The 72,089-nt window shown below is 37.3% G+C and overlaps 2 protein-coding genes and 1 non-coding gene across 3 annotated transcripts; 2 read left to right on the top strand and 1 right to left on the bottom strand.

Annotated features, from left to right (window-relative positions):
* Window positions 1-1,401: 1,401 nt before the first annotated feature.
* Window positions 1,402-8,387, top strand: LOC134845132 (SLIT-ROBO Rho GTPase-activating protein 3-like). The gene is made up of 2 exons (XM_063862008.1): window positions 1,402-2,005; window positions 6,017-8,387. Exons 1-2 carry the CDS (start codon window positions 1,414-1,416, stop codon window positions 8,080-8,082), a joined length of 2,658 nt encoding a protein of 885 aa, XP_063718078.1. The 5' UTR covers window positions 1,402-1,413; the 3' UTR covers window positions 8,083-8,387.
* A 6,786-nt stretch (window positions 8,388-15,173) lies between these two features.
* Window positions 15,174-42,232, top strand: LOC134856774 (transcriptional regulator ATRX-like). Its single transcript, XM_063873044.1, has 5 exons — window positions 15,174-17,073; window positions 37,449-37,635; window positions 40,162-40,451; window positions 40,583-40,677; window positions 40,775-42,232. The coding sequence occupies exons 1-5, from the start codon at window positions 15,238-15,240 to the stop codon at window positions 42,126-42,128; spliced, it is 3,762 nt and encodes a 1,253-aa protein (XP_063729114.1). The 5' UTR covers window positions 15,174-15,237; the 3' UTR covers window positions 42,129-42,232.
* A 1,739-nt stretch (window positions 42,233-43,971) lies between these two features.
* LOC134857335 (U2 spliceosomal RNA) lies at window positions 43,972-44,160 on the bottom strand. The gene has a single exon (XR_010164897.1). It is a non-coding gene; the product is annotated as a U2 spliceosomal RNA (small nuclear RNA).
* Between the last annotated feature and the right edge of the window lie 27,929 nt (window positions 44,161-72,089).

Raw genomic sequence — 72,089 nt, 5'->3', positions numbered from 1 at the left:
TTTATGACTATTTTCTAACTGTCTGTTGGCTATGTTCTCATTTTGTAAAACTGTTCACAGCTTTCCTCGTTTTAAAAAAAAGTTATTTGTGGACACAAGAATGGTCTTCGACGCAGAATCTTTTTCTCTGATTGTAAACCCTTGTGATTAGCAAGGGTTTTGCAACCGCAGCTAGAATTTTCGAGCCGTTAACAACTTTTTCACAGATGATTTATTATCTTCGACGACGTTCAAAGTGGAGCACGTTTAGTTGAGCGGTAAGTGAAAAAAGTGGTTTATTATTTATTTGGCTAGGTAGAGATGAATAAAAAGAATTTAAGTCATTCGTTGCTTCTTGTACGGCTTTGGCAAAGTTTCTCAAATTGAAATTAGTACCAAATTTTTTTTGGCTTATGTATGGCTTAGTTTTTTCCTTATTTTCTGGAGGTAAGGATTGCGCCAGAGACGGCAAATTTCCTCGGTTCGAATCTGACAATCCAACAGCACGTTTTTTTTTCAAACAGGAAATATTGTTTTTTTTTATGCACGCAGTTTACATTGTAGTTGATTTTATTGTTTTGTTGTACTTCTGCTGTTTGAACTTTTAGTAGCCTTGAATTAATATATTTTGTTTTTCCTTAGTTTTTTAGCTTAAAAATTTTATTCTGCTCAAATGATTTGGGCTGACATATCATCTTAGTGCCCTAATTTTGACTAGCTTCAATAGAAACATTATTTTTATGCTCCCCTCTGGATCGCACTAAATGCTGAAGAAATCTAAGGGTAGAAATTATAGTTCAATTATTGCTTTTATCTTCATTTTTGTATCGCAATACTTGAACAGAAACGGGATAGCCTTGTTTACTTATGTATGTTGGAGGAATCGATTTGAGCTCTACGTAATCAGTTTAAAAAAGATTGCTCAGTTGTCGCTCCTTAAATGATTACCAATGGATTTAAAGGTTGTTTATGAGCATCAGTTGAGACAATCGTTTGATTTTGAGAAGATATGTTTTTTTTACTTTCAAGTACTTTTTTCAACATAATTTTTCAAAACAAAACTTTTGTCTTCATCTTTTCTTTTCTATTAACTATCTTGTAATTAATGTGTTTATTATATCGCAAATCTTGCGAAGCTCCGCATCGCTTCTGTGTTTAAGGTTTGTACAATAAAAATTGTTATGATGTTTGCTCTCATTTTTGGCAAGTTTTCTTTCACAGCGAGCAGGTGCACTAGCCAATTACGTACAACTGTCTCAAAATTTTTCAACGAAGTTTGTTTTAAAATACGCGCTTTTAGTTAGCTGTTCTAAACTCAGTCTTATAACCTGGTAGTTTTTCTAGCTCTTTGGCGGCTATTTTCCTAGTGATCCAGTGTAATGATTAGTCGCACTAGAACGTGTATGGATAATTTTGATAGTTTCAGGTCTGAAAATGGCCTACAAAAAGTCATTGCAACAGGGTCTAGTAGGTATTGAAACTGCCGTGGGAGGTCTGAAACAGGTGTTCACACAGCAGAATGAATTGTTTGACGAATTCGTCAATGACAGCATATCCTTAAACTCAGACTTAATGGAGTTCGTGAAGAAACGAGCAGAACTACAGATGGAATACGGAAAGAACTTGCAACATTTATGCGACAGACAACTTAAGAAATATCAGAACATTTTTGAACGTCAGCGCAGGTCTAATAAATGTAACAGTTCACTGTTTGGCTGCTTTTTCCAGCTGCTAACTAGCTCGCGCTTCGAGGCTGCAGATTTCATAGGCTTGTCGCAAATGACTTCCGATATCAGTCTACCTTTAATAGAACACGCGATAGGAGATCTGAAAGTGAATCACTCGGTGTTCAAGAAGGTTCTGTGTGACACGCAGAATGAATTAACAGGTCAAAGTGGGGACTTGGTGCTGAATATCAAAGACTACAACAGCCAGTTCGCTGCTTTCAAGGATCACCAGAGTAAACTGGACACTGTAACTAGTGACTTGGCCAAAGTCCAGAGGAGTCTAGAGAACAAAGGAAAAGGTGAAATAAAACCTCGAAATTCTTTTAGAAATTCAAAAAATATTTCTCGCTGTCGGACTTTACTTAATAATAATCTTTACTTCGAAAAATCGTTTATTGTTCCGACCATTTGAAAAATGGGAACGAAATTTGTTTTCGGTTGTTTTAGTTTTTTTTTGTTTTCAATGGAAAATCAGTTTCCACGAATAATCATCGAGGAGAGTTGAGTGATATATCATTCCCAATGAAAAATTTCAAGCGTCCAGAAAAACCGGTTCGAATTTTTGGCTTTTCGTCTTAATTCGAGCGAATAAAGCGAGCGAGCAGGCTTACAATAGCTTATTTTTACGGCTTAAAAGCGTACAATAGCTGAATTAAAAATGTAAAAACTTAGTTTTACTCGATTTAGTTTTTTGAGTACGTTAGCGCCTTTTTGGCATCAAAAAACTCAAGAAGTTTTTTGAAAACATTTTTTTTTCGTTTTTTTTTCTGGAAAATTTGTTTTTCAATTTGCTTATTTGACTATGAATTGCGAATATGCCTAATCTCTACTTTTTTTGTTCAGATCCTTTTATCACACCATTCTGAAAAAAAAACGACAATAATTTGAAAAAAAGAACTTCTTTATTGTTTTTTTTTTAAGACTATGGTCGGAACATTCTGTGCTACTTGCACAGTAACCGGCTATCCTTGTATTTTATACGTTTGCTTCTTGACTATCTTAAATTAGTTCTTGAAACGTCTGTAAGCAGCTCTCGCGCGCAAAAAAGGCGTTGAAAAAAGGTTCTTGGTAAAGGTGAATTTATTATGAAAGGCTACTCTTCAACGGAAACATTATTAATATATGTACTGAAGTACGTTTGCGATTAGCAAGTGTTGTCAAATTAGGTCATCGAGTTTTTCCATGTAAACAACTTGTCTAGCAGAGTCGCCGAATTGTTCTTTTCCAAATCGGCAGTTGACAATCAACAGACATATTTGAGCATGTCTTCGTTTATATACCTGTTCTATTCGATTTTTTTGTTCTAAATCTGACAGCGGTTTTTTCGGCTCAGCGGGTGTCTGCTCTAATATTTTTGTCTTTGTTACGCTCGTAAGTTTTTTTAGTTCCTAATTTAACATTCAGTTGTCTTAATTAGCATGATTTTCTCAAAATGAACTTTATTCACAACAAATCAAGGCGAGTTGCTTCCTTTTCAGCTTCTGTCGGCTGGATAAAAGACCTTGCAAAATTAGGTTTGGTCTGTTGTCTCGAAGATAACATTCACTGTTTTCGTCTCAATTTCTAACGGCCTTTTCCCATGTTTCAAATTCTAAATCTACAGTAAATTTTTCATGTTGTACTAACACAAGCATTGGGTTGGTATATTAAATTTTAACTGTTTCCTAGCCTCGCTAAGATTCAATTGAGGCTGGGATATCGGTGTTATTTAATTTTTTTTACCGTGATCATTTTACGCAAAGATATGAGTATTTAAAATGGTCTATTTGACCGATTTCGATTTTTGATGCACTTTATTTAATAGTTATTTAATATTCTAAGTTACTATATTAGTTTACTATTTAATGTACTTAAGTTACTTAATACTCTAGTGGCGCCTAGAGTAGTCAGGCTCAAAAACAATCCGAATTTCCTTGAGGCAAATAATTTGGTTTTATAAGCGTCGTTAGGCGATAAGTTTATTCTGTGTGCGCGTGAGTGTGTTTTTGTGGGTGCAGGTAGGGTACTTCATTAGCTACAGGGTTCAAGTCTATCTTTTTTGCTTTCTTTTCCAAAGTACATCATAGCGTCGTCAATTATTGTGGGATTTTTTTGTCACTTGTTTCCAAATTCGTTTTTTTTTTGTTCCCAAGATATAATTTTTTCTTAGGATGTGTTAGCATTTCTTCCTTTTAGAATCAGGTACCTTAAATATTCATCGAAATGGGTCGAGTGCTAAATCATATTGAATCCTTTTCAGCCGTGATTCGAACGACATTAAATACTTTTCGAAAAGTTGTCCCAGAGTCAATAACACCGGTTTGAAGTTTGAGTTTTAGTCTTATTTCGATCAATTGAAACAAGTGATTAAGAGATATAAAAGATTAATTTTCATTTAAATAGTAGAAAATTAAGTTATACTTCAGAGAACTAAAATCAGAAGCTTGATTTAGCTCTTCCGTAGCAATGCATTTTTGAAAACAAAAAAATTGCTTTTGTATTCAAATCAAATTCATCTGCTAAAAGTTAGGCACATTGAGCCCTCCAATTGCGAAAGCGGCAATGACGCGAAAAAAACGTGATCAGAATTTCAAAGAGCCTTAACGCCATATATTTTCTTCTTTGAAATTTGAAAACAAGTTTTTTTTTTTATAAAATCACATTTTTTTGTTTCTAATAGAAATATTTAATGATAAAAAGCGGTCGTGGATTTGAAATTTTTGATTATATGATAGATTTTTTGAAAGACCGTTTAGTTTTTTACTTGATATATTATACTAATGATGTGATAGCTTAAAGGGCTGTTTGTCGTAAATGTTACCTACTGCGGACGTTTTGAAAAAATGTGGACAACCAGATATGAAAATTGGCAGTCTTTTACTTCTAGAGTCTATTTCTACATAAGTCTATTACTACTGCTCATATGTAAGTTTTTAATTATATGAAGTTGTTCGGGCAAATTACGATTTTCGAGATCTTTCTTTCGTGTTCATTTGTGGAACGTTTTTCAATCAAAATCGCAGTGGTTATTCATTCTTAGTAAATAGCAACCAACGGCGATACTTTTAGATTGTTAGTCATTGCGTGAAAATGCTAAGCAAATCTTCTTTCTAATACTTGTCCTCAGGTCAATTTAGCGCGGGTCTCAAGTTTATTTTGCTAGCCGTTGAACCAATTTGGCGCTTAACTTAACCATTCAACGCAATCTGCGCCGTCTGACTCGTTTCCAAACCTACCCCTAAGGGCTGCTCTAGATCGGGTTCTCTCAGTTTTGTTTAGCTGTTTACAAACAGATCGCGAGTTGTACTCTTCCAAAAAAGACAAGACCAACTCGAGCAGTTTTTAACTCGCTCATGTTCACTTCTTTCTTGCTGCAAATAAAAGAGCTAAAAATAAATGAAATTGGAGGGTAATTGCAACCCGATGGGTCAATGGAACGGTTCGAACATGTTTTCTTGTTGATTTGAGCTCGATAATTGAGGGATTAGTGCACTTTGAAACAGCAGTATAAACAGGTCAAACTAAATAGGTAGCTAGCATGGGAATGGATCCATATTCCCACGTGTTTAGCTGAATGGTTCAATGGTAAGCAATTGTTAGACAGGGATAAACAGTTGCTGAAAAACACTTCAGTTAAAAGTAAAGATACATGTTTTAAAGCATGAGAAGTACAGCTCGTTACTTTTGAAGTTGGCTAATACTGGAAAGTTTTTCAAATGCATGTATAGAAAGACAGCTTAATGCTAACTTTAAAGTTTATATTTGATTCTTATTTTCATGCCTCTGTAAAGAATATATAGTACACAGCTACGAAGCAACAAAATTTAAACCATGCTTAAAACTTGGTACAAGTTATTTACTAAATAAGGATAGCCGGATGCTGTGCCAGTAGCGTAGAATGCTCCGACCACAACTATTGAAGAAATAAAATTCGAAAACAATTTTTTTTTTCAAATTTTTTCTTTTTCAGGAAAATAGCAATTGCAGGAAAATTAAATTAAGAATTCATTGACAAATGATTCTCATTGTGTCATTTCTAAGTTTAGCCTGAAACACGGAAAATTTCTGACCAAATTTTTACACTATTTTTTTGATTTTTTTCAGGATTTCCACTCACAGCCAATAGTGCTTTGATATGATACCGAACTTAAAAGTATGCGACTCTCCCTTGAGATAGCCAAAATTGGACGGTTAAAACAGTCGCAAATCCTTTGCTCCTTCTCGTCACTTAAGTCACAAAAGTTAGCGAATCCATTGTTAAATAATCTTTTGTTCCTTCTCGTCACTGTTTCTTCAAAACGGCAAAACACTAGAAGGTATGTTTTGTTTAGAATTGGCTGCCAGCTCTAAATACCGATCATTAGCTAAATCGGAGTCGAAGCGTCGGGAGAACTTCCTGCAGTCGCGACAGAAGCTGAACAAGTCGAGAAACGACTACCTGCTCAGTCTGCAGGCACTCACTCACTACAGATACAAACTGTTCAACGACGACATACCCGCTCTGTTCGAGAATCTAACATGCGAATTCTATGTCCTGATGAAGGTGGCTCTGCGCAACCTCTGTCAAGCACAAGTGAAACGCATATCAAACTCAGAAGTTTGTAACGAGAAGCTAGAAGAGAAAGTGATGCAAGTGGATTTTGGCAAGGAGTGGTCTTCCATTTATGATTCTAACTCGGATTGTCTGGACATCCCGGATTCGAAGCTGGAGTTCCTGCCGGCCTACACAAAAGAGTGTCTGGACAGCATAAACAGTCTGCAGCTGGATTCAGATGTGAAAGAGAGATACCCAATCATTATGCAGAACTTCGACGCTAACCTGATGAAGAGCAGAGAGACGCAGGACCAAATCGAAGCTGCGAAAAGATCAATTGTTAATATCGGACAGAACATGCACGTAGAGCTGTCTGATTACCTGCTTGATTTGCAGAATACGCGTGGATCAACAGGGACACTTCAGAACTCACAATGTGATGAGGATGCAGTCGCAGAGAATGGGGGTACGGCTTCGCAGAACGGCTGCACCAAAGTAGCTGTAATTTCTTCAGAGCATTCAATGAGACAATCTTTGGTCAACGTTAGAGGGCAATACAACACAGTAGTTTCAAAATTCAGAGAATTGTTCGGTTATTCAAACAAAGCTGCCAGATTAAAAGCGCGCAAAGATTTGATCGAGTCGACATTCGGAGGTGCACTTGAGACCACGCAGACTACGTATAAAATGGTGTCCGTTAAACGACAGGAAAGCGTGAAAATCACAAAATATGTTCCGAGGCCAGTTGCGGCTGTGAACGTGAAACTTTTCGGAGGAGATATAGAACAGTATTGTAAAGCTATTCAAAAGGATATCCCACCTGTTGTTTTGAGTTGCATTGAGTTTATAAGGGAACACGGAATGTTCACTCAAGGAATATTTCGAGTGAATGGTGCTAAGTCGACAGTGCGCTATCTCAAAGACTATTTCGAAGGAGGTGACGACCCACTATTGTCGCCCAGTGCTGACTCGAACGCAGAAGAGTACGAAGCGGCTGCCGTTTCTGAGCTACTCAAGTTATATTTCAGACAGCTGCAAGTGCCTGCACTGCCTACTGAAGTATTGAAAGAGTTCATCAAATCACAAACACCACAGAGTAACATTTCAAATGACGGCTCCTTTTTGGACAGCACAGGGCAAAGTATTGACATGAGTGAAGATTCGTTATCAGAAGGTGCAACAGATAATTCAATAGGCACTGACTCGATCAAAATGCTGAAAAATGTCCTATCTAATCTGCCTTATTCGACCATGGTTACTTTACGGTACCTGTTCGCATTTCTCAATAGCCTGACTCGGTTCAGTGACGAGAATATGATGGACTCGTATAACCTGTCCATAGTTTGGGGTCCTACCCTGGTCCGACCTGATGAAGAAGAACTGGTGGCCATGCAGACTCCAATCACACAACTGGTACAGTTCCTGATTGTCAATCACTTCCAGGTGTTCCCGCAGGACTCGGGATCTCTATTTTCGGATACAGCCAGTCGGATCAGACCACGAACTCTTAGCATAGCCGAGATGGGAAGCACTTGTTCTTTGACAGACTCGATAGAGACAACGAGCCCTTACAGTCAAAATGACAACAATAACAGTATCAGTTACGGCATAAGCATGTCATTTTCACCGACTAGTTCACAAAGTAGTAAGCTGCCCACTCCCAACTACCCCAAAAACGCCCTAACCCCCTCATCGGACTCGGGAGAATCTCTAGGCTCTTCGGACAGTCCGGCACTGAATCCGAAGAGTGCTCGACACATCAGGCAGTCGTCAAGTGTAGTAGTTAACTCGGCAGCACTCATCTCGCAGCCAGGAGAAGTGGTGAAAGAGGCCTCGGTGCTGATGAACAGAATGATACCCTAGTAGAATTAGTCTTTGCATGTCTTTCAGATGATATTCTCATATGCCACAATTTCACTTCTCTCTCGTCGTTTTGTTCAGCTGGCTTAATTTTACTATTTCAACTCAGCAACATCGAAGAACTCAAACTGAATAGCTTTTAATTATTAATATTGTTAATATTGTTTTTACAAAATAGAATTTATTGGAGGATTTCAAATGAAATTATTTGTCTATTTTTGGTTAGTCTCATTGTTTGGGTTATATTACCGTAAATTTTCACTGCTGATATAGATAAATTAGTGTAAAATTAATTTTTCCCAGTTTTTTTTTCAATTTTTCCTTAAGCTCATTTTATGGAAAGAGATTATTCGCAAGGCGTTGGCTCTAGCGAATATGAGCACACAAAAGGACTTTTTCGAAAATTTGATTGATTTTAAGGTTCGAAATAGTTAGTTAGTTTATACGTCTTCCTCCGGAAAATTTACCAAAACTTTGTCGATTTTTTGAAGTTCATTGAGAATCTCCAACTTAATTCTTAGAAGTCTAAGTCGATTCTTAAAAGCAAATCATATGCAAAAATATCAGTGAGCGTAGTGAAGAAATTTGATTAGGTGGCGTTGATTTTTTTCTTTTTCAGGCAAGTCTTTACCTTTGCGAAAAACCAGGGTGTTTCAAACAGGTGCTAGGCTTGTTCGACGTAAATAACTTTGCTCATTAAGTTTGCGATAAGCAAGCGCTATCAAACTGGAATATAGACTTTTTTCGGTTTAACAACTAGTTAAACAAAATCAGTGGAACAATTTCTTTTCACATCTCTTCTTACCTTCTCTTAACTAATTGCAGGTTGCTTTCCCCTTGGCCTGGAGGTAAAGCAGTTGCCTCTATATCCTAAGGTCTGGGGTTCGAGTCGTGGCCGGATCTTGTTTTTTTCAGTATCAAGGTAAGTGAGAAAAAATTTCCGAGAAAAATGAATAGTTTTTTTTCGTTTAATTATTCAGGTTTTGTCGGCTAAATTGCCACAACGGATTTTGCTTGTGCTGTAGGCAATTTTCCATGTAGTTGCAAGTGCAAAGGTTGTTCATTTTAATTTCAAGGGGGACTTGAAAGATAAAAAAATTTATAAAACCTTTCATTTCGTTTTTTTTTTTGCTGAAGTTTTTGATAGTTTAGTTCAAAGTTTCTTGAAACATTTATTGTTATGAAATGTCCACTTATGTTGAAGTCGGTTATTTTTCTTGTAAATTGTTTATAGTCCCCGTGTTTCTGAACTTTGAGACTGTCCAAGACAACTTAGTGATATTAGTTTCTGTCTTTTATTGGTTAAATTTTTTAAATTAATGTTTTATAATTTCTCCAGCTGAAATTAATTGCGTATTTCAGTTTATTTTTTAGTGAAATGTTTCATGATTGCACTATATTTTTTATATCATTGGTTTTTAAGAGTAATGAACGTAGTGAAGACTCTTATTTTGGTCATGGTCATTTTTTTGTCTTTTTTTTCAGGAAAAAGTCTCAAAATGCGCTAATAACTACAGATGTGCTTTCATACATAATAATGCATTTATTAATGCACGTAGGTATATATTCTATTTTTGAGTTCAATTGAAATTCATCTGGTGAAAGTGACATAAATAACACTCTCCAAATACGAAAGTGGAAGTGGCGCGAAAAAACGTGAACGATTTGATTTCTAGTTTCGAAAGTGGAATTTATTTTCCCAGCGGAATAAAAACATTACATATTGATCCAGTTTTCTCAACTTGGAATCATATTATCAAAAAAGCGCCAATCATAAATTGTTCTAGAAATTCAAAAAGCTTAATGGGCATCTGTTTTTTCAAGAAAGTGTTTTTTTTATTGTTTACTAGCGCTCATTACTCTTTTCCAATCTTCGATTGGCTCTGTTTGTTCAATTCTGCTTTCCTGTAAATTGCTGTTTTTCTGATTGCTTTTTCTATTTTGGAAAATGACAATTGGCTATAGTTTTCCGCTTGTTAAATGGTCAAAATAATTTGATTTTCTTGTCCAGTGTCTTCCTTGCTTTCTTCCTGCTTTGTTGTATTCGACTTTTTTTGGCTTTTTTCTTGTCAATCAGTAATCAATCTGTAATTAGTTTCCAGATTTTGAAAGTTTTTGAGCGTTTTGAAGTTCTTCAGTTTAAGAATCGGTTCCAGCTTTTTAATTGGAATTGATCTAATTTATTTAAGATCAAATTAGCGTCTAAAGATTTAACTGTCATATTTTGATCATTTTCACCAGACGTTTTAACACGAGTTTTTACAAGTTGAGACGTATTATTTTTAAAAGTGTGACCGACTGTAATTTACACACTTTTTTGGTGCAGGTAATTAGGTTCATGAGGTTTTGCCTGAATTTTGTATGTTTTGTCTATATATTAAGTTTTTCGTCAGCAACTGATAGGTCTCAATTTTTTTAATCGCTTTCTAGCCTGTATTTACACCGAAGACTTTAGTCAAGGTGTTATGGTATCGTGTAACGGGTTTTTTTTTTTAATGTTGTCTGTTGTCAAGTGTCGACAAATAACGTCCACAGTTATCAATTATCATGTGGGCTGGACTATATCGCGCTATGTCACGTGATTGCGTATGTTTGTTTCTTTATTTGTTCATCTTTATTTATTTAATTATCTGTTCTTCTATTTATTTAATTATGTTTAGTTTGCTTATATTTATTTATAATTTATGTATGTACATATTTATTTTTGTTTATTTTTATCACGTATTTTGTTTATTTATTTAATTATTCTTTCTTTCATTTAGTTTTGCTTTTATTATTTCTGCGTGTGTATTTATTTAATTTATTTATTTTCATTTATTTATATTATGGGTCTGTTTGTTTGGTTATTTGCTCATATATATTTTTTCATGTCTATTTAATTATTTGTACATTTCACTTTTGCTTTTATTTATTTATTTATTTATTTATTTATGTATTTATTTATGTATTTATTTATTTATTTATGTATTGATTTATTTTTTTATTGCTTATTTATTTATCAGGTGTGTTTTGTTTATTTGTTGATATTTATTTCTATATTTATTTAATTATTCTTTCTTTCATTTAGTTTTGCTTTTATTATTTATGTATGTGTATTTATTTCATTTATTTATTTTCATTTATTCATATTATGGGTCTGTTTGTTTGGTTATTTGTTCATATATATTTTTTCATGTCTATTTAATTATTTGTCCATTTCACTTTTGCTTTTATTTATTTATATATTTATTTATTTATGTATTCATTTATGTATTTATTTATTTATTTGTGTATTGATTTATTTTTTTATTGCTTATTTATTTATCAGGTGTGTTTTGTTTATTTGTTGATATTTATTTCTATATTTATTTAATTATTCTTCCTTTCATTTAGTTTTGCTTTTATTATTTATGTATGTGTATTTATTTAATTCATTTACTTTCATTTATTTATATTATGGGTCTGTTTGTTTGGTTATTTGTTCATGAGATATATATATAGACTAATAGCTTTTTTTCATTTCAGCTCTTTCTTGTAAGTATATGTGTAAGTACGATTTTTAGTTATTCCGGAGACCCATATGAGTCTACATGCCAATTTATACGATTGGCCGATTGAAACGACAGGAGGCGTTTTGCTACACATACAAGTTTTTTGTCAATATTTCAGGCTCTTTGTCAATATAGCAAAATTTTGGTGTATATATGTGTTAGTAAGATTTTTAGTTCTACAACGTTTATTCAGGCTCTTTGTCGATATAGCAAAATATTGGTGTATACATGTGTTAGTACGATTTTAGCTCTAGAATTGTTATTTCAGGCTCTTCGTCAATATAGCAATATTTTAGCGTATACATGTGTTAGTACCATTTTTAGTTCTCGAACTGTTATTTTATGATCTATGTCAATATATCAAAATTTTAGTGTATACATGTGTTATTACGATTTTTAGTTCTCGAACTGTTATTTCATGATCTTTGTCAATATATCAAAATTTTATTGTATACATGTGTTAGTACCATTTTTAGTTCTCGAACTGTTATTCCATGATCTTTGTCAATATAGCAAAATTTTGGTGTATACATGTGTTAGTACGATTTTTAGCTCTAGAACTGTTATTCCATGATCTTTGTCAATATAGCAAAAATTTGACGTATACATGTGTTAGTACGATTTTTAGCTCTCGAACTGTTATTTCATGATCTTTGCCAATATAGCAAAATTTTGGTGTATACATGTGTTCGTACGGTTTTTAGCTCACGAACTGTTATTTCAGGCCCTTTGTCAATATAGTAAAATTTTGGTGTATACATGTGTTAGTACGATTTTTAGTTCTAGAAGTGTTATTTTATTATCTTCGTTGATATATCAAAAATTTAACCTATACATGTGTTAGTACGATTTTTAGTTCTAGAACTGTTATTTCAGGCTCTTTCTCGATATAGCAAAATTTTGGTGTATACATGTATTAGTACGATTTTTTGTTCTAGAACTGTTATTCTTCTATTATTAGTTGTTCAAGTTGTTTGGTTTTTGCTTCAGTTTCTATGCCTTCGGTGTATTGCGCGTAGCGCCTATGTTGCTTAAACATGTGGAGGTTTTATTTATGTGACTGGGTTTAAGTAAGCTTGAGTGCTATCAATTCTGTTAATAATAAATCACGAAGTTTTGGATTGTGTTCACAAGCGGATTTAGAGGGAGGGGGATGTTATATTTCGAGATATCCATTTTTGGCTGACTGATCCTAAAATTTTTCTGAAGGCGCCTTTGGCGCCACAATGTACTAATTTTGAGGGGGAAGGGGGGGGGGGGCTGGAAGCGCGCGCCGAAAAAGCGCGATTTTTTGGTCAACATTTTCCAAAAAAAATGGTCAACATTTAAAAATTTGCTTGCGGCGAAGAAAATGTGGTCAAAATGGGGTCTTGATAGTAATTTGGTCGACCTAAAAAGAAAAGGTCAACAAAATTTTCATTTATTTTTGAAAATCCGCCCCCTCGAGAAAATACTAGATCCGCACCTGGTATTGTTATCATTTTGAAATGCCCGCTTGATTTGATTTCGGCAGTTTTTCTTGTAATCTTATAATAGTTCTGTGTTTTTGCATTATGAATATTTTGTATAAAGAATCGGTTTTTATTTTTGTTTTCATTTCAAATGATTATCTCTGCGCTAATTTTTTGTTTTTCCTGTAGAATGGATTGATACTGTTCGGTATTTAAAATATTTGCCTTACTTGAAAAATAAATCTGAAATTAGTAGTTTTTTTTGGATTTTTTTATCATTTCGTTTCTTTGCCACAAATGGTTTCATCGCTTGTCTTTCGAGCAATTTAATGCAATGCAGCCAAATTGCAATTAGATTGAAATAGGTGCATGTATGATCAGGGGCGGATTTAGGGGGAAGCGGACGCCCCCCCCCCCCCTCCCTCAGGGATTCGACCCCCTGCCGACCCAAAGGGTCCCTCCCCCCTTTGATACTTTTTCAGAAATCCATTTTTGGCCGACCGACCCTAAAATTTTTCTAAAGGCGCCTTTGGCGCCAATTTATACTAACTTTGAGGGGGAGCGCGCGTCAAAAAAAACGCGATTTTTTTTGTCAAAATTATTCAAAAAGTGCCCAAAAACGGCTTTTTTGACTGTTTTTTCAAAAATTTGCCTGCGGGGCAAAACAGTGCTTTGGGAGAGCTCGAAAAATCAATTTGGTCGACTTAAAAAGGTCAAAATTTTCGAAGTTTTTTTGAAAATCCGCCCCCTTCGAGAAAATCCTAGATCCGCCCCTGTGTATGATTTAAAAAATATTTATTCTTAGCGGATGATTAAAATTTTCAAAGTTTCACTTTTTCTTGTCGCTCAATTTTCTGCAACGATTGTTTGAAATAATCCAAACAACTAAAATTGAGCACGAAAAATTAGAGTGTTAAGCCTGGAAAATCAGCGTGTCTACTAACTATATGCGTCTTTGCGAAATAAAATCATATACAGCCTAGTCTTGCAGCTGCTGTTTGGCTAATCAACTATCGTTGCAAGAACACAGGAAACATGTTGGATCTAAAAGCAGTTTTATTTGTGATTCAATCCATAATTGAACTCTCGAGAACTTTTAGCATCTTTACAAAAGCCAGGTTAATTTTGGTGATTATATCAGAATTAACGGCTTGCGATTAAATCAGTGATCGTGTCTTGGCCCAACTTTGGATAGCTACACATTTTTGAAAGTAAGTTGTCTATAAGAACGCAATTTCTATTTGAGCCCAATTTAAACTTTAATTGCCACAATGAAGTTACGTAACTGGCTCATTTTACCTTTTGCATACTATCAAACTTATATTTAATTGCTCGAATAAAAAATTTGGTTTATGTTTTTCCATTCATTTAATTAGGACAGTAGCTTGCACCGGGGACCGCCGCTCTCTTAATTCTGGTTGACGGTTTCTTACAAATGGTCTTCCATGTCCATCTCCCATTTTGAACAATTTTTAAATGACATTTTGGAGAGCAGCCGTGGTCGAATGGGTAAGGCAAGCGCCTCTCATCACGGGTTGTGTGTTTGAATCCCACTTCGGTCACATTTGGAGTGGTCTCAGTGTCAAGGCCACCTCAAGGTGGGGCCGGCCCTCCCCCACGGTTGGTCCTGCATTGAGTATAGTCGGAGGCAAACAAAAAAAAGAATTTTCGACAAAAACTACCCAGACATTGTTTCCAAAAGCGGTTGCACTCCAATATTTACTAATTTTGAGGGGGGCTACAAAAATTCATTTTTTTTCGTCAAAATTTTTCAAAAATGCTCAAAAACGGCATTTCCCTTGAAAAAATTTATAACCAAAAGAATAGATTTGGTGCAGATTTCAGCAAATATAGTCTTTCTGGTGTTTCGGCACAGTTCAAAAAATTGAAATAACGGAACCTGACAAAGTCGCCAGTTCATAATTAATTATTACCTCCCTCGCGCCCTCAAAAAACTCCTGATCACGATACACAATAGAGATGCGTCAAAACTCAGATTTGTTTTTTTTTTGCTGTACAATTTTCGGCCATTGTACTCAAGGCTAGATTAGATTGAACCTGGTGCGTAATGGAATCGTTCTCTACTTAAGCTAGGAGATGAGATTGCAGGTTATTTATGATGGCTGCTTGCATCTCTTATTGACACCCGGAGATTTTATATCCAAACAAAAGTTAGAATGAGTCAGAGCTCAATCATTTTGACTGACAGCAAAGCCGGTTCGGATAAAACCGGCGCTTCGTTAATTCAAGTTGACTCAGACCACGACTTCTCGCCTGAAGGAAGCCGAAACAGCGAGAAAGTGTCGCTGTACAGTGACTTGCATTCCTCAGTTATCGAGAAGCGGAAGAGAAAATTGTCCGAAGATGTTATGGAGACAGACGACTTGTCTGTGACTGAGGAAAGCGAGTTTGTAATGTCAAATAGCAATTCGGCCAGCGAAGGTTTCTCAGTTAATGATGTCGCTGTGTTCTCTACTAGACACCTAGAAAATAAAATAACATTTATTAATAGCGACGACTCAGAGGTAGGAGAAAATGTTTTAGTTAGTAGACATAAAAGAAGTTTACCCAAAAGACGTTGCAGGGATAGAATTGAAGAAACAGATAGCGAAAATATACATACTTCGAGAACAGGTAAGAAGCTACTTACTGATGAGGTGCAAAAGAAGAAACGCAGTTTGTTCAGTACACCGTTGGCTAAAAAGGGACACCAAATGAAATCGGACCGGAAGGAGAAACACCAGGCTAACAAAGTAAAAGAGACTGAGCCGAAACCAGCGTCGAAAGAAAAGATGAAATCTTCAAAAGATTTGGCGGAAGTGGAAAAAAGCGGTCATTTGGAGAATAAACATGAGAGGATGGGAGAGAGGCAGGGCATGCGTGCAATTTTGCCTGTGAGTGCATTAGAACACGACACTAAAGTTGCCAATAGGCTAGAGGAAGAGCGGCTCGTTCGGCTGAGTAAAAGGAGCAAAGACGGAATGACTGATTTCTACACTGAAGAATCGGGAAATATCGTGGTTTATACTCGGTTTTGCTTAGAAAAAGACGCAGATGGGAATGACCGCGTGAACATGGATGAAAATGTTGTGAAGAAATTAAAAGTTCACCAAGTAGAAGGAGTTCAGTTTTTGTGGGATAACACTATTGAAACTGTAGAGCATGCTAAGAATAATCCGGGAAGTGGGGCTATCTTAGCTCAATGTATGGGTCTGGGCAAAACCCTGCAAGTTGTCTCATTTGTCCATACTGTTCTCAAAGCCGAATGTCTGCCTTTTCGTACTGTCTTGGTAATTGTACCTACAAACACTATTCTTAACTGGGTGAATGAGTTCGAAGTTTGGATACCTGAAAGTGAGAGGCTCAATGTTGTGGAAATTAGTCAGGAGAAAGATGAAAAACAAAGATCCAAAACTATGAGCAAATGGTACCAAACTGGAGGCGTCCTGATTATTGGGTATCAAATGTTTAGATCTTGTGTGGGTAATAAACGAATGATAGAACGGAAATTGAAGACGAGATTCAAATGTACTCTTTTAAATCCGGGTCCTGATATCGTTGTGTGCGACGAAGGGCATTTGCTGAAGAATGACGCAACTGCTCTTTCAAAAGCAGTGGCAAAAGTAAGAACTCTGCGGAGAATTGTACTGACGGGGACTCCTTTGCAGAATAATCTACTGGAGTACCACTGCATGGTCAACTTCGTAAAGCCTAACTTGCTAGGTACTAAAACCGAGTTCAAAAATCAGTTTGTAGTCCCGATTGAAAATGGACAGCGAAAAGACGCCAGCGAGATCGACGTTCGTGTTATGAAACACAGATCGCACGTTTTGCACGAATTGCTTTCTGGGTGTGTTCAGAGGCGAGACTATTCGTTCATAAGGAAATTTTTGCCCCCGAAGTACGAGTATGTACTGTCAGTTCGCTTGACGGAAAAACAGGTCATGTTGTACCGGAGGTATCTAGAAGTGTTCTGCAGAACAGATGATTCTAAAAAGAAGAAAGATAAAAATGTAAGATTATTAGTTGAAGTATTGTAGACTAGCTCATCCCATTTAGTTGGTTTACTTTTTTTTAAGAATTGGTAGCTGTAGCTTGTTCATAAGAGATGCATTATCATCATCATAATCATCAGTTGTTTATCGCCATCCTCCCGTATTCGACGGTGTGGGTGGTTTTCTGTTTTCTTTTTTGTAATTTTCATATTTCCACTATTCAGATTAGCAGGACCGCACGGCCATTTGTTTCTCGAAAATTTGTTTTAAGATGATGTTCAATTTTTTAAATAGATGAATTATTTTTTCGATTTTTTAAGGTCTAATTGTGAAGAAAAAAACACTTAATTTAAGCGAACAACGAAGTAAACCACAAAAATCTTGGAATAGCTCAGCAGATCGAAAACCCGATTTCAATACTCCGGATGTTTCAATTTTTGCAGGTTTAACGAAAGAAGTTTTGCACGTTTAAGCTATATTGGATTTTGTAATGCTTAAATTTTTTCGATTTTCCATTTCATGAATGATAGGCCAATTGTAAGGCTGTATCTATGATGCCAGCATGGTCGGAGAGGAGGGCAGTTTAGTGTGTATGTGATTGGGATTTCTCCATTTATATTTTTTTCATTAAACGAGCGTTTAATTTTGCACGTTTAAGCCAATAAATTACAAGGCTTAAAGTATTTACTCAAGTCCTACTTGTGCAAAGCTGGAAAAGGACAGTGCTTTCTCTCAAATGTTACTTTTTTTGCATTCTGGTATCCAAACGATAGCTCATAAAATAAGAGATCTTTATATTTATTATGAAGACCTGACCTGACTTTTCTAGTAAAATCAAAGAGGGAATTTTAAAAATTTGTTTTGATTAAATGGAAAAGAATACATATATCTGCCTCTCCCTACACTACCTCATTGATGCTCTTTGGATTCGAATTTCATTGATGTAATACCCAGAATTTTAGAATGACGGACTCCACGTGAGCTTAGATTATAATCTCGAGGAAGTAGTGCATCTATTAAGCCTGAAATTAAATGAATTATAAGATTACCACTGTAATGAAACGTAAAAACATTCTCCTAATTGAGCCCACAGTAAAGGAATTTCCCTAAAGTCTACTTGTATTATTTTTTAGATTTTAGGTTTCCAACCCTGGCTGAAATTAGCCAAAAAGTCATAAAGTTTTATCAAAACTCAGTTAGAACGTTTTGATTACATCGATGTTTGTCAATTTTGTTTAAATCCTATCAGCAATGTTGATTATTCAAGGGCAGCAAAGCGCGTCATCCTCATGGATTCGTTGGCTATCCTCTTTGGTATAATATGTATAAGAATTGTTCAAACATATCATGTTAATCTATGCCAGCAAAATAATTTTTTTTGAAAACATGAAAAAGCAGTTTTCTACTGTCGGATTTTTAGGGTCTTCCTTGATTTTAAAATCTGGATCTGCTGAAACTCAGTGGTTTTGGTCAAAAGTAGCCTGAAGTTTGATTTTATCAATTGTTGTGTCAATGAAATAGGCAGCCCCGACGGATGGGCCCAGTTTATTTTTACGGTTGCATTAGATATATCTATTTTGATATAAGTTTCAAGAAGCTGCTTCTACGTCCCACGATCTGTTTGAAGCACCGTAGGTGCGCGTCATGCGCTAGTTAATTTTTAAAACAGTCAATCTTTTTTGTTTCTTCAAAAAGCACAGAATAAAGTGGTTGTTGAGCGAAGAGTGGTTGTTGAAAAAATTGGGAGAGCTGTCAAGTTGTCGACGGGCCTAGATGCAGGCCATCTGATGATACGTGCTCTCTATATCTAAGTTTAATTGATTTTTATTTTGGTGATCTAAAACTCATTCAACCTCCGTATTCATCGAGAGTGATTTTTCTGCCAATCAACGTAAATGCAACTTTGCAGCTATGATTTGGCTGAATGCAAATCAGGTATTCAATCTCTTTGACGACTTTTTTGTGTTACAAAATGTGTTGCCAAGCTATTGCTTCAATTTTCTTAATAACAAAGTCAAAAAATTGTTTGAAGTCAGTTTCACAAAAATCTGTAGCCATAGTATACCCGGGACACGAAATGGTTACCGTTTCTTTAAATTCATTCGTGAGTGAAGACCCAAAAACAGCAATTTTTTCAATTCCTTTTTTGCTCGGTTCAAAAATGACATGCCTTCGGGGACGATTTTTATCATACAATTTCCTTCCCCTCATTTTAAGAGCAAGCAAAGTTTGTTCATTACTTAACGTCAGAATGGGGGAGCGGTGGTGAAGTGGTTACGTCTCCGCCTCTCAATCGAAAGGTCGGATGTTCGAGGCCCACCATGATCCGTGCTCGTTGCTTGAGGGTGAAGCAACATTACCCAGCCCAGAAAAATAACCAAAAAAATAGCATGTAGTTCTTAAAAACAAGGGCACAACAGCGGTTCGCCGTGTTGAGCTGTACAGCTCTTGTGTTGCTCCTTTCCCCCGTGGATAAATGGTCTTAAAGAATGACTGAAATTGAAATTTTTTGTGAGCAGCAGTAATAACTTTGTCTGAAAGTTTTTCTGTCTTTAGATCTTGTGAATATTTCGATAATTTGTTTCACAACGAGATTCCGGTCTAGCAAAACATTCTTCTTTCAAACTGTAATTCTTACCAATTGTAGAAAAAACATTTCCGTGCTCCCGATCTGGGACTACGAACAAAATTGAGGTACGCACAGGAATACACTCAGGCTCGTAAATTATTCAATGAAAATTTCATTCTATTGTGTTTGACTGGTAGCTAATGTAACTCATGCGACAATGGAGAGATTCAGTTCTATTTTTAAATCAGGAACACAAACCTGCTGTCGCAATTTTTTCAGTAGTACTTTGGCACAGACTGATACAAGCTGTTACAATAGCGAAGTTTTGAAAACACTAGAATCCTTGTAAGCTTAATCCGATTTTTGAATTCATTAGTTATTAGCAATTTTGGTGGACTTTTTTTGGTTTGATTTTAATTAAAAATGAAAAAAGCACTGTTTATTTTAGACTCAGAAAGCACTGTTTCTTACTATTTAAAAATGAAAACGGCACTTCCTTCACTGAAAATGAAAGTCACTGTTCATTTTAGAGTCAGAAGTTTGGGAATAATGTTTTTGACCGGATTCTTCAAGAATCATTAGTTCAATCTTTCTTGGATTGTTGCTTACGTCTAGCCCATTGTCACCAAACCTTTTTTGTGTTTAATTCCTCCTGAAAGGAAGTCTAGTCAGTTTTCTAGGCAGAACTCTCATAAAGCATCGGGTCATCAGCGCACATTTTAATTCAAAATTATCAGTGGTATAGAGTTTATCATTGAAGTAATGTAAGCTGAGAAAAGGAATGAATTCAGAAGAAAATATTGTAGAATTCCAGTGGCTATTGGCCAAAAAATTGATATTAAATTTAGCTCTTTATTTTCTGCTGTTCAGTTAGAAATGAAAAACTTTTATTGGTTTGTTATCTACTAGCATCGAAATCTTCGGTACTTGTGGAAGAATCTTGTGATTTGAGGTGTCGAAATTGCGCATCAGTCATGTGCAATGACATGAAGGGTCTGGTTGTAACCAATTTGAAAAGAAAACTCGATAACGTGCTAATCATGCCTGTTTCCGTGGAGATACATTTTCTGTAGGCCCATTGCTTTTCATGAATGAGGTTATTCGGTTCCGCGTGTTCCGCCATTTGTTGAAAAAGTAGTCTTTTGTATATCTCGTCAAGTTTATCACAGTATGAAAGATTAGAAAGATGCCGGTCCTTTTTCCAAAAGGTGTCTGTCTTGATTAATTCATCCGATTTCCTGTCAATTGAGCAAGTTTTTAGAAGACCAAAACTCAGTTTATTGTATAAGAATTGTCTACTGTCCGGAGATTTTTTCGGAGTTTTGAGCCATCCGTAACCAATCTTGTCTAAGAAAAAGTAAATAATGGGCGTATGTTCTGTTCGCTTATTCAGGAGGAACTTTCAAAAACCAAGTTATAGCTTCCATAAACACTTGCATCCTTCATAACATAGCTTTCCAATCAAAAGACGCTATTAAAATTTTGCACCAGTATTGACGTTTGATATGGTTTGACGAAAGTCATTTATGAGATCCTTGATTTTTTTATCGATTGAAATGCTATTCCCAACAATAGCACCTTATTTTTGCTCAGATTTTCATTGCACACATTTTTTTGCCATACAATACAAATACAAATTTACAGCAAGATGCTGAAGGGGTTGCCCCCATAAACAAAATAAGCACCTGAGATTGCTAACTAACTACGACAACTTGAGCAACGGCACGCAAATCTCATGTAAAATTGTCCATAGTGTTGTAATTATTCTCGAACTGCTGCCACAGAAACCGGAGAAGCCGCGGCTTTAACCCAACCGGATTGAAGACATCAATGAGTCTATCCGTTCGTGTGAGGAATTCCTTGTACGAGAGTTCCAGATTAACAGTGGGAATAATGGGAAGAATACGATTATTTTTTCCCTCAGACATGCGATAGGAGATAACAGTTGCCGAATCAAAATCATAAACACCGGAAGCAATCTTCACGTAGGTCAAAACGTCTAACATTTGCATATAGGAAGGTATAGGTAAAGAATCCAAATATTTCACACGCTCGGTATAGTCTTCTATCAATGGAGTCATCCAACGGGTTAGGCGTTTCTGCATACTTTCAATTTTACGCATATCATTTTTCGAGAGTTCCAGGCAGCAGATGCATAGCACAAAGTCGAGATCACAATACTTTTATAAAGCTGGAGCTTCGATGTTACAGTTATAAGTCCTGAGACATTCCGCTTGATCATATGATAGAGTTCATTGCACTTGATGAGGCGGGCAGATATATGACTACTCGACATTAGAGAAGAATCAACAATTAAGCCCAGGTCTCTGTGACGTGGCACAACATCAACATGAGAACCGCAGAAAATATAATCAGGTACACCACCCTGAAAATTTTTGAACTTCGTTTTCTTGGTATTAAAAGCCAGACTTGTCAGTGGCCCACAACTCTAAGTTCTGAAGACACGACTGTAAGGATTCTCAGCAACTCAGTATTTTCGAGTCATGTGCTAACATAAAAGTTTAAAACATTTCATCGTAGAGCGGAAGATCGTCAATATACGCAAGAAACAACAGAGGACCAAGTAGAGATCCTTGTGGGACACTACTGGTAACTGGACAGACTGTGGCAGAACACCATCCACTCTTACTGTTTGACTGCGTCCACTCAGGTAATCTTTTCTTATCTTCAGCAAGTTCCTGCGAATCCCAAATTTATAGTACAATTTCCTTAATAATACTCTGTGATCGACCTTATCGAATGCTTTTTGTAAGTCTAAATAGATATCCCTGATCTCTCATCTCTCTTTCACGATAAATGAGATTTAACCATTTCAGAAGCTGCAGGGTGCATGAGCGACCCCTGCGGAAATCATACTGCGAGATGACTTCATAGAGTTTTTCAGAAATGCATTTCTCGAAGATTTTGCTCGCACAAGATAGGATGGCTAGAGGCCGGTAGTTATCAGTTCTATCTTTTGCTCTCTCTTTATGCAGAGGCGAGATGGTTGCATGCTTCCACTATTCTGGAAATATTTCCAGCTGCTTTGATTTTGTGAAGATTATAGGGAGGCTTTTGGAAAAAGATTCGGTGGCGGATTTCAAAAAAGAATTCGGAATTCCGTCAAGTCCTGGCTTCAGTTGTATCGACTTCCTTCAATATTTTTTCAACTTAATTTCTGAAGTGTCGAAGTCTTCATTTGGATGGTACCGGAAAGAATCAACTGGAATATCATGTACTGGGTTCAGTTGGACAACAGAGAAAACAGATTAAAAATATCGATTGAAGGCATTCGCTTTTTCACTGGAAGACACTGCTGTAGTGTCCCTTTACTTCATCATAGGAGGAAGACCTGATGTGCGTTTGAGCTTCCGAAAGTGCTTGAAAATTTTGTCTGTGTTTCTGGATTCGAAAATTTCAGCTTCGTTTGTTTGTAAGTCTTCATCCGAAAGTCTTTCAACAGCATCTTGTAACCGTTCAAGATTACTGTGATAAACTACTGAGTTCTTTAGGTGTTTTAGAAGAGTATTCAATCTTTTAGTTGGATTTGACGTTTGCGGAGAGATCCACGCAGGCAGATTCTTCCTATGCGTTGTTTTCTTCGGAATACATTGACTCATAATAGTTTCCAATCAAACAGTCCACAGATTAACAAGAAGTGTGGGATTTGTCCAGCAATATGGCAGAAATGGGAAACGTTGTACAATTTCGGTGATTTTATTTTCGTCTGCTTTTTTGAAGTTATACAAGTTTGGTTTTCGAGGAATACTTAGGCTGCGTCGATGTTCGAAGTGTGCTTTGAACTGGGTAATGATCTGAGAACGTAGTTCAATCGGTGTTATACGCAAGATGTCCATCGACTTTCTTAACTTCAATATCAAAATCATTACTTGTTGTCAAGATCAAATCCGTTATGCCTGCGGATGTAGTGTTGAAGTCAACGTACTACCGTAGATCAAGATCATCGAAAATATTCGCACAAGAGTATTCTTATTAGTCACTAGAGAACATACCATCCCACTGAACACTGTTGAGATTAAAATCCCCTACGAGTATGAATGGCCATGATCTTAGGCGCGCATAATCAGCGAAGTGCTGGAGTTTTTTTGAAAGAATTAAGGTCCCATCTATGACAACTGTTTGTAGTAGGATTGTTCAAGCAAGCCAACACGAAAGGTATTTCAGTGTGGACGACAACAACTGCACAGTACTGTCATGATTGCATGAATTGATAGTGCGATTTCAGAATTTCAAAGTTGATAAAGTTTTTCACTGCTACCAGAGAACATCCGTGAGATCCTACTTGACGCTCACTTCTACATATTGAGTAACCAGTTAAAATTAATTCATTGTCGTCAGAGTTCTCGTTAGTCCGAGTCTCACATAGACACAAAATGTCGAAGTTGTGAAGTAGTATAGAGGTTGATAGAGGCTGTCTTCTACTGAGATTAACAATGCTCCAAACATTGAACATCAGTAGTTTCAACTGCAGCGATGCGGGTGTGACCGTCAATAATCAGGTGATGCAATCATCTGCTCGGCGTTTTCTTCAATAGTTTCAACACTATTCAATCTCAGACTTTTCATTTGTAATAGCTCGTCAACGTTGGTGTCTTCTGTGATTTCTGTTTTGTCCAAGAAAAGTCTAAGCGAACGATGTTTCATTTGGGATCGATTCATTCCTTTTCGAATAAGTTCTCTTCGCTTGACCAGTAGAAGCTGAGTTTCTGCCAGGGAGAGAGCTTTACTCATGTAAATAGGGCAAGGATTGAGTTTACGAGCATTGTCGAAAGTCTTCAGGTAACTAGCAATTTCCAGAACACGTCTAGCTTCCAGCGCTGTGTTGAATGTAACCAAAGTAGATCTAGGTTTAGGGATATACGGTAAGGGATATACGGCTCACGTTCAGGCGCCGCGAAGAAGTCTTTTTCGGGACTACCAGGCCCTGGCAAAGATGTGAACCCACCCTTCGCCGTAATTGTTCGACGATCCCTTCTAAAATGAAGGGGAAGAGGATACTGATTGAGCTGAGCGTGTTCTAACTTTAATTGTAAACTAAAAATGAAAACGGCTCCATTTAATTGAAGTTCACAAATTTTGGATTAATGTAATTTTCCTGGTTTTTTTTTCTTCAATCAGAAGTTCAAGTTTTGTTTGATCGCTGCCTACTAGCCTATTGTCACCAATCTTTTCATGATTGTGTTTAATTCCTCCTGGAAGGAAGTGCAGTCAGTTTTTAATGCTGAAGTCCCTCATAAATTATCTTTCAGCGTTCAGTGATTAATTGAAATGTAATTTCCCGGAAGTTCATGAAATTTAACCTTAAAAAATGAAATTTATCAAGATTATCACTGAAGTGATGTAAGCTGAAAATATGAATGGCTTCATAAGAGAACATTGTAGAATTTCAGAGTTTATTAAACTAAATTCCGAAATTAAATAGCTAAGTTAAGCTTTTTGCTTTCTGCCGTTCACATAGAGTGGAATAAGTTTTAACGGTTTGTGAACTACTCCCATCGAAATATGCAATACATGTGAGAGAGTTTTGTGATTTGTGTCAAAAGCTCTAGATAAGTCATGTGCAATGAAAAGAATGATCTAGTCATAATCAATTTGAGACCGAAAACTGCGACTTGCTAATCAGGACGGTTTCTATGGATATACACTTTTTGTAGGCCCATTGCCTTTTCATCAATAAGGTTAATCGATTCCGCGTGTTCCGTCAGTTGTTCATTATTATGAGTGTTTATTTTATCAAGCATACAGAGAATTAAAGATAAGAAAGATGTCTGCTTTAGGCCAAATTTTCAGGATCCCTTTTTCTTTTCCAGTTTTGGTTCTACAGCAGCTTTGAGGCCGTCAAGATACATGTTGTCTTTTAAGAGTTTTTTTATGATTGATAATAAAAGAGTTTGAATATTTTGCAAATACTTTTGCAGTGCGATGAGGTTCAGGATAGACGCTTCCTTTTTTCTCTCCGAGGAGATTGTTAATTTTTTCAAATTAACATCGATTATGATTTGTTCATAGAAGCTTTTTGGAGAAGTTTTTTTAAAGGATGAACAGGTTCTCATAACTACTTGTTTGGTCATTTATCTTGGTCTTGTTCCGGCTTCTCGACCCTGTTAGGGCATGCCATGGATCGTCCGAATATGTCTTGCCAGGTTTGTCTTCGATATTGTCGATTTGTCGCGGGTGTGGTCATGCATTTTCTCTTAAGATTTGTAAGGGCCGACTTTGTTGCTACCGTCTTTTTGCATCTTTCACAGGTTTTTTTTTCGTCCCGATTCTTTCTATGCATCCTTGTAACATGTAATTTTAGGCCCGTTACATATTCGTCCACATATTGAGCATGTTGTGGATGTATTTATTTCTGTTGTTTGGTTCCTTTCTGTGTTCTCTTTATCTGCTTTTTTGTTCTCCCACATTCTGATTCTTCTCACTCTCTCTTCGATGAACTTCTTGTTTTTCTTCCGGTTTAATGCTAAGCTTTCGATGGTATCCGGGGAAAGAGTTCCCTGGACTCCACTGCCATGGTGGTTCAATAGGTTGGCGCGCTCTTTCTTGTCTTGTTTTTGTGGCAATTCTGATAGATGTTGCATGATACACGTTGAATAGACCAGATGAGAGAGGTGGAACATCCTTCCCTAAATCCTCGTAGGGGCATACATGTTATACTATTGGCTTCCCTGCCCCTTACCTCATACGTGGTGTGCTCGTGCAACCCTTTCAAGATGGTTATTGTTTCCTTCTTTATTTCGAACTTTTTCAACATTTTCCATAAATAGGGTTTGTTTACGCGAGGGTAGGCCTTTTGGATTTCCAAAAGGAGGCTCTAATCGAGTTTTTTGATTGGATGTTTTCATTTATCGGCTCCTCGTGCATTCTCACCAGAATTTGCAGTCGATCTTTCGGCGCGGAATCCTTGTTGGTTCTCATCCAACAGGTTTGTTTCCTCACTCCACTCTCTGATCCTTGATGCCATGGACTAGCTAAAGTTCTGGATGCCATGGATAGCAAGCAAATTCCTCTGTAATTGTTCATTTGGTCCCTTTTTCCCTTGTTTTTGTATAGAGGTATTACCATTCCTTCTTTGATAGTGTTTTCCCATTCATCAGGATTTCTTCCGGCCATTTGTTATTTTTCTCGGCCATTACGATTTGGGTTTCGGGATTACATTTCCTAGTCATCCCTATGGTGGCATCGTCTGTTCGTGCCGCTCCATCACTCATTTCCTTCATCTGTTCTAGTATTTCTCCTACTGTTACCTCTTTTCCCAGCTTTTCTGCTGCTCTTTTTACCTCTTGTTCTTCCCTCCGGTCTGGTATCCATGATATGACTTCCTGTACTTCTTCTGACGTGTGTTCTGATCTTTCTTTAGATACTTTCTCGAAATGTGTTTTAAATTCTTCCGCTGAGAACTGCTCACTCGGGGCGCTTCTCTTATCGTCTCTTAAGCCCAGTTTCTTGAGCGTCTTGTGCATTTTGCCCCAATCGTTTCTCTCGCTGGCATCTTTGGCCTCTTCAATGATGGTATCCCAATATTGGTTCTCCAATTGTCTCTGATGCTTTTTGAAAGCTGACCGGTGCCGCCGTACTTCTTCTCTTGTATTCATGTACTCTGTCGATTGTCTCGTTTCCCCTCGCTGGAGAATTTCCCTCGTTTTTCGAACTGCTTCAGCTATATTTTTTCGGAAATTTTCACATTCTTGTTCCCGGCGGCCTTTCATCCATGGCTGGTTAACGTTCTTTTCTGTTCTGCCGAATATTTCTAATGCTGCTCTATGAATTGTTTTTGCCGCCTCCGTCCATCCCATTGTTTTCAGTTCTTTTTCCTTGTTTTGTACCGTTTCTGTGAATTTCTTTACAAACGGATCCAGTCTTAGTTTGTCTCTGTCTACCTTTTTTCCCGGTTTTTCAGATTTTCCCTTGAAGAGGGGTTTCCGAACGTTTGTTATGAATTGTTTAGGGCAATGGTGAGAAAAGGAGTCTTCTCTTATTACCTTGATGTCCTTCAAGAGTCTGCTCCTCTGATGTTTTTTCAGGACAAAACCATCCTACTCATACCATTTAGCTTTCAGTCTGTTGAACCACGTGCCCCTGTGTTCCATCGATACGAAGGAGTCTGCCCAGCTTAAGTTGTTATCCTCGAACCCTTGCAGGAAATCATCCCCTGTACAGTCCCTAATCCCCATTCCGAAAGGACCCTTAGTACCGTCTGCGAAGAGCCGATGGCCTCCATAACCCATATGTGAGTTATGGTCTCCCCCTATTATTAACCATTGTTGGTGAGTGGATGTGGTCACTTGTTCCTCCAGCTCTCTTCTATATATCTCCATTGTCTCTTCTCCATACTGCCATAGAGGTTGGTATCTTGCTACTAGGCGAAGGTGTGCGACTGTTACTGATGTTACCCTTTCACCCCAGCATTTTTTCTGGCCCTCATCTATCCAGGCACCTCCGTGTAGTATGGCGGATTTTGTTGAATGTATCACCGCGGCTGAGTTGCGTCCTTCTCCGAGCCAGATCACCCCTGGTGTTTCTGCCGTTATTTCGCTCATGAGTACTAAGTTATGTCTTTTCCGGAGGTAGTAGAATGCAAAATGCCGCAGTTTTCTTCTGTTGTTGACTTGCATATACATTTTTTGCAGGTTCCAAGTTAGAATGTCTGTTGTTTTTATCTCTTGTACTTCTCTTCGCATTTTCTGGAGTCTGATGTTCTTCCTCCTTGTCCTTTTCCTCTCTCTTTCTTTTCGTGGTTCCCCGCCTTTCTGTACTAATGCGCACCAGCTGCATTTGTTGCATTCGAAACCTTTATCCCACTGGCGGCTGTTAGTCAAGTTCGTACACTTCAAGTGGACGTATCCCCCTCTTCCGCGCCAAACACTTTCTTGAGTCTTGTCATAAATTGACATGTATTTGGTTCTTCTCTCTTTCGGGATTTTGGACCTTCTCCAAGGTTCCCTGGGTTGATCTGTCTTTTTGTTTCCGTATTCCGAGGAATACGGTCTTTACTCGCCACCACTTGAAAGTAACAGATCTTGGGCGAACTTTGGTCGTTTATCTTATATGTTTCTTCTTCAAAAGGGTTTCTTCTTGCTTTGTTTTCTATCATTTTAGCTATTTTTCTTTCTATCGTTATTATTTCTTATCCTTTTTTTTCTGTCTTCATTTTCTATCTTATCGTTTCTTAGATACATAATCGGACTCAAATGAAATTACGAGTTTGTAGATGTTATTTGTCAGGTAATGTTCCATGTAGTAGTACGGAACCAATTGATGATCAAAACTCTACTTAGGTTTTTATCTTGGGATCTAGGAATTGAGACGACAAGCAATGTAGACGATCGTGAAGCAACTGAGTTTTGACAAAAATTTTAGTGCATTTAGACGATAGAAACTGGGCCAATAAATTGTTTTTGTTTCGAATGATTTTAGAAAAAAAACAGAAAGAGTTTTTCTACCAGAACTGATCAAAATGTCATTGTAAATTAATTATCTATCTTAAATTTCATTATTTGTGACTCGTAGCTCACCTTGTTAAAGCTTTTAAGTTTTTGCATCATCAAACAAAAATTTTTTGCGCGTTTAAATTATATCGTGTATTGAAATGCTTCAAAAAAGTTCGATTTTTAAGTCTAGGAATGCTTGGACAATTGAAAGGCCTGCAATTAGGGATCTAACTGTTGCCAGCATAGAAGGGAAGAGAAAGGCAGCGCAGTGTTGTGTAGTGTAACCCCCATGTATTTTGTTTTAATATATGATTGCTCGATTCTTTTTAGTTTTCGAGGTATGCCGTTTTTATGATTTTCCCTAAAGTTCAAAAAATTTAACTTTCTAAAAAGATCTTAATATTTCACAAGGTCCAAATACTTTTGCTTCCTGAGCTAAAAACGAAAACAGCACTATTCATTTTAGTTTCAGAAATTTTGGAATAAAGTTTTTGACCGGATTCTTCAAGAATCATTATTTCAATCTTTCTTGGATTGTTGCTTACGTCCAGCCCATTGTCACCAAACCTTTTTTGTGTTTAATTCCTCCTGATTTAGTCTAGTCAGTTTTCTAGGTAGAACTCTCATAAAGCATCGTGTCATCAGCGCACATTTTAATTCAAAATTATCAGTGGTGTAGAGTTTATCATTGAATAGTGGTTTGCCTAGCTTTTCTACGCTGGTCCGAAATTTCTGGAGCTGGCCAGCCCAATACCAATTGCTTAGTTAACCTGTTGTTGTCCATTCTAAGTATGTGTCCAATTCTGATTAAATGCCGTTTTTCAATCTTCAGTTCCATACTATCATTGGCAATTGTTTGCTGACTCCAAACATTTTTATACTCTTCTCCTGCATTTCTTTAATCGGGAGCTTGTCTCTGCTGGCCCAGATAAATCGGTATTATCTATCGATTTCTCTTTGTAATTTGTTTATTTCTGATTTATACCATGGGCGTACCGCGGCGTCAAACAGTGCCGTTGACTCAACGCATGTTTGTGCTACGATCCCCTGCTGGCGTTTTGTTAGTCTCGTCTTTTTTATTCTTTTTTTCACGACAAAGGCCGCTCTGCGCATTCGTTGAAGACGCATGGTTAGATCGATTTTCCTGTCTGCATACGAGCCCAAAATTCTTATGCCATTTGCTGTTCCTAGGGCTAAATTTTCTTCTTTATCTGGTTGACATATTTTCTCAAAACGGCCTAGGATCTCCATCGCCGTCTGTTTCCCATTTTCGATTTTGGTTTTTTTCCCAATCAGTGTGGTATCATCTGCGAACAGCACTACGGTTAACCTTAGAACCCTCGTCGCAGAGGAGTTACCACTAGCCTTTTTCGTGTCTTTAGGGGGGAAAGAGTTCCCTCGACTCCACTGCCATGGTGCTCCAATAGGTTGGCGCGCTCTTTCTTGTCTTGTTTCTGTGGCTATTCTGATAGATGTTGCATGATATACGTTGAATGGACCAGGTGAGGTGGCACATCCTTCCCTCATTCCTCGTAGGGGCATCCATGTTGTTCTATTGACTTCCCTGCCCCTTACCTCATACGTGGTGTGCTCGTGCAACCCTTTCAAGATGGTTATTGGTTCCTTCTTCATTTCGAACTGTTTCAACGTTTCTCATAAAATGGGTTTGCTTACGCGAGTGTAGGCCTTTTGGATATCCAAAAGGATGGCTTTAATCGAGTTTTCTGATTGGATGTTTTCATTTATCAGCTCCTCGTGCATTCTCACCAGAGTTTGCAGTCGATCTTCCGGCGCGGAATCCTTGTTGGTTCTCATCCAACAGGCTTGTTTCCTCACTCCAGTCTCTGATCCTTGATGCCAGGAAACTAGCTAAAATTCTGGATGCCATGGATAGCAAGCAAATACCCCTGTAATTGTTCATTTGGTCCCTTTTTCCCTTGTTCTTGTGTAGAGTTATTACCACTCCTTCTTTAATAGTGTTTTCCCATTCATCAGGATTTCTTCCGGCCATTTGTTTTATTTTCTCGGCCATTAAGATTTGGGTTTCGGGATTACATTTCCTAATCATCCCTATGGTGACATCGTCTTTTCCTGCCGCTCCATCACTCATTTCCTTCATCTGTTCTAGTATTTCTCCTACTGTTACCTCTTTTCCCAGCTTTTCTCCTGCTCTTTTCACCTCTTGTTCTTCACTCCGGTCTGGTATCCATGATATGACTTCCTGTATTTCTTCTGACCTGTGTTCTGATCATTCTTTAGATACTTTCTCGAAATGTGTTTTAATTTTTTCAGCTGAGAACTGCTCACTCGGGGCGCTTCTCTTATCGTCTCCTAGGCCCAGTTTCTTGAGCGTCTTGTACATTTTGCCCCAGTCGTTTCTCTCGCTGGCATCTTTGGCCTCTTCAATGATGGTATCCCAATATTGGTTCTCCAATTGTCTCTGATGCTTTTTGAAAGCTGACCGGTGCCGCCGTACTTCTTCTCTTGTATTCATGTACTCTGTCGATTGTCTCGTTTCCCCTCGCTGGAGAATTTCCCTCGTTTTTCGAACTGCTTAAGCTATATTTTTTCGGAAGTTTTCACATTCTTGTTCCCGGCCTTTCATCCATGGCTGGTTAACGTTCTTTTCTGTTCTGCCGAATATTTCTAATGCTGCTCTATGGATTGTTTTTGCCGGCTCCGTCCATCCCATTGTTTTCAGTTCTTGTTCCTTGTTTTGTACCGTTTCTTTGAATTTCTTTACAAACGGATCCAGTCTTAATTTGTCTGTGTCTACCTTTTTTCCCGGTTTTTCAGATTTTCCCTTGAAGAGGGGTTTCCGAACGTTTATTATGATCTGTTTAGGGCGATGGTGAGAAAAGGAGTCTTCTTTTATTACCTTGATGTCCTTCAAGAGTCTGCTCCTCTGATGTTTTTTCAGGACAAAACCATCCAATTCATACCATTTAGCATTCAGTCTGTTGAACCACGTGCCCCTGTGTTCCATCGATACGAAGGAGTCTGCCCAGCTTAAGTTGTTATCCTCGAACCCTTGCAGGAAATCATCCCCTGTACAGTCCCTAATCCCCATTCCGAAAGGACCCTCAGTACCGTCTGCGAAGAGCCGATGGCCTCCATAACCCATATGTGAGTTATAATCTCCCCCTATTATTAACCATTGTTGGTGAGTGGATGTGGTCACTTGTTCCTCCAGCTCTTTTCTATATATCTCCATTGTCTCTTCTCCATACTGCCATAGAGGTTGGTATACTGCTACTAGGCGAAGGTGTGCGACTGTTACTGATGTTACCCTTTCACCCCAGCATTTTTTCTGGCCCTCATCTATCCACCTTTGTTTCCAGGCCCCTTCGTGTAGTATGGCGGATTTTGTTGAATGTATTACCGTGGCTGAGTTGCGTCCCTCTCCGAGCCAGATCACCCCTGGTGTTTTTGCCGTTATTTCGCTCATTAGTACTTTGTTATGTCTTTTCCGGAGGCAGTAGAATGCAAAACGCAAAAGTTTTCTTCTTTTGTTAACTTGCATAGACATTTTTTGCAGGTTCCAAGTTAGAATGTCTGTTGTTTTTATCTCTTGTACTTCTCTTCGCATTTTCTGGAGACTGATGTTCTTTTCCTCTCTCTTTCTTTTCGTGGGTCCCCGCCTTTCTGTACTAATGCGCACCAACTGCATTTGTTGCAGTCGAAATCTTTATCCCACTGGCGGCTGTTAGTCAAGTTCGTACAATTCAAGTGGACGTATCTCCCTCTTGCGCACCAAACACTTTCTTGGGTCTTTCAAAAATACCTTTGGTGCACACTGGGCACTTTACTCTCGGCCCGAGATTCGGGTGCACATCACCTGCCTCAGCTAATAACGTCAGAGCCAAATCGTCAGGATCATTTGACTCTGTAATTAAGAACCCGCCCAACGCTTTTGCAACATCGTTGAGTGTCCTGGCAAGAACTTTTCGGGTCGTCTCTTTGTGGTACATAATCCCTGGGTGGATTTGGTTCTTCTCTCTTTCGGGATTTTGGACCTTCTCCAAGGTTCCCTGGGTTGATCTGTCTTTTTGTTTCCGTATTCCGAGGAATACGGTCTTTACTCGCCACCACTTGAAAGTAACAGATCTTGGGCGAACTTTGGTCGTTTATCTTATATGTTTCTTCTTCAAAAGGGTTTCTTCTTGCTTTGTTTTCTATCATTTTAGCTATTTTTCTTTCTATCGTTATTATTTCTTTTCCTTTTTTTTGTCTTCATTTTCTATCTTATCGTTTTTTAGATGGATAATCGGTTTCAAATGAAACAACGAGTTAAGTTGCTAGATGTTTTTTGTCAGATAATGTTCCATGTAGTAGTACGGAACCAATTGATGATCAAAACTCTACTTAGATTTTTAACCAGCTGATATTTTTATTTTGTGATCTAGGAATTGAAACGACAAGCAATGTAGACGATCGTAAAGCAACTTAGTTTTGACAAAAACTTTTAGTGTATTTAGACGATAGAAACTGGGCCAACAAATTGTTTTTGTTTCGAATGATTTTAGACAAAAACAGAAAAAATTTTTCTCCCAGAACTGATCAAAATGTCATTGTAAATTAATTATCTATACTATATTTCAATAGTTGTGCCACGTAGCTCACCTTGTTTAAGCTTATAAATTTTTGCATTTCCAAAGAAAGAATTTTTGCACGTTTAAGTTATATCGTGTATTGAAATGCTTCAAAAAAGTTCATTTTTTAAGTCTAGGAATTCTTGGACAATTGAAAGGCCTGCAATTAGGGATCTAACTTTTACCAGCATAGAAGGAAAGAGAAAGGCAGCGCAGTGTTGTGTAGTGTAACCCCATGTATTTGTTTTCAATTATGACTGCTCGAATCTTTTTAGTTTTCGAGGCATGCCGTTTTTATGATTTTCGCTAAAATTCAAAAAATTTAACTTTCAAAAAAGATCTTAATATTTCTTAAGGTCCAAATAGTTTTGCTTCCTTAGCTAAAAACGAAAACGGCACAGAAATTTTGGAATAATGTTTTTGACCGGATTCTTCAAGAATCATTAGTTCAGTCTTTCTTGGATTGTTGCTTACGTTTAGCCCATTGTCACCAAACCGTTTTTGTGTTTAATTCCTCCTGAAAGGAAGTCTAGTCAGTTTTCTAGGCAGAACTCTCATAAAGCATCGTGTAATCAGCGCACATTTTAATTCAAAGTTATCAGTGGTATAGAGTTTATCATTGAAGTAATGTAAGCTGAGAATAGGAATGGATTCAGAAGAAATTACTGTAGAATTCCAGTGGCTATTGGCCGAAAAATTGATAACAATTAGCTAAATTTAGCTCTTTATTTTCTGCTGTTCAGTTAGAATTGAAATTTTTTTTGTTTGTTATCTCTTCGTATCGAAATCTTCGATACTTGTGAAAGAATCTTGTGATTTGAGGTGTCAAAATTGCGCATCAGTCATGTGCAATGACATGAAGGGCCTGGTTGTAACCAATTTGGTAAGAAAACTCTATAAGGTGCTAATCATGACGGTTTCCGTGGAGCTACATTTTCTGTAGGCCCATTGCTTTTTATCAATGAGCTTATTTGGTCCGCGTGTCTCGCCAATTGTTCAAAAAGCAGTCTTCTGTATATCTCGCCAAGTATATCACAGTATGAAATATTAGAAAGAAGCCAGTCCTTTTTGCGAAAGCTGTCTGTCCTGAATAACTAATCCGATTTCTTACCAATTGATCCAGTTTTAAGCAGACCAAAACTCAGTTTAATGTACAAGAATTGTCTACTTTCCGGAGATTTTTTCAGAGTCTTGAGCCATCTGTAGTCAATCTTGTCTAAGAAAAAGCAAATTATTGGCATATCGTCTGGTCGCATGCTCAGATCATCAATGGTATCACTATAGAAGCTTTCAAAAACCAAGTTATAGCTTCCATAAACACTTGTATCCTTCATTACATAACGGATGCCTAAAGTTTTATAATCAAAAGACGCTTTTAAAACAAATTTTGCACCAGTTTTGACGTTTAGTATGTTTTGATGAACGTCAGTTATAAGATCTTTGCTTTTATTTTTTTATTCGATTTGAATGCTATTCCCAACAGTTACATATTATCTTTGCTCTTATTTTCAATACACACCTTTTTTGTCATAAAAAGTCATATACGGCTCACTTTCAGGCGCCGCGAAGAAGTCTTTTTCTGGACTACCAGGCCCTGGCAAAAATCTGAACCCACCATTCGCCGTAATTGTTCGACGATCCCTTCTTAAATGAAGGGGAAGAGGAGACTGATTGAGCTGAGCGTGCTCTACCTTCGTTTGCAAACTAAAATTGAAAACGGCTCCATTTCATTGAAACTCACAAAAGTTCGTTTAAGGAAATTTCCTGGATTTTTTGGCAATCATAAATTGAAGTTTTGTTTGATCGCTGCCTACGACTAGCCTATTGTCACCAAATTTTTTGATGATTGTGTTTAATTCCTCCTGAAAGGAAGTGCAGTCAGTTTTGAATGCTGAAGTCACTCATCAAGTATCTTGCCATTGGCGTACAGTGGTTAATTAAAATGTAATTTCCTGGAAGTTTATGAAATTTATCATAAAAGTGAAATGTGAGCTGAAAATAGAATTGGCTTCATAAGAGAACATTGTAGAATTTCATGGTTTATTAAACGAAATTCCGAAATTATACAGCTAATTTTGGCTTTTGCTTTCTGCCGTTCACATAGCATGGAGCAAATTTTAACAGTTTGTGATATAGGCCCATCCAATGTGTTTCTTCTTCAAGAGGTTTTCTTTGATTTCTTCGAGTTCTTCGATTTTTAAGCCTAGGAATGCTCGGCCAATTGAAAGGCACGCAATTAGCGTTCTAACTGTTGCCAGCATAGAAGTTTAGGGAAAATGAGGGAGCGCTGTGTAGTGTAGTGTAACTCCATGTAGTTTGTTTTCAATTATGACTGCTCGATTTTTTTTTGTTTTCGAGGTATGCCGTTTTTATGATTTCTCACAAGTTTCAAAAAATTCAACTTACAAAAAAAGTACTTTTCAAAGTGTGAAGTTTTCGAGCTTGGGTTGATGCAGTTGCAGATATGAAATACATAGGTATATCTCCCCAAACTGACTTAGCTTTCCAGACATGGAGTTTTGTTTGACATGTTACAAAAATTTTTAAAAGAAATTTGGTTTTGATTTTGTTTTAATTTCTCGACCCTATGTCGATGTGATGTTAAGTTTCTCTCAGGGGTTGCAGATATCTATCCACACGTGAGGGCTCAGATTGTTTCAATCTTCTCAGATTCAAACAGCCATCCATCCATCTAATAAAACTTTAAATCGAAAAATTATAGTAACTTTTTGAAGTACAAAAAATATACAATTGACATTCATAAGGTGATTTAAGGTTAAACACCCAGTGTTTACTCAGCCAAAATTTAAACTAAGTTAAATTTTTTGCACACCAGTTATCATCTAAGTTCTTTATTTTTTTGATCGTCTAATTTGCCTGTCGTCTTATTTCCTAAGCCCTCTGAATCTCTTCGTGTGATTATCAGGTCCAATGTATTCGTTTGTTTATGAGTTAGCCCTTAACATATTGCTATAGTCCGAACTCTTCAATAGAATTTTTTTTTGCTCTAATATAGTCGTATTCGTCAAGTATAGTCTTTTCGTTTTCAAGAGATAAAGGCAGCAAAGTATCATACAGCAAAGTGTAAAAGGTTTGAAATTTTCTTGGTGGTATTAACACACACTATTATAAACTTAACTGTTTGGTTCCATAGTAACGACCAGTATTTCGCAGTCTTTATTTTGCTGAGGTGTATCTACTGTTGTCTCAAACGACGATTTGTAAATCAACGCAGGGCCAGCACCCGTTTTTCCAATTCTTCGCAAATATACAGATTTGAACTACTCGGAATTCTTATGACACGTTTTTTTTACAAGAAAATATGTATCCGTTTTATAAATTGATCCTGTTTTTAGAAAACCAAAACTCAGTTTATTGTACAAGAATTGTCAATTGCACTGAGCTTTTTCAGAGTCTTGAGCCATTCGTATGCAATCATGTCTTAAAAAAGCAATTTTTCAACGTGTGAATGTTCTGGTCACATGTTCAGATCATCAATGATATCATTATATGAGCTTTCCAAAACCATGTTATAGCTTCTCTAAATAATTGCATCCTTTGTTACTTAGCGGATCCTTTAACTTTTTCCAATCAAAAGGTGTTATTGAAATAAGTTTTGCATCAGCATTGATGTTTGATATTGTTTTAGGAAAGTAAGTTATGAGATCTTAGATTTTTTTCATCGATTGAAATGCTATTCTCAACAATTACATCTAATCTTTGCTCATGTTTTCGATGCACTGTTTTTGCTCTATAAATGGATATGCGGCTCAATTTTAGGCGCCTCGAAGGAGTCTTTTTCGCGACTACCAGGCCCTGGCAAAGATTTGGACTCACCCAGCGCTGTTATTGTTCGACGATCCCTTGTATAATGAAGAGGAGGGAGAGGAAAATGATTTAGCTGAGGAGGAAAGACCAGATGAAAAGAAGAAGAAAAGGAGAGACAAAACCAATGAGGAGGTTAAAGGTGAGTATTTGTTGTTACTGTGTGCTATTTTTTGCATTTGTACTATACTAACATTTGTTATAATAACATTTGGGTAGATCCATCAGCGGGTTTTTATTTGGGGGTAGGGGAGCGAATTGCTCCTTTCTTCAGGAATTCGACCACCTGCCGACCCAAAGGGTCCCCCCTTTGTACTATTTTGAGATATCCTTTTTCGGCTAACGGATCCTGAAATTTTTCTATATGCGCCTTTGGCCCTGTTTTGTCCTGTTTTTTTTATTTACCTGCGGCGCAGAAAATTTGGTCAACATGGGTTCAGTATAGTAATTTGGGAGAGCTCAGAAAAGATTCTTGAAATTCAAAGATTTTTAAGATGAGGTTGATGTTTTTGAAACTCTAAGCTGAAAATTTTTAATTTTTTTTCCGCCTCGTTGATTTCATTGTCGCTTTTTCAACTGGATGTTGCCTAGGTTTGAAGAAATCAACGCCCCTACCTCAAATTTAAAAAGACATTAACAAGCGAATTTTGTTAATTAATATGTGATGGTTGGTTATTTGTCAATAAACTGGATTACATGCTGTGCGATTTTATGCGTTTTTGTAAACGCAAAATATTTTAGAGCGGTGCTCCAAATTATAAAGCGCTTGAATAATTATTGCGAATTGGCTAGAGCCAAGCTATTTTGACTCAATGGTTTTTGCCACTAGGCTAAAATAATTTTTTTCAGTAATTTGTACTTGTTATTCGGGCCATTAAAAATGGGGAGGAATTTGTATTTGGGTGTTTTAGTTTTCCCTTTTCTGTTTTCTACGCACAATCAGGTAGCAAATTTAATATTTGGAATGGGCAGAGTGATATGTAATAATGAAACCTTTTCAGCCGTGATTCGAAAAAGTTTCAAAAATTTCATTCCAGTGTCGAGATAAACTGGTCTGAAATATTTCGAGATTTTTCTAATTTCGAGCGAGTAGCGCGATCAAGTAACGCTCGTTATCGATTTAAAGTAAAACTAGTTGTGGAAGCTTCATTTTGCGCTTTTTTGGCAATAAAAGTTTTCTAAAAATTTTTTTAAACGTTTTTCTGCAAAAAAAATACAAGTATATGCTACACATTTATTCTGAAATAACTTCCTTTTTCACTTTTTACAAATCATAGTTACAAATAATTATCAGAACGGGTCGAGTTATACATAGTTAGACGAAAGCTTTTTCAGTCGTTACACGAACGACACTAACAAATGTTGAGTTTTTAGCCTAATTTTGAGCAAATACATTAACAAAGTAGATGTTCTAGTCTAAATTTAGCCATGAAAAACCTAGTTTTACTCCAGTTTTTGAAACTTTTTTTAATGCTTCATAGAAATGTTTTAGAAGTTTTTTGTTTACTTGAAATACCAATTTGAAATTACATTTAGCTAATTTTTTTAATTTTTTTTTTTAAAAAAAGGTTAGTCTAATCTGTTCCGTCCACTGAGTCTTCGGGTTTTTTTTAGGTTTTTTCTTTTTTTTTGTTTTTCATGCAAGATCAGGTAAATCTCATAATAATTGGAAAGGTTCGAGTGATATATCATTTTGAAGCCCTTTTGGCCGCGATTCCAACGACATCTAAATGTTTCAAACGAGTAATTTGATCGACTAGCATTTGATTTTGAACGAGTAAAACGATCGACTAGCCTTCTTTATATAAAAATTTCTCTTTTAGGCTGAGAAAACTTGATCTTACGAAAAAGGAAACTAGGTGTAAGAGCTTGGTTTAGCGCTTCCTTGATAATAAAGGATATCGGAGCAATTTTATTATATAGTGCAATTTCGAAATGTTGAAGCATTGCATGTATTAAACGTATGAACTATAAGGCATGATATATTCATTTAATTTTCATTCTCAGTCAATTGTACATGCTACTAAGATAGTTTTACTAATTACGATATTCTGCCATATCGAGTTTATTCGAAAATTTGAACTTACGCTTTTTTTGCCAACAATTTGTTTATTGAACTAAATTGAAATATTATTCGAAGTTCAAGAAAGGGTGATGCGGCTATTAAATTTGAGTTTGTCACATATTTTAATATATCACCCGACTATCGTTAAGAGGCCAAAATGTGCACTGGAGAGGGGTACCGTTTGATGTCCGTATCTCACTGGCAAAAAAAATTTCGGTAATTTAATGAATAAATAATTCTTTTTGAATTCCGCAATCTGTACTGGATTCCGTAAATTTTGTTCTTGATTCCGCAAATTTGGCTGCTTTTGGAGCTCTTTTGAGCGATATAGTGTTGTCGCTAATTTTCCGTAGAATCCAAAACAGCAAAAAAATCAAAGAAAAATAGGCGTGTTGCGATTTCCGCGACAAATCTGTTTTCAGCCTGTTGCGGAATCCGCTACAACTCAGAAAATACACAGTTTGGCCTCGTAAAGATATTTGTTTTAATTGCTATTGGTACGAATCTCCAAGTGTACTCTGTGTTCAAGGTTCAAGTTGATACAAAACTATCTAATTTTCCAACATTTCAAAGTAAACTAATTTTGGCTGATTTGTTTTTAAGAACTGAAAATTCCAAAACTTGAAGGGAAAGATGATGTAAATCCTAAAGACAATCCTGTAAAGCTCGTGAAGACTAATGCAGATGTTGATAATTGGTTCTCGAATATCCTCATTGTTGAAGACCAGTGTGATCTGTTTCTAAGTGGAAAGTATGTGCTACTGCTTGATGTGCTGAAAGGAGCACGTGTTATGCAGGAGAAGGTGCTCCTGTTCAGCCAGTCGTTGGCAACTCTGACTTTGATTGAAGATGTGTTGGAGATTGTGTCTACAAAAGCCTCTCACAAAAGCCATGTGAGTGATGGATGACCCTTGCTGGATTTACATATTGGTAGCTGAAAAATATGCAAATATACAGCGCTATTATAGTAATTTTTTTCGACGATATCTTAAATGAAGTACATCGGATGTATTTGCCATTTCAGAAAAGAGACAAAGGCTGGAAAAAGGACGGAACTTTTAACATTGTGGGAACGGAGACAGGCAACGGAAGCTGGGAGTACGGCAAAGACTATCTAAGGTTGATGACTCAAGTTAACGCTGGTAGTTTTTCGTTGTGGTCAGTTGTGGCCTGTGATACATTTAGCCTCGATAGTTATCTAATCCTTTTTTCTTAGGTTGGACGGGTCCTCGTCTGCATCTTATCGCAAAGAGATGTGTGACAAGTTCAACTCGGCCGACAACAAGCGATGTCGTCTCTTTCTCATCTCTACTCGGGCTGGGTCTCTGGGGGTGAATTTGGTGGCGGCCAACCGGGTCATACTGTTCGATGCCTCCTGGAACCCCAGTCATGACATCCAGTCAATGTTCAGGTGCTACAGATTCGGCCAAGTGAAGCCAGTCTACGTCTATCGGTTTATTGCACAAGGAACTATGGAAGAGAAAGTGTACAACCGTCAAGTAACAAAAGAATCTCTTAGCCTGCGTGTTATAGACGAGAACCAAATTGATCGCCATTTCAATCGAGATGAGTTAGAAGATTTATACAAGTTTGAGCCGGTAGTTTACAAGAAAGGAAAGACTAAAAGCAACCCTGTTTGCAGTATACCGAAAGACCAAGTGTTAGCCGAGATCATGCTCAACCGAAAAGAGTATCTCTACCGATATCACGAGCACGATTCCCTACTTGAGCATAAAGAAGACGAAAATTTGAATGACGATGACAAAATTGCAGCATGGAAAGAATATGAAAAGGAGCGGAAAGGAATCAGGTTTTTAGCTCGAAGACAAACCAGACATTCTAAATTAGTTCCCAAAATAAGTGGCGAAAAAGTCGTGGATGACTTTCAAGATGAAGATAATGCGACATCTATTCTTGATTACGGTGACTTCACCTTTGATCAGGTCCAACAGGAAATGGCAGATTGGGCTTTGACAATGCCATCTGAAAAATCAAACCCCAGTTTTGTAAAAATGGCAATTTATCAGTTCGTGAAATCGGTTAGCAGAATGAACCCAGAAGTGGATGAAAAAATCATGGTGAAGTACTTATTTGAAGATTTTCCCACATTCTATTTGAAGTCAATCGGGATCAATGATTCAGAAAATGATGAACACTTACTACCAAATGCAAATGCAGGGGCTAAATCTTACTCCAAATCGAGAGATGGATCAGACAGTGAAATAAAACAGATCCGAAGAAGCAGACGAAACAGGAAACACAACCAAGTAAGACGGCCAAGGAGCATTTCTACTCGTAGAAAAGTCGTCATTCTAGAATCTACTTCGGAGTCGAACCGACGAGAAAGAGTGTCAAATTCAACTATCGACAGTTTATCTGACGAGTACTTCCGAGACAGCAAACAGTTTAAAGACAAGCAAAGGAAGGAAAGAGTTTTTCCCAGGGTCCAAAAGTCATTCGTGGCCTCATCTTCAAGTGTCGAGGTAGTGCGAGACCAAAAGAAAAATGGGCGAGAGCGAGTTGTCAAATCTGACTCGGGATCATCAGTCATGTCCATCAACATGTTCTAAAAGATAAAATAGTTTTAGAAACTTTTACGTGAGACTTTTGAGTTAAATAGTTGATAGTGGTGTTTACTGACATAAATTTTTAATTCGCGATTGCTCTATGAATTTCATCGAAGTGAAATTTTAAAATGTGAAAATAGTCAAATGAGTTGTCACCATTTTCGTCTCCAAAAATCCTAAATTTTATTTGAACGAATTGTACGTCAAACTCTGTTTCACATCTTTATGCATAGATTCTTGGCTCAATTGGTTAGGAGAATGTTTTGAGGCGAACAGAGCCTTGCGTTAAATCCCGTTGCATGCATTTTCTCTTCTGTTGCGCTGCTTTTAAAATGATAAATATAAATCCCTACTCAGTAGATTCTTACCACCTTAAGCCGCTGTCTGCTGGATACCAGTGTTGGCTTCATTGTCAGAAGATAAGTCAAATCCTGAAACACTGCCGAGTTTTTTTTACTAATCTTTAATCGACGATAAATGAATTTCCTTAAATGAAATTAGTGTGTCCAAAATTCCGTTGGTCTCGTCACTTTCATTTTCGCTGCGTGCTTTGCTTTTTAGCATAACGAACTACCGGGGTCTTGAGTACAGCGCCAAAAAAAATACTGGATACTGGAGTTTGTGTGCTGGAACTAACTGTTTTCTCATTCCGTTTTCAGACTTCTCATAGACTTTGTATTCTTCTATTTTTTATTCTCAGTCAATTCATCAACCGTGCGCATGCTTAACACAGCAAAAACCAGCGCGTACAAGAAGCGCCGGTTTTTTTTGCGCGACAATTTGCCCTTGTTTGTCTGTTAAAAAAGGAAAAGATACTTCGACTCATTAGAATTCAAAATCTCTCTACCTTTTTGTGTAAGACGCTCGACTATCTAAATTGGCTTACATGAGTTCATGAACACTAGACTCCAATGGTGGTTAATCGAGTGTCATCACAGCTTGAGCGGATGGTTGGTCGTTCTTTAGTAAATATAGGGAGGCAGCAAAATGCACCTCTAAAGGAGCATTCAGATGTCACTTTATGGCTTTCAGTATTTCACCCCTGGGATAGTCTGTTTTGACGTTCAGAAATACTAGACGCGCTCTCGAAGAACATCATTCACTAGTTTCTGAATCTCCACGTATTTGTGCATCAAAATCCGGTTTTCGAATTACTGCTGGTCAATATGTGTGCTTCTGAGCAATCTGATCAACTCTTGCAACAGTCTTTATTGCCAAGCCTCTGCAACTTGCTTTCCAGTCCCATTTTTTTTGGTTTATTGTTTTACGCTTAATTGTTATCTTGGTTTTGGGTTTTTGCTTGTTATTGTGATCTCGGAAAAGATTGAAACATATTCGGATGCTTTTTTTTAACTCTAAATTGGTATTCACGCATAATCCTCTTACGGGTTCAAATGACAAATCACAATGAAATTCTGTGGTTATGATTCGAACTGCGGTAAAAAAATATCCAGAAAAAATTATGGTTTATTATTGATTTAATTATTGGTTGGTGTCCAAGTAGCACAGATTGTTACAACGACAATCGTAAAAGCTACCCGTACTGAAATTTGTAGCTGAATTGAATTCTTGATATCGAAAATACATGCAAAATCCAGATCTGTATCAGTCCTGTGGCATGTCTCTTTTTTCCCTGTACATATCTGATACAGACATGTACCAGACATGATAAGTATGAAAAAAATCAGATCTAGGGTCAGATATGATCAGACTTGAAGTAAACCTGGACCAGACATGTTCATGTCTCAAATTACTTGATTAGACCTGAAGCAGACATGATCATACCTGACTTTTCATGATCATACCTGGACCAGACATAATCATGCCTGAAATTACATGACCAGACCTGAAGCAGACATCATGATGATAGTGTTAGACCGGGAGAACCCGTGAGTCAACTGAAGCAAGCTTCGGTGTTAACTCGAGAAGCAACAATCAGTTTAATATTGGTGCCGGGCAATGCCCAGCATGCCTGACATTAAGCTGATAAGAACAGATTCTACAAATGATTTTAGCCAAAAAGCCGAGAAGCTATAACTGAAACAAATGATCTTTTTCCTACATGCCTCATGCACAACAAAGAAACAACAGCTCGGACCACAAAACTTTTTAACTGTCCGACTGGATTGGCAGCTAGGTCGCTTCCGAAACAATTCATAAAAGATCAAGGTAAATAGCTAAAAATACGCAGTTGTTATGATTCTTTGCCTTATCTAAACACCCTCCCGGCTTGTAAATCTATCGTAAAACTACAGTGGACTACATTATAACCATCTGCGTTTCTGCCGTTACATGGCGCTAAATTTTTTTGCATGATCAGACCTGAAGCAGGTGTAGTCATATCTGACCAGGTATAGTCATGTCTGACCAAGTATCGTCATGTCTGACTCAGGTATACTCATTTCTGACCAGGTATAGTCATATCTGACCAGTCAGAGTCATGTTTGACCAGGTATAGTCATGTCTTTTCAAGTATAGTCATGTCTGAATCAGATATAGTCTGCAAACGGTATAAGTGATCACATGTGAAACAGATATGCACTGAGCTGCAAAACAGCTAGTGTCTGACAATTGTATGATCAGGCGTGAAGTTGTGAGAAACGTTCGGTACGGGTTTTTTTTTTTCGAAATTATCGTTTTTCATGTGTAGGGTGATGATAGAACTAAACACACACGTAGAAAATAAGTGAACAGGGTATGATCGACCCTACTCGTCTTCATACATAATATAAAAATAAATTTCAGAAAAAAAATGTTCCATAGGTTTTGCTAAGTTTTTGAATATAACAGACGTCACTCGATCGCTGCACTCACTCGAAACTGAATTATAACTCAAAAAATGTATTTCAATTTTTCTCGACACATGGACGATTTAAGAAAAAATTTTGACATGCCAATAATTACTAAAAGTGCTTTTCTTTGATATATCACATGCAGAGTTCATTCGGATGATTAAATGTGGTACCTATTTGTGCCTGGAAAACAACTACAGCACATCCAAATACTGAGTTCATCTCTTTTTAACGGGGATTCATACCTGCAAACACTTAATGGAAAGTCTTATATTTTTCCGATGTTTCCATTGATTTTAAGGATTTAGAAATAATTTCAATTTTTTTCATGCATTATTTAAACGTAATTGGAGTAGTTGAGCTAAATTGTTTTTCTAAAAATTGCTTTGTCTGCTTAATTTTAATTTTTATTCCTCCGACTTTCAAAGAAAATGCGAATTTTTTTATGATTAAGGTGATTTTTCAATCAAATTTTGGTGATCAAAATGTTACCGTTCCCATACGATTACCATAAAAATTAATTGTATAATAAGCAATTATTTTCCTGAAATTATGCTAAAATGATTTGTAGTTCAAATAGAAAAAATATTGTAGTCTTTGCTGCATGTAGTCTTTGCTGCATGTTTAAAAAATGAATATCAGACATTTTTCATGCATTGATATTGTATGATATGCCATTCTTCTTTAGGAAAAAAAAAATTAGTTGACAATTGTTTCATTGCTCGTTTTAGTTGCAAACTCATTTTTGTGCTAAAATAAACGTTTTACAGAAAAAAATGTTCATAAATGTTGAATTTTTCATATAAAAAATCCAAAAATTACAAAGTTATTTATTGTATTCTAAGATACCCCTTTATTTAATAATTGTAGTTCCTGCGAATCGCAGAGGAGCTATCAGTAGGTATTAACAGTCCTGTCGAGGATAGTCCATTTGTATTATCTGCCCACATTCCAGACAGTGTTATTTTGCTGAGCGAAGCTGTTTTTTGCGGCTCAAGGCCGTTTTTCTTGCGTCTAGAACTTTTACGTGGTACCACTGTTGCAGCCAAATTTGGTCAGGTTGTGGTAGACCTGAAGCTGGAGGTCAAGTGAGAGCTTGTCCTCACACACTATCATTGCCATGGCATGGGATCGAATACACGATCTGACGATTTCAAAGTGAACGCCTTACCACTGTGCTAAGTTCCTCTTTATTTGAAAGAAAGGGGTTCAATTGGACTAAATAACTTGCCTCAGTGTACTTTGGTATGCTGTTTTATCTCGCCTCTCAAGTATTAAAAGAACAAAATAAAATGCCTGTTTGTTATCCCAATTTGGCTTAAATTTTCAAAACCTCTTAACTTAGATCCTCGAATTTTACAGGAGCAATTTTTTTTATTATTTTGAGATCAAAACAACAAGACTGCTCGTACCAGGGCGAAGCCCTGAATGTTCCGACTGCCTTTTAAGGTCTATGGAGCAGTAAAAACAAGAAAAAACTGAATGTATGTAAAAAACAAAAAAAATTAAAAAGAATGTGAAAACATCCCCCCGCACGTCATATTAAGTACAGTGATAGATTTTGCTACTATTAACAAATCAATTGTGGCATATAAAAGCTTCCTTGAACCAATTTGGAACGATTTCTAGGACGGATTAAATCTCGCTTACTCGTTAATAGCGCGAAATATATCGCGCGTTAATTGTCCCAAAATGGCCAAAATGGCAATCTTTAAACCCCCATAACTTTACGAAAAATGATCACAGGTAAAATATATTTTTTTCAAATTTAAGCTCAGGACAACAATAGCTTTTTAATGATATTAAAAAATTCCGTCAAAAATGGCTAGTGAAAAAGTCGAAATTTGTCTGAAGAAAAAAAACCCACCCCGAGCACAAATGTTCCGTTACTTTCCTTACGAAAGTCGGAACAAAAACTTTTTCGGACTGAAAGCACCAAGTACTTTTTGGTAGTGAAAGCATCAAACATCCTTCAAACTGTAATAGAATTTCTGACTCTGACAAAATTGACCAGAAGAAACTTCTGGGAACTGGCCTACTTGCATGCGTGCCGCTTAGAGCGATTAGCGCAATTAGAATTCAAACTGAATTGAATTCATTTCACCGCTTAGAACAATTTCAAAATTTTTCATTTAATCAGATTACAGCAAACAAAGAGAAAGCAAGCTAAAAACTGAAAGCAACAACAAATTCTCAATTATTTTAAATAAGGCCGTTTCGAATCTTTCCTTCAACGATACGAGGGCAAACAAAACTAGTATTAGGCGGATACATTTTCAGGCACACTTGGAATGGCAAAAATTCTATATATTCATGTTGTGAGCCAAATAGCAAAAGACGTATTACAACTGATTTTGAAAGAAATAGGCTAAATAGCCATAGCACAGCGCATAATCATGATCGATATTTCAAAAATTTTGGCGGAAAAACTTTTCGGCATCATTTATTTGCAAAACTACAAAAAATCTCAGTAAAAACAACGAAAAAAATCCACAACGACTAATTGAAAGCTCACAGGAAATTTTTTTTTGCACCCACCCTCCGAATATCATGAAATTTGTTGCTCCCTGAATCGTTACCGCAATAATCTATTATAACTCATAGCACCGGACCCCAACTTAGTCCTTCTGCCCCGACCTGGCAAAAAAACCAAGCGTGGCGATTAGTTTTTGGTTGATTGAAACAATTGAAGGGGTGATAGAGTTTTTGCACCTTAAATTTTTTGCCGAAGCTTCAAAAGTCAAAAATACCTTGTTATGCGACGATACTTTGTGGACAGCACCAAAACCATACGAGTAATTTTATACCTTTTTCAGCGTCGTAACCAATGAAAAAAGTTCCGATTTGCTTCTTTCAATGAAAAACCAATTCGAAACCAGTTTTATCAGTTAGGTACGACGTTTCTGCCCGACATTTTGCAATACGGTTGATAATTTCCCTATACAAGACCTTTACCAAAAAACTTAGTCCTACGGTTATACAAATGCTCATCTAAAAAAAATTCCAGAAATTTTTACAAAGTTTTTTTTTAGTTTTAATTCGAGTTTTTTTTAAGCCTTGAATGACGCAGACCGACCATTTTTTTTCCTATACGTCTGAGATATCTGCAACTTCTGCTAGGTAAAGTCAAACTAAAAATACTAAAACTATGTAAACGAGTTTAAAAAGATGCCTAATTAATTTGGGATAACACTTGCTTACATATGAAAACAGATAAATACAAATTGAATCAACTGAAATCTTTCAACGGTTATACAAATGCTCATCTGAGAAACTTGAAAAATTCCAGAAATTTTGACAAAGTTTTTTATAGTTTTAGTTCGAGTTTTTTTTTAAAGCATTGAATAACGCAGACCGACCATTTTTTTCCTATACTTCTGAGATATCCGTAACTTCTGCTAGGTAAAGTCAAACTAAAAATACTAAAACTGTGTAAAGTAGATCAAAAAGATGCCTAATTACTTTGGGATAACACTTGCTTACATATGAATACAGTAAATACAAATTGAATCAACTGAAATCTTTCAACATGATAAAGCTATGAGACAGTGCACGTTAATTTAGCTTTAGCGCCAAAAGTGTTGACAAGTTGTTGAAGGTTGTTGGTTAAATAATCTATGTCGCTATATCTTAGATTGGCCTTGAATAAGAGAACAATGCCGTATCACATTCCGCCAAAAGGAAAAATTTTTAATAACAATTGAAAATTTTAAACACTCAATATCAGTTTTGGTTCATTTCTTTTTATGAAACATTTTTGGTTTCAGTACCGATTCACGTAGTTTTCTACCACTTATTTTCCTTCCGATTACTGATTGTTCTTCCTCAGATGAGGAGAAACTGCCTAATGAAATTGACATCGCTCTTAAAGCTGCATACAGCTCCTCTGACTGCGGTATAGCTGGCGTCCTCGCAGCACTCATCCCTGCCTCCTCGACTGCGTTAGTTGCATGGCGTAGTGGGCTACCGTAGAATCTATTCTGTCTTTTCATCCTGCCCGAGTTTCTCGGTTAACTTGATATGTTGACTTAGTATCTTCCGCCTCTTGTCGTAGATTCTTCGGTGCTGGTATCACTTCCTGTGATTTAGGCTGAATCTCCTTGACCAGTGATATGCCTGGTTGCTGATGTGGCCTGTTCACTTCGATACCCAATTTCATCTAGGGTGGTTCTGGTAGTTTGTGTGCCTCAATTTGAATGGACATCGGCTGTTTTGGGCTGGCTGGAATGATCTCTAATTGTTTTTCTATAGATACTGGATTTTCTTTCACTGGCGATTCCGGCAATGCTTCTGAGTTTTCGGAAGATACCGTGAGATCCACTATCTTCCTCTTTTGAATTATAGTAGGTGCCTGAACTGGTTCCAGATTCTCTCTGCTAGGTGAACTTGGCCAACAGCTTCTAAGTTCGGTTGCCTCTTCTTTTGCGACGCACTAGGGTATAAAAGTTGATAGTCCGATGAACTGAACCCCGAAGTTTCCACCGTCCCCGGCAAAATCTTCACCCACTTCAAAATTATCTTCTGTGGTCCCTATGGCGTAGATGTCGAAGTGCCAGCTTTCATTTTTTGATGCTGAATCTAAATTCATGTTTTTATGAGACATAGATTTTGGTTACTCAGAAAGATGGTTTTTCCTGATAACCTTCCCTTCTCGGTAATTTTTTTTCTGTGACCTTCACATTTCTATCCTAGAATTCTTTGAATACGGGTTTTACGGATTTCCTGAGCAATATCTTCCAATATACTACAATCTTGTTCGGATTAAGAATAACATCGTATTCGAGGTTAGTTGATGGTTTAGGAAGACTTGTCTGATTCTCCCCTTCAACTCTGATTGTGCCCTGGCTTAAGTCGTTCCGCAGTGTAAAAGCCAGCAGTGGGTTCTTTTCCGTAAAATTTCTAAGAACTTCTGCTCTTTTCCCATGATTCAACTGGTTCTTGATCAGTCTCCAACCGCTGGCTGCCTTAACCAGAGTTTCCAATGTCCTCAGTCCTTCAGGCTCCGGTGATCGTTGTCTAAATTCCGGTGACACTTTTCTGTAAGATTCTCCTCGGTGAACCACTTTGAGTCTCTTTCGCGAATCCGACGATTCCCTCACATGCTCAGGTTTTATAGCTGAATTTAAGTAGAAAAGGATTGATTTTGCTCCTATTCACAAATCAATTATGGCATATAAAAGCTTCCTTGAACCGATTTGGAACGATTTCTAGGACGGATTAATTCTCGCTTACTCGTTAATAGCGCGAAATATATCGCGCGTTGATTGTCCCAAATTAGCCAAAATGGCAATCTTTAAACCCCCATAACTTCCCATAAAAAATTCCGTCAAAAATAGCTAGTGAAAAAATCGAAATTTATCTGAAGAAAAGAAAACCCACCCCGAGCACAAATGTTCCGTTACTTTCATTACGAAAGTCGGAACAAAATATTTTTCGGACTGAAAGCATTTTTTGGTGGTGCAAGTATCAAACATCCTTCAAACTGTACTAGAATTTCTGACAAAATTGACTAGAAGAAGCTTCTGGGAACTGGCCTACTTGCATGCGTACCGCTTAGGGCGATTAGCGCAATTAGAATTCAAACTGAATGGAATTCATTCCACCGCTTAGAACAATTTCAAAATTTTTCATTAAATCATATTACAGCAAACAAAGAGAAAGCAAGCTAAAAACTGAATGCAACAACAAAGACTCAATTATTTTAAATAAGGCCCTTTCGAATCTTTCCTTCAACGATACGAGGGCAAACAAAACTAGCATTAGGCGGTTAAATTTTCAGGCACACTTGGAAAGGCAAAAATTCTATATATTCATGTTGTGAGCCAAATAGCAAAAGACGTATTACAACTGATTTTGAAAGAAATAGGCTGAATAGCCATAGCACAGCTCATAATCAAGATCGATATTTCAAAAAATTAGCGGAAGAAACTTTTTGGCATCATTTATATGCAAAATTACAAAAAATCTTAGTAAAAATAACGAAAAAAAATCCACAACGACTAATTGAAAGCTCGCAGGAATTTTTTTTTGCACCCACCCTCCGAATATCAAGAAATTTGTTGCTCTTCGTCGAATCGTTACCGCAATAATCTATTATAACCCATAGGACCCGTCCCCATTTTAGTATTTCTGCCCCGACCTGGAAAAAAAACCAAGCTTGGCGATATGTTTTTGGTTGATTGAAACAATTGAAGGGGTGATAGAGTTTTTGCACCTTAAATGTTTTGCCGAAGCTTCAAAAGTCAAATACCTTGTTATGCGGCGATACTTTGTGGACAGCACCAAAGCCATACGAGTGTTTTTATACTTTTTTCAGCGTCGTAACCAATGAAAAAAGTTCCGATTGCCTCTTTCAATGAAAAACCAATTCGAAACCAGTTTTATCAGTTAGGTACGACGTTTGTGCCGGACATTTTGCAATACGGTTGATAATTTCTCTATACAAGACCTTTACCAAAAAACTTAGTCCTACGGTTATACAAATGCTCGTCTAAAAAAAATTCCAGAAATTTTTACAAAGTTTTTTTTAGTTTTAATTCGAGTTTTTTTTAAGCCTTGAATGACGCAGACCGACCATTTTTTTCCAAACGTCTGAGATATCTGCAACTTCTGCTAGGTAAAGTCAAACTAAAAATACTAAAACTATGTAAACGAGTTTAAAAAGATGCCTAATTAATTTGATATAAAACTTGCTTACATATGAAAACAGATAAATACAAATTGAATCAACTGAAATCTTTCAACAAGATAAAGCTATGAGACAGCTCACGTTACTTTAGCTTTAGCGCCAAAAGTGTTGACAGGTTGTTGACGGTTGTTGGTTAGATAATCTATGTCGCTATATCTTAGGTTGACCTTGAATAAGAGAATAATGCCGTATCACATTACCCCAAAAGGAAAATTTTTAAAATACAATTGAAAATTTAAAACACTCAATATCAGTTTTGGTTCATTTCTTTTTATGAAACATTTTTGGTTTCAGTACCGGTTCACGTAGTTTACTACCACTTATTTTCGCTCCGATTACTGATTGTTCTTCCTCAGATGATGAGAAACTGCCTAATGAAATTGACATCGCTCTTAAAGCTGCATACAGCTCCTCTGACTGCGGTATAGCTGGCGTCCTCGCAGCACTCATCCCTGCCTCCTCGACTGCGTTAGTTGCATGGCGTAGTGGGCTACCGTAGAACCTATTCTGTCTTTTCATCCTGCACGAGTTTCTCGATTAACTTGATATGTTGACTTAGTATCTTCCGCCTCTTGTCGTAGATTCTTCGGTGCTGGTACCACTTCCTGTGATTTAGGCTGAATCTCCTTGACCAGTTATATGCCTGGTTGCTGATGTGGCCTGTTCACTTCGATACTCAATTTCATCTAGGGTGGTTCTGGTTGTTTGTGTGCCTCAATTTGAATGGACATCGGCTGTTTTGGGCTGGCTGGAATGATCTCTAATTGTTTTTCTATAGATACTGGATTTTCTTTCACTGGCAATTCCGGCAATGCTTCTGAGTTTTCGGAAGATACCGTGAGATCCACTATCTTCCTCTTTTGAATTATAGTAGGTGCCTGAGCTGGTTCCAGATTCTCTCTGCTAGGTGAACTTGGCCAACAGCTTCTAAGTTCGGTTGCCTCTTCTTTTGCGACGCACTAGGGTATAAAAGTTGATAGTCCGATGAACTGAACCCCGAAGTTTCCACCGTCCCCGGCAGAATCCTCACCCACTTCAAAATTATCCTCTGTGGTCCTTATGGCGTAGATGTCGAAGTGCAAGCTTTGATTTTTTGAAGCTGAAATTAAATTCATGTTTTTATGAGGCATGAGTTTTGGTTAATCAGTAAGATGGTTTTTTCTGATAACCTTCCCTTCTCGGTAATTTTTTTTCGTTCTCTCATCATTTGCCTCTTGTGCCATCCCCGAAAGAATCCTCACCCACTTCAAAATTGTCCTTTAAGGTCCCTATTGCGTAGATGTCGAAGTGCCAGCTTTCGTTTTTGAAGCTGAATCCAAATTGATGTTTTTATGAGACATAAATTTTGCTTATTCAGAAAGATAGTTTTTCCTGATAACCTGACCCTTCTCGGTAATAATTTTTTCTGTGACCTTCACAATTTTATCCTAGAATTCTTTGAATACGGGTTTTACGGATTTCCTGAGCAATATCTTCCAATGTTTTACAATCTTATTTGGATTATGTATAACATCGTATTCGAGGTTACTTGATCGTTTAGGAAGACTTGTCTGATTGTCACCTTCAACTCTGATTGTGCCCTGGTTTAGGTCGTACCGCATTGTAAAAGCCAGCAGTGGGTTCTTGTCCGTAAAATTGCTAAGAATTTCTACTCTTTTCCCATGATTCAACTGCTTCTTGATCAGTCTCCAATCAATGGCTGCCGTAGCCAGAGTTTCCAACGTCCTCAGTCCTTCAGGCTCCGCTGATTGTCGTCTAAATTCCGGTGGCCCTTTTCTGTTACATTCTCCTCGGTAAACCACTTTGAGTCTTTTTCGCGAATCCGACGATTCTGTCACATTCTCTGGTGTCAACTGGTGCTTTTCCAATTTTCACGATCTTAAAAGCGAAAAACAAAAGCGAAAAATAACTAAATGATTTTTTTCAATTAAAATCTTAAATTCGAAAAACAACCAGATGATTTTCGATTTTAAAAGCGAAAAACAACTAGATGATTTTTTCAATTAAGTTTGTTTGACGGTTCAAATATCTTCAATATTAAGCTCAACCGCGGATTGAATAATCGTGAAATTGGGTCCAATGGCATTGTTTTCCATTTCTTTTTTTCTCTATTTTTTCTCTATTTTTTCTATTTGTTTTCCAATTTTTTCTCCCCTGTTGTTTTGGTGATTAGAGCACATGGGTATTTTGAATAACGGTCTATCGCCACTAGGACATATAAATTTTTCCTTATTGTCTAAGCGCTTCTTATCCTGGATGTGTTCTGTGTAGTCATCTGAGCACTGCCTTCCTTAGGCAAAATTAAGGTGCCACTCGATTGTCTGTTATAACACAGTCATTGATGACTGCGGAATCTTCCCAGAAGTTTGCGATGTAGTTTCCTAGCCGTATGAATCTCTCTCAGTCTCTGGCCAAAATGCATTTCCTCAACAGTCCCAGTTGAGAAACCTCCGTCGTTAACTCGGCCAACAAATCTGCGTCTAGTAGATTGGATAGTCCTGTTGTGAAGGATTTTTGTTATGTGACACAATTGGTGTGTTCCTAGTTGACAATCCGTTCTCCTGGCTTACCATAATATTCGCTCTTGATGACTTTGTAGACCTCTTTAGTCGGAAATTTGACAACATTTGACAATATTTAGGTTCATTACTGAGGTTGGTTTTGTTTTCCTCCGCCTGATTTGACGGCTTCCTCCATCTGATTCACGTCCGTTATGGGCTGCTCATCCGCCTGAAAAGTTATTGAGGGCAAGTTAAATTCACTATTTGACATCTGAAAAATTTTGTTATTCAATAAATTGACAGAGATTCCGCGGTTTGAATAAGATAGGTCCATGTTTCTAATACATGTAGTGACGCACTCTATCGACATAAAACGATTAAAATTGAAAGTTTCGGGACTAGCCAGATTAATTAAAATCAATTGAGGTAGATTTGATGTAAAACTAACTAATTTGGGTTTATGAAAAAAATTTGTGAAAAAAAGGATTGATCTGATATGTTCAAGCAATTTTCTGTTGTAGAATCTGGATAATCGAGGATTTTCTCGGACCTGTTCTGGAGATAATTACAAGCGTTTTCAAAAATTTGGATGGAATTGACCACAAACTGTTCATCATTATTGGATAGTGGTGGAGCTGGAATTTTTGACTTTCTCAAAAGATAATCTGCCATACCCATTTTTACTACTAAAATGTGTGAAATTGAGAATTCGAAAGATCAAAATGGTCTGCCCACCTCTTTAGGCGTGATTGATATGTACGGTTGCATCTGTTTTCCTTGAGTGCTGTAACTAGGGTTTTGTGATCGGTTACATGTTAGAAATGATTTCCTAGTAAATAGTTCTTAAAGTACTCACAGGACCATACAACTGCTTGTAGCTGCAGTTCATTAGTTGAATTCTTCTGTTCCGCTTGATTTGAGAACCTAGATGTGATTGGGATTGGGGCCCAAATTTCTTGATTCAAAATCCTGTTCTAACGCAGCCCCTAATCTTTTGTGGCTTGCGACACACTTGATTCTCGACTTTTTTATGCATCGTATTGGAATGTTTTTGTGATATAACCAATTGAACTTAATGTTTTCTTAAATGAAATTTTTTGTACTACTGTCCAGATAGCTGATTGCTTATTCCTGACTTTGAGTGAAGGTCTTAGTGATTCTGTTTTTGATTGCAGGTTTGGAATGAATCTTGATAAGTTATTTAAAACTGTCATGAATGATCTGAGTTGTTTCAGAGTTTTGGGCGGTGTTAGGTTGAAAACTGACTCGATTTCCAAAAAGTTTTGGTCAAAACCCCTCTGAATCTATTTCAAAACCTAGTCAAGTTTTTTTTTAAATTTCACACTTATTTCCCTTTAACGCGAAACCTCCATCAATGAGTCTTTCTAAAACGTTTTCTACTGTTTTGTTAATAACTAAAATGTTAACTTTTTGTTACTTCCTTGTAGTGTGTTATCCATTGCCTTCTGAAACTCTTTGGGCATATCTGTGAGTCAGTGAAACCCCGTTTCAAATCCGTAGGTGCCAGTAAATTCACCGCAAACGATACTAAAAAGGCAATGCTTGCTAACCGTCTCATTCAAAGCTAGCTGACTTAAGGCGTATTTCAGATCTAACGACGAAATTAGATTTCATCTGGATCTTTTGATGTAATAGTTTGGGCAGCTGAGTCTCATAATTCTGATAAATTCGGCATTTTGAGTTTGTTTTGCGAATATCTGCGCATTCATTGCTTTAGCGTCCTTCGCTAGTTTACATGTTTCGTCTTTTTTTGCCGTAACTACTACTTGGTGCTACTTTCTAATCTGATATACACTTATCCAGTTTGACTAAATGCCCCTCTCTTATCAACTTTAGAAACTCTGCCCCCATCTTCGTTTGGATATGAATTGGGACTCTACGACTCTTCTCTTGAACGAGTGAATGAGTACCAGCGGCGATGTAAAAAGTGTAGAAACCTTGTGGTTCTTAGACCTTCTGAGTCGATTGAGTACGTCGTTATTTTTTTGCATGAATTTCTTCTTCCAAAATTGCAATTCTTCAGATTCTTCACTTTTTGCGGCTTCATTTTTTTCAATTTGAGAATTTGTCGTTTTTACTTGCCTAGTTACTATGCCTCTCTTAGGGTGTATGTCTAAACCTAGTAAGCATCTTGTTCGATTCTCTGAAATAAAGAAGTGTGCTTTTTCGGCTACCAAGCCGTTAATGTGTATATTAATCACCAGTGAGCCGAATAGTTTAATTAAACGGTGATTGTGGTCGACGTACTTTGTCTTAATTGTGTGCTCGTTTAATGATAATACCTTTGCGGATTTGTCTTTTTTAAGTAATAAATCCGCTTTTCGTTCATTAGCAAATGACGCCGGTTTTCCGGTGTCCATGGTGACACTGAATATTGATCCAGTTGTTCTGAGAGTTACTCTGAAGCATTTTGTTCGGCCTGTGGCTGCATTTATGACCTCCCGATTTTTGACTGACTCAACATCTCGGTTTTCTTCTCTTATCCTCAAAACTGGATACTCAGATTTGCCATCCGAATCTATGAGGTTGCAGTCATTTTCTTGGACTATTTCTATCTTTCAGACCTTGGACTTCGAGGAATTAGAGCATTTCGCAAAATGGCCCATTTTCGCCTAGCTGTTATAAATTGTCCCCTTTGCTGCACATCTTTCCGTATGCTCTGCGTAAAATTATTTCCGCAGAAATAGCAAATTCTGACGGTGTACGTCAATTTATTGCCTGAGTTGGGTCCTGAAATCCGATTTTTGTTATCTTTTAGAGTTCTGTTATTCCGATTTTGTACATTGTTCCGTAGTTGAATAGACATATTGGGCTCTTGTTTAATCCTAAACAGATTTTCAGATGTGCTCGACGATGGGTTCTTCTGTAGGGTGTTGGATGTAACATAGCCCTTTTCTTGTAATAATGCTGACTTAAGTGTTTCATCAATATTTGCGCCTGGTTTGATAGATTATTCTCGTTGAATATCCACGAATTTCAATTTGACTTTAAATATGTGCCTGATCACTTCTTTTTTGGCGTCTTCTGCTTATTCACATTTTGCTGCTTGTTTTCCCAGTCTGAGGTGGAAAGCAGCTAAGCCTTCTTCTCACCTTGGTTTGTATTATACAAAGGCGTTCTTTCTACGATGTAATTCTTGTTTCATTCAAATAGACGCTCGCATGCGGCCTAGAATTCTGTGAAGTTGACAGTTTTGAGACTGACGTGAGCATTCTGTTGCAGGAATCTTTTCTTAATCTCGTTGCCTAGTGCGAAAAAGAGTCTGGTCTTGATGAGGCTTTCCGCCTCATGATAATACACTGACGGATTTATATTCGGGCCTTTTTTCGTTCTCTCGTCATTTGCTTCTTGTACCGTCCCCGACAGAATCCTCACCCGCTTTAAAATTGTCCTTTAAGGTCCCTATGGCGTAGATGTTGAAGTGACAGCTTTCGTTTTTGAAGCTGAATCCAAATTCATGTTTTTATGAGACATAAAGTTTGGTTAATCAGAAAGATGGTTTTTTCTGATAACCTGCCCCTTCTCGGTAATAATTTTTTCTGTGATCTTTACAATTTTATCTTTGAATTCTTTGAATACGGGGTTTACGGATTTCCTGAGCAATATCTTCCAATATACTACAACCTTGTTCGGATCAAGAATAAAATCGTATTCGAGATTACTTGATGGTTTGGGAAGACTTGTCTGATTGTCACCTTCAACTCTGATTGTGCCCTGATTTTAGTCGTTTCGCATTGTAGAAGCCAGCAGTGGATTCTTGTCCTTAAAATTGCTAAAAATTTCTGCTCCTTTCCCATGATTCAACTGCTTATTGATCAGTCTCCAACCACTGGCTTTCTTAGCCAGAGTTTCCAACGTCCTCAGTCCTTCAGGCTCCGGTAATCGTCGTCTAACTTCCGGTGACACTTTTCTGTTAGATTCTCCTCGGTGAACCACTTTGAGTCTCTTTCGTGAATCCGACGATCCTCTCACATGCTCAGGTGTCAACCTGTGCCATTCCAGTTTTTACGATCTTAAAAGCGAAAAACAAAAGCCAAAAACAACTAGATAATTTTTTTCAATTAAAATCTTAAAATCGAAAATCAACTAGATGATTTTCGATTTTTCAAGCAAAAAACAACTAGATGATTATTTCAATTAAGTATGTTTGACGGTTCAAATATCTTTAATAATAAGCTCAACCGCGGATTGAATATTCGTGAAATTGGGTCCAGTTGCTTTGTTTTCTATTCCTTCTTTTTCTAATTTTTCTAATTGTTTTCGAATTTTTCTCCCCTGTTGTTTTGACGATAAGAGCAGATGGGTATTTTGAAAAACGGTCTATCGCCACTAGGACATATAAATTTTTCCTTATTGTCTAAGCGCTTCTTGTCCTGGATGTGTTCCGTGTAGTCGACTGAGCACTGCCTTCCTTAGGCAAACTTAAGGTGCCACTCGATTGTCTGTTATAACACAGTCATTGATGACTGCAGAATCTTCCCAGCCGTATGAATCTCTCTCAGTCTCTGGCTAAAATGCATTTCCTCAACAGTCCCAGTTGAGAATCCTCCGTCGTTAACTCGGTCAACAAATCTGCGTCTAGTAGATTGGATAGTCCTGTTGTGAAGGATTTTTGTCATTTGACACAATTGGTGTGTTCCTAGTTGACAATCCGTTCTCCTGGTGTACCATAATATTCGCTCTTGATGACTTCGTAGACCTCTTTAGTCGGAAATTTGACAATATTTGACAATATTTAGGTTCATTACTGAGGTTGGTTTTGTTTTTCTCCGCCTGATTTGACGGCTTCCTCCATCTGATTCACGTCCGTTATGGGCTGCTCATCCGCCTGAAAAGTTATCGAGGGCAAGTTAAAATCACTATTTGACATCTAAAAAAATTTGTTATTCAATAAATTGACAGAGATTCCGCGGTTTGAATAAGATAGGGCCATGCTTCTAATACAAGTAGCGACTCACTCTATCGACATAAAACGATTAAAATTGAAAATTGCGGGACTAGCCAGAATCAATTGGAATCAATTGAGGTAAATTTGATGTAAAACTAACTAATTTGGGTTTATGAACAAAATTTGTGAAAAAAAAGGATTGATCTGATATGTTCAAGCTATTTTCCGTTGTAGAATCTGGATAATCGAGGATTTTCTAGGACCTGTTCTGGAGATAATTACAAGCGTTGTCAAAATTTTGGATGGAATTGACCACAAACTGTTCATCATAATTGGATAGTGGTGGAGCTGGAATTTTTGACTTTCTCAAAAGATAATCTGCTATACCTATTTTTACTACTAAAATGTGTGAAATTGAGAATTCGAAAGATAAAAATTGGTCTGCCCACCTCTTTAAGCGTGATTGATATGTACGGTTACATCTGTTTTCCTTGAGTGCTGTAACTAGGGTTTTGTGATCGGTTACATGATAGAAATAATTTCCTAGTTCTTAGAAATGATTTCCTAGTTCTAAATAGTTCTTAAAGTACTCACTGGACCATATAACTGCTAGTAGCTGCAGTTCATTAGTTGAATAATTCTGTTCCGCTTGATTTGAGAACCTAGTTGTGATTGGGATTGGGGCCCAATTTTCTTGATTCAATATCCGGTTCTAACGCAGCCCCTAATCTTTTGTGGCTTGCGTCACACTTTATTATCGACTTTTTGATGCATCGTATTGGAACGTTTTTGTGATATCGCAAATTGAATTTCATATTTTCTTACATGCAATTTTTTGTACTAATGTTCAGATAGCTGATTGCTTATTACTGACTTTGAGTGAAGGTCTTAGTGGTTCTGTTTTTGATTGCAGGTTTGGAATGAATCTTGATAAGTTATTTAAAACTCGCATGAAAGATTTGAGTTGTTTCGGAGTTTTGGGCGGTGTTAGGTTCAAAACTGACTCGATTTCCGAAAGTTTTGGTCAATTCCCCTCTGAATATATTTCAAAACCTTGTCAAGTTTTTCTTTAAAAGTTCACACATACTTCACTTCAATGCGAAACCTTCATCAATGAGTCTTTGTAAAACGTTTTCTACTGTTTTGTTAAGATCTAAAATGTTAACTTTTTGTTACTTCCTTGTGGTGTGTTATCCATTGCCTTCTGAAACTCTTTGGGCATGTCTGTGAGTCAGTGAAACCTCGTTTCAAGTCCGTAGGTTTCAGGAAATTCACCGCAAACGATACTAAAAAAGCAATGCTTGCTAAGCGTCTCATTCAAAGCTAACTGACTGAAGGCGTATTTCAGATCTAACGACAAAAATAGATTTCATCTGGATCTTTTGATGTAATGATTTGGGCAGCTGAGTCTCATAATTCTGATAAATTCGGCATTTTGAGTTTATTTTTGAATATTTGCGCATTCATTGCTTTAGCGTCCTTCGCTAGTTTACTTGTTCCGTCCTTTTTTGCCGTAACTACTACTTGGTGCTACTTTCTCATCTGACATAAACTTATCCAGTTTGACTAAACGCCCCTCTCTTATCAACTTCAGAAACGCTGCCCCCATCTTCGTTTGGATATGAATTGGGACTCTACGAACCTTCTCTTGAACGAGTGAATGAGTACCAGCGGTGATGTAAAAAGTGTAGAAACCTTATGGTTCTTAGACCTTCTGAGTCGATTGAGTACGTTGTTTTTTTTTCCATGATTTTCCTCTTCCAAAATTGCAATTCTTCAGATTCTTCACTTTTTGCGGCTTCATTTTCTTCAATTTGAGAATATGTCGTTTTTACTTGCGAGTTACTATGCCTCTCTTAGGTTGTAGGTCCAAACCTAGTAGGCATCTTGTTCAATTCTCTGAAATAAAGAAGTGTGCTTTTTCGGCTACACAGCCGTTAATTTAAATAATAATCACCAGTGAACCGAATACTTTAATTGAACGGTGATTGTGGTCGACGTACTTTGTCTTAATTGGGTGCTCGTCTAATGATAATAACTTTGCGGATTTGTCTTTTTTTTCAGTAAAAATCCGCTTTTTGTTCATAAAAAAATGATGCCGGTTTTCCGATGTCCATGGTGGCACTGAATATTGATACAGTTGTTCTGAGAGTTACTCTGAAGAATTTTGTTCGGCCTGTGGCTGCATTTATGACTTCCAGATTTTTGACTCACTCAACATCTCGGTTTTCTTCTCTTACCCTCAAAACTGAATACTCAGATTTGCTATCCGAATCTATGAGGTTGCAGCCATTTTCTTGGTCTAATTCTACCTTTCAGACCTTAGACTTCGAGGAATTAGAGCATTTCGCAAAATGGCCCATTTTCGCACAGCTGTTATAAGTTGCCCCCTTTGCTGCACATCTTTCCGTATGCTCTGCGTAAATTTATTTCCGCAGAAATAGCAAAGTTTGACTGTGTAAAACAATTTAGTGCCTGAGTTGGGTCCTGAAATCCGATATTTGTTATTTTGTAGTGTTCCATTATTCCAATTTTGTACATTCTTCCGTAGTTGAATAGACATATTGGGCTCTTGTTTAATCATAAGCAGATTTTCAGATGTGCTCGACGATGGGTTCTTCTGTAGGGTGTTGGATGTAACATAGCCTTTTTCTTGTTATAATGCTGACTTAAGTGTTTCATCAATATTTGCGCCTGGTCTGATAGATAATTCCCGTTGAATATCCACGAACTTCATTTTGACTTTAAATATATCCCTGATCACTTCCTTTTCGGCGTCTTCTACTTATTCACATTTTGCTGCCTGTCCTGCCAGTCTGAGGTGGAAAGGAGCTAAGCCTTCTTCTCACCTTGGTTTGTATTATACAAAGGCGTCCTTTCTACGATGTAATTATTGTTTCGTTCAAATAGACGCTCGCATTCGGCCTAGAATTCTGTGAAATTGACAATTTTGAAACTGACGTGAGCATTCTGTTGCAGGAATCTTTTTTTAACCTCGTTGCCTAGTGCGAAAAAGAGTCTGGTCTTGATGAGGTTTTCCGCCTCATGATAATACACTGACGGATTTATATTGAGCCTTTTTTTGGCTCTCTCGTCATTTGCCTCTTGTACCGTCCCCGAGAGAAGCCTCACCCGCTTCAAAATTGTCCTTTAAGGTCCCTATGGCGTAGATGTTGAAGTGCCAGCTTTCGTTTTTGAAGTTGAATCCAAATTCATGTTTTTATGAGACATAAAGTTTGGTTAATCAGAAAGATGGTTTTTTCTGATAACCTGCCCCTTCTCAGTAATAATTTTTTCTGTGACTTTTACAATTTTATCTTAGAATTCTTTGAATACGGATTTTACGGATTTTCTGAGCAATATCTTCCAATATACTACAACCTTGTTCGGATCAAGAATAAAATCGTATTCGAGATTACTTGATGGTTTGCGAAGACTTGTCTGATTGTCACCTTCAACTCTGATTGTGCCCTGATTTTAGTAGTTCCGCATTGTAGAAGCCAGCAGTGGATTCTTGTCCTTAAAATTGCTAAAAATTTCTGCTCCTTTCCCATGATTCAACTGCTTATTGATCAGTCTCCAACCACTGGCTGTCTTAGCCAGAGTTTCCAACGTCCTCAGTCCTTCAGGCTCCGGTGATCGTCGTCTAAATTCCGGTGACGTTTTTCTGTTAGATTCTCCTCGGTGAACCACTTTGAGTCTCCTTCGCGAATCCGACGATCCTCTCACATGCTCAGGTGTCAACCTGTGCCATTCCAGTTTTTACGATCTTAAAAGCGAAAAACAAAAGCGAAAAACAATTAGGTAATTTTTTTCAATTAAAATCTTAAAAGGGAAAAACAACTAGCTGATTTTTTTTCAATTAAGTATGTTTAACGGTTCAAATATTGTCAATGATAAATTCAACCGCGGATTGAATATTCGTGAAATTGGGTCCAGTTGCTTTGTTTTCTATTCCTTCTTTCTCTAGTTTTTCTATTTGTTTTCCAATTTTTCTCCCCTGTTGTTTTGGCGATTAGAGCAGATGGGTATTTTGAATAACGGTCTATCGCCACTAGGACATATAAATTTTCTCTTATTGTCTAAGCGCTTCTTGTCCTGGATGTGTTCTGTGTAGTCGACTGAGCACTGCTTTCCGTAGGCATAAATAAATTGACACTCGATTGTCTGTTATAACACAGTCATTGATGACTGCGGAATCTTCCCAGAAACTTGCGATGTATTTTCCTAGCCGTATGAATCTCTTTCAGTCTCTGGCCAAAATGCATTTCCTCAACAATCGCAGTTGAGAATCCTCCGTCGTTAACTCGGCCAGCAAATTTGCGTCTAGTAGATTCGAGAGTCCTGTTGTGAAGGATTTTTGTCATTTGACACAATTGGTGCGTTCCTATTTGCCATTCCGTTCTCCTGGTTTACCATAAGGTTCGCTCTTGATGACTTCGTAGACCTCTTTAGTCGGAAATTTGCCAACATTTTGGCTAAACTCATACTTAGGTTCGTTACTGAGTTTGGTTTTGTTTTCCTCCGCCTGATTTGACGGCTTCCTCCATCTGATTCACGTCCGTTACGCGCTGCTTATCCGCCTGGAAAAGTTATCGAGGGCAATTTAAATTCACTATTTGACATCTGAAAAATTTTGTTATTCAATAAATTGACAGAGATTATTTCGGAAACTAGGAAATTATGACATCTTTATGTTGATTTAAGGTCGGAGACAAAGAATTTTTGCAAAGTTCTGAGTTAATACAAATGCTGCTTTCTGATTTGCTGGTTTTGGAAACGAGACCCTCTTGGTGCTTAGTGTCGTATGAACTGAAATGACGTTCGACAATATTGCTAGATTTTTATTGGCTAATATCCCATTTGTGTTTTCTGCCGCCTCCTAGTGAAATTACCCAAATTTTGCGGCTCAATTCTGATTGATCGAGACGATGTTGGAATTCATTTCTGTCTCCGAATAGACAATTGTATATTCGGCGGTTTGAATGAGATAGGTTCACGCTTCTAATACATGTAGCGACGCACTCTATCGAATTAAAACAATGAAAATTGAAATTTTCTGGACTAGCCAGATTAATTAAAATCAATTGAGGTAAATCTGATGTAAAATTAACTAATTTGGGCTTATGAATGCAATTTGTGGTATAAAGGATTGATCTGGTATGTTTAAGCAATATTCCGTTGTAGAATCTGGATAATCGAGGATTTTCTAGGACCTGTTCTGGAGATAATTACAAGCGTTGTCAAAATTTCGGATGGAATTGACCATAAACTGATCATCATAACTGGATAGTGGTGGAGCTGGAGTTTTTGAGTTTCTCAAAAGATAATCTGCTATATCTTTTCTTTACTACTGAAATATGTGAAATTGTGAGTTCGAGAGATAATGATTAGTCTGCCCACCTCTCTAGGCGTGATTGATATGTACGGTTACCCCTGTTTTCCTTGAGTGCTGTAACTAGGGTTTTGTGAACTGTTACAAGGTAGAAATGATTTCCTAGTAAATAGTTCTTAAAGTACTCACAGGACCATACAACTGCTAGTAGCTGCAGTTCATTAGTTGACTACTTCTTTTCCGCTTCATTTCAGAACCTAGATGTGATTTTTTTTCGATTAAGTATGTTTAACGGTTCAAATATCTTCAACGATAAGTTCAACCGCAGATTGAATATCCGTGGAATTGGGTCCAGAAGCATTTTTTTCCATGTCTTCTTTCTCTAACTTTTCTATTTGTTTTCCAAGTTTTCTCCCCCTGTTGTTTTGGTGATTAGAGCAGATGGGTATTTTGAATAACGGTCTATCGCAACTAGGACATATAAATTTCCCCTTATTGTCTAAGCGCTTCTTGTCTTGGATGTGTTCTGTGTAGTCGATTGAGCACTGCCTTCCGTAGGCAAAAATAAATTGCCACTCGATTGTCTGTTATAACACAGTCATTGATGACTGCGGAATCTTCCCAGAAACTTGCGATGTAGTTTCCTAGCCGTATGAATCTCTTTCAGTTTCTGGCCAAAATGCATTTCCTCAACAGTCGCAGTTGAGAATCCTCCGTCGTTAACTCGGCCAGCAAATCTGCGTCTAGTAGATTCAATAGCCCTGTTGTGAATGGTTTTTGTCATTTGACACACTTGGTGCGTTCCTAGTTGCCATTCCGTTCTCCTGGCTTACCATATTGTTCGCTCTTGATGACTTCGTAGACTTCTATAGTCGGAAATTTGCCAACATTTTGGCAAAATTCATACTTAGGTTCGTTACTGAGGTTGGTTTTGTTTTCCTCCGCCTTATTTGACGGCTTCCTCCATCTGATTCACATCCGTTAGGCGCTGCTCATCCGCCTAGAATGTTATCGAGGGCAGGTTAAATTTACTATTTGACATCTGAAAAATTTTGTTATTCAAAAAATTGAGAGAGATTATTTCGGAAACTAATTGATATATTTTTTGTTTCCGAAATAATCTCTGTCAATTTTTTGAATAACAAAATTTTTCAGATGTCAAATAGTGAATTTAACTTGCCCTCGATAACTTTCCAGGCGGATGAGCAGCGCGTAACGGACGTGAATCAGGTGGAGGAAGCCGTCAAATCAGGCGGAGGGAAACAAAACCAACCTCAATAACGAACCTAAATATGAATTTTGCCAAAATGTTGGCAAATTTCCGACTATAGAAGTCTACGAAGTCATCAAGAGCGAACATTATGGTAAATCAGGAGAACGGAATGGCAACTAGGAACGCACCAATTGTGTCAAATGACAAAAATCCTTCACAACAGGGCTATTGAATCTACTAGACGCAGATTTGCTGGCCGAGTTAACGACAGAGGATTCTCAACTGCGACTGTTGAGGAAATGCATTTTTGCCAGATACTGAGAGAGATTCATACGGCTAGGAAACTACATAGCAAGTTTCTGGGAAGGTTCCGCTTGCGTCACACTTGATTCTCGACTTTTTGATGCATCGTATTGGAATGTATTTGTGATATAGCCAATTGAACTTAATGTTTTCTTAAATGCAATTTTTTGTTTACTGTCCAGTTAGCTGATTGCTTATTCCTGACTTTGAGTGAAGTTCTTAGTGATTCTGTTTTTGATTGCAGGTTTGGAATGAATCTTGATAAGTTATTTAAAACTCCCATGAATCATCTGAGTTATTTCAGAGTTTTTGGCGGTGTTAGGTTCAAAACTGACTAGATTTCCAAAAATTTTGGTCAAATCCCCTCTGAATCTATTTCAGAACCTAGCCAAGTTTTTTTTTCTAAAAGTTCACACTTACTTCCCTTTAACGCGAAACCTCCATCAATGAGTCTTTCTAAAACGTTTTCTACTGTATTGTTAAGAACTAAAATGTTAACTTTTTGTTACTTCCTTGTAGTGTGTTATCCATTGCCTTCTGAAACTCTTTGGGCATATCTGTGAGTCAGTGAAACCCCGTTTCAAATCCGTAGGTGCCAGTAAATTCACCGCAAACGATACTAAAAAGGCAATGCTTGCTAACCGTCTCATTCAAAGCTAACTGACTTAAGGCGTATTTCAGATCTAACGACGAAATTAGATTTCATCTGGATCTTTTGATGTAATAGTTTGGGCAGCTGAGTCTCATAATTCTGATAAATTTGGTATTTTGAGTTTGTTTTGCGAATATTTGCGCATTCATTGCTTTAGCGTCCTTCGCTAGTTTACTTGTTCCGTCCTTTTTTGCCGTAACTACTACTTGGTGCTACTTTCTCATCTGATATAAACTTATCCAGTTTGACTAAACGCCCCTCTCTTATCAACTTCAGAAACGCTGCCCCCATCTTCGTTTGGATATGAATTGGGACTCTACGAACCTTCTCTTGAACGAGTGAATGAGTACCAGCGGCGATGTAAAAAGTGTAGAAACCTTATGGTTCTTAGACCTTCTGAGTCGATTGAGTGTGTCGTTATTTTTTTGCATGAATTTCTTCTTCCAAAATTGCAATTCTTCAGATTCTTCACTTTTTGCGGCTTCATTTTCTTCAATTTGAGAAATTGTCGTTTTTACTTGCGTAGTTACTATGCCTCTCTTAGGTTGTATGTCTAAACCTAGTAAGCATCTTGTTCGATTCTCTGAAATAAAGAAGTGTGCTTTTTCGGCTATCAAGCCGTTAATGTGTATATTAATCACCAGTGAGCCGAATAGTTTAATTAAACGGTGATTGTGGTCGACGTACTTTGTCTTTATTGTGTGCTCGTCCAATGATAATACCTTTGCGGATTTGTCTTTTTTAAGTAATAAATCCGCTTTTCGTTCATTAGCAAATGACGCCGGTTTTCCGGTGTCCATGGTGGCACTGAATATTGATCCAGTTGTTCTGAGAGTTACTCTGAAGCATTTTGTTCGGCCTGTGGCTGCATTTATGACCTCCCGATTTTTGACTGACTCAACATCTCGGTTTTCTTCTCTTATCCTCAAACCTGGATACTCAGATTTGCCATCCGGATCTATGAGGTTGCAGTCATTTTCTTGGGCTGTTTCTACCTTTCAGACCTTGGACTTCGAGGAATTAGAGCATATCGCAAAATGGCCCATTTTCGCACAGCTGTTATAAATTGTCCCCTTTGCTGCACATCTTTCCGTATGCTCTGCGTAAAATTATTTCCGCAGAAATAGCAAAGTTTGACTGTGTAAAACAATTTAGTGCCTGAGTTGGGTCCTGAAATCCGATATTTGTTATTTTGTAGAGTTCTATTATTCCAATTTTGTACATTCTTCCGTAGTTGAATAGACATATTGGGCTCTTGTTTAAACCTAAACAGATTTTCAGATGTGCTCGACGATGGGTTCTTCTGTAGGGTGTTGGATGTAACATAGTCCTTTTCTTGTAATAATGCTGACTTAAGTGTTTCATCAATATTTGCGCCTGGTTTGATAGTTTATTCTCGTTGAATATCCACGAATTTCAATTTGACTTTAAATATGTCCCTGATCACTTCGTTTTTGGCGTCTTCTGCTTATTCACATTTTGCTGCTTGTCCTGCCAGTCTGAGGTGGAAAGCAGCTGAGCCTTCTTCTCACCTTGGTTTGTATTATACAAAGGCGTTCTTTCTACGATGTAATTCTTGTTTCATTCAAATAGACGCTCGCATGCGGCCTAGAATTCTGTGAAGATGACAGTTTTGAGACTGACGTGAGCATTCTGTTGCAGGAATCTTTTCTTAATCTCGTTGCCTAGTGCGAAAAAGAGTCTGGTCTTGAAGAGGCTTTCTGCCTCATGATAATACACTGACGGATTTATATTCGGGCCTTTTTTCGTTCTCTCGTCATTTGCCTATTGTACCATCCCCGACAGAATCCTCACCCGCTTCAAAATTGTCCTTTAAGGTCCCTATGGCGTAGATGTTGAAGTGCCAGCTTTCGTTTTTGAAGTTGAATCCAAATTCATGTTTTTATGAGACATAAAGTTTGGTTAATCAGAAAGATGGTTTTTTTCTGATAACCTGCCCCTTCTCAGTAATAATTTTTTCTGTGACCTTTACAATTTTATCTTAGAATTCTTTGAATACGGGTTTTACGGATTTTCTGAGCAATATCTTCCAATATACTACAACCTTGTTCGGATCAAGAATAAAATCGTATTCGAGATTACTTGATGGTTTGCGAAGACTTGTCTGATTGTCACCTTCAACTCTGATTGTGCCCTGATTTTAGTAGTTCCGCATTGTAGAAGCCAGCAGTGGATTCTTTTCCTTAAAATTGCTAAAAATTTCTGCTCCTTTCCCATGATTCAACTGCTTATTGATCAGTCTCCAACCACTGGCTGCCTTAGCCAGAGTTTCCAACGTCCTCAGTCCTTCAGGCTCCGGTGATCGTCGTCTAAATTCCGGTGACGTTTTTCTGTTAGATTCTCCTCGATGAACCACTTTGAGTCTCCTTCGCGAATCCGACGATCCTCTCACATGCTCAGGTGTCAACCTGTGCCATTCCAGTTTTTACGATCTTAAAAGCGAAAAACAAAAGCGAAAAACAATTAGGTAATTTTTTTCAATTAAAATCTTAAAACCGAAAATCAACTAGATGATTTTCGATTTTTCAAGCGAAAAACAACTAGATGATTTTTTCAATTAAGTATGTTTGACGGTTCAAATATCTTTAATAATAAGCTCAACCGCGGATTGAATATTCGTGAAATTGGGTCCAGTTGCTTTGTTTTCTATTCCTTCTTTTTCTAATTTTTCTATTTGTTTTCCAATTTTTCTCCCCTGTTGTTTTGGCGATTAGAGCAGATGGGTATTTTGAATAACGGTCTATCGCCACTAGGACATATAAATTTTTCCTTATTGTCTAAGCGCTTCTTGTCCTGGATGTGTTCTGTGTAGTCGACTGAGCACTGCCTTCCTTAGGCAAAATTAAGGTGCCACTCGATTGTCTGTTATAACACAGTCATTGATGACTGCAGAATTTTCCCAGCCGTATGAATCTCTCTCAGTCTCTGGCCAAAATGCATTTCCTCAACAGTCCCAGTTGAGAATCCTCCGTCGTTAACTCGGCCAACAAATCTGCGTCTAGTAGATTGGATAGTCCTGTTGTGAAGGATTTTTGTCATTTGACACAATTGGTGTGTTCCTAGTTGACAATCCGTTCTCCTGGTGTACCATAATATTCGCTCTTGATGACTTCGTAGACCTCTTTAGTCGGAAATTTGACAATATTTGACAATATTTAGGTTCATTACTGAGGTTGGTTTTGTTTTTCTCCGCCTGATTTGACGGCTTCCTCCATCTGATTCACGTCCGTTATGGGCTGCTCATCCGCCTGAAAAGTTATCGAGGGCAAGTTAAAATCACTATTTGACATCTAAAAAATTTTGTTATTCAATAAATTGACAGAGATTCCGCGGTTTGAATAAGATAGGTCCATGCTTCTAATACAAGTAGCGACTCACTCTATCGACATAAAACGATTAAAATTGAAAGTTTCGGGACTAGCCAGAGTCAATTAAAATCAATTGAGGTAAATTTGATGTAAAACTAACTAATTTGGGTTTATGAATAAAATTTGTGAAAAAAAAGGATTGATCTGATATGTTCAAGCAATTTTCCGTTGTAGAATCTGGATAATCGAGGATTTTCTAGGACCTGTTCTGGAGATAATTACAAGCGTTGTCAAAATTTTGGATGGAATTGACCACAAACTGTTCATCATAATTGGATAGTAGTGGAGCTGGAATTTTTGACTTTCTCAAAAGATAATCTGCTATACCTATTTTTACTACTAAAATGTGTGAAATTGAGAATTCGAAAGACAAAAATTTTTCGATCACGCGTTTTGAATCGAAAAATTTTTGACTGCAGAATCTTCCCAGCCGTATGAATCTCTCTCAGTCTCTGGCCAAAATGCATTTCCTCAACAGTCCCAGTTGAGAATCCTCCGTCGTTAACTCGGCCAACAAATCTGCGTCTAGTAGATTGGATAGTCCTGTTGTGAAGGATTTTTGTCATTTGACACAATTGGTGTGTTGCTAGTTGACAATCCGTTCTCCTGGTGTACCATAATATTCGCTCTTGATGACTTCGTAGACCTCTTTAGTCGGAAATTTGACAATATTTGACAATATTTAGGTTCATTACTGAGGTTGGTTCTGTTTTTCTCCGCCTGATTTGACGGCTTTCTCCATCTGATTCACGTCCGTTATGGGCTGCTCATCCGCCTGAAAAGTTATCGAGGGCAAGTTAAAATCACTATTTGACATCTAAACAGTTTTGTTATTCAATAAATTGACAGAGATTCCGCGGTTTGAATAAGATAGGTCCATGCTTCTAATACAAGTAGCGACTCACTCTATCGACATAAAACGATTAAAACTGAAAGTTTCGGGACTAGCCAGAGTCAATTAAAATCAATTGAGGTAAATTTGATGTAAAACTACCTAATTTGGGTTTATGAATAAAATTTGTGAAAAAAAAGGATTGATCTGATATGTTCAAGCAATTTTCCGTTGTAGAATCTGTATAATCGAGGATTTTCTAGGACCTGTTCTGGAGATAATTACAAGCGTTGTCAAAATTTTGGATGGAATTGACCACAAACTGTTCATCATAATTGGATAGTAGTGGAGCTGGAATTTTTGACTTTCTCAAAAGATAATCTGCTATACCTATTTTTACCACTAAAATGTGTGAAATTGAGAATTCGAAAGATAAAAATTTTTCGATTACGGGTTTTGAATCGAAAAATTTTTGACTGCAGAATCTTCCCAGCCGTATGAATCTCTCTCAGTCTCTGGCCAAAATGCATTTCCTAAACAGTCCCAGTTGAGAATCCTCCGTCGTTAACTCGGCCAACAAATCTGCGTCTAGTAGATTGGATAGTCCTGTTGTGAAGGATTTTTGTCATTTGACACAATTGGTGTGTTCCTAGTTGACAATCCGTTCTCCTGGTGTACCATAATATTCACTCTTGATGACTTCGTAGACCTCTTTAGTCGGAAATTTGACAATATTTGACAATATTTAGGTTCATTACTGAGGTTGGTTTTGTTTTTCTCCGCCTGATTTGACGGCTTCCTCCATCTAATTCACGTCCGTTATGGGCTGCTCATCCGCCTGAAAAGTTATCGAGGGCAAGTTAAAATCACTATTTGACATCTAAAAAATTTTGTTATTCAATAAATTGACAGAGATTCCGCGGTTTGAATAAGATAGGTCCATGCTTCTAATACAAGTAGCGACTCACTCTATCGACATAAAACGATTAAAATTGAAAGTTTCGGGTCTAGCCAGAATCAATTAAAATCAATTGAGGTAAATTTGATGTAAAACTAACTATTTTGGGTTTATGAATAAAATTTGTGAAAAAAAAGGATTGATCTGATATGTTCAAGCAATTTTCCGTTGTAGAATCTGGATAAACGAGGATTTTCTAGGACCTGTTCTGGAGATAATTACAAGCGTTGTCAAAATTTTGGATGGAATTGACCACAAACTGTTCATCATAATTGGATAGTAGTGGAGCTGGAATTTTTGACTTTCTCGAAAGATAATCTGCTATACCTATTTTTACTACTAAAATGTGTGAAATTGAGAATTCGAAAGATAAAAATTGGTCTGCCCACCTC

Source organism: Symsagittifera roscoffensis, chromosome 1, assembly GCF_963678635.1.
Source record: "Symsagittifera roscoffensis chromosome 1, txSymRosc1.1, whole genome shotgun sequence".
Lineage (NCBI taxonomy): Eukaryota > Metazoa > Xenacoelomorpha > Acoela > Convolutidae > Symsagittifera > Symsagittifera roscoffensis.
The sequence above is the reverse complement of the archived record's forward strand: the minus strand, read 5'-3'. Positions and strand labels throughout refer to the sequence as shown.

Excerpts from the sequence above, each read along its gene's own strand:
- LOC134845132 (XM_063862008.1), top strand. The coding sequence starts at position 1,414 with ATGGCCTACAAAAAGTCATTGCAACAGGGTCTAGTAGGTATTGAAACT. Across the intron at positions 2,006-6,016 it reads TCTAGAGAACAAAGGAAAAG|AATTGGCTGCCAGCTCTAAA; the intron begins GTGAAATAAAAC and ends TGTTTTGTTTAG.
- LOC134856774 (XM_063873044.1), top strand. The coding sequence starts at position 15,238 with ATGAGTCAGAGCTCAATCATTTTGACTGACAGCAAAGCCGGTTCGGAT. Across the intron at positions 37,636-40,161 it reads AACCAATGAGGAGGTTAAAG|AACTGAAAATTCCAAAACTT; the intron begins GTGAGTATTTGT and ends TTTGTTTTTAAG. Across the intron at positions 40,678-40,774 it reads TACGGCAAAGACTATCTAAG|GTTGGACGGGTCCTCGTCTG; the intron begins GTTGATGACTCA and ends CTTTTTTCTTAG.